Source organism: Rhynchophorus ferrugineus, unplaced genomic scaffold (genome assembly GCF_030347505.1).
Source record: "Rhynchophorus ferrugineus isolate W39M unplaced genomic scaffold, kcgeb_rfMv2 rfM1, whole genome shotgun sequence".
NCBI classification, from domain to species: domain Eukaryota; kingdom Metazoa; phylum Arthropoda; class Insecta; order Coleoptera; family Curculionidae; genus Rhynchophorus; species Rhynchophorus ferrugineus.
Window position 1 is genome coordinate 60,704,763 of NW_027472580.1, and position 72,089 is coordinate 60,776,851.

The 72,089-nt window shown below is 32.2% G+C and overlaps 3 protein-coding genes and 2 long non-coding RNA genes across 8 annotated transcripts in view; 1 reads left to right on the top strand and 4 right to left on the bottom strand.

Moving 5' to 3' along the window:
• Nucleotides 1-6,478: 6,478 nt before the first annotated feature.
• LOC143194057 (uncharacterized) lies at nucleotides 6,479-8,487 on the top strand. 2 transcript variants are annotated; one of them, XR_013005172.1, is made up of 4 exons: nucleotides 6,479-7,454; nucleotides 7,512-7,720; nucleotides 7,780-7,983; nucleotides 8,036-8,487. It is a non-coding gene; the product is annotated as an uncharacterized LOC143194057 (long non-coding RNA). The 2 variants fall into 2 exon arrangements; XR_013005175.1 differs by having other exon boundaries at nucleotides 7,790-7,983.
• A 1,391-nt stretch (nucleotides 8,488-9,878) lies between these two features.
• On the bottom strand, nucleotides 9,879-13,416 carry LOC143199100 (trypsin delta-like). Of its 2 annotated transcripts, none has more exons than XM_076408851.1 (5): nucleotides 13,284-13,416; nucleotides 12,950-13,136; nucleotides 12,748-12,897; nucleotides 10,293-10,504; nucleotides 9,879-10,235 (listed from the first exon to the last, which is right to left on the bottom strand). In XM_076408851.1, the coding sequence occupies exons 1-5, from the start codon at nucleotides 13,324-13,326 to the stop codon at nucleotides 9,961-9,963; spliced, it is 867 nt and encodes a 288-aa protein (XP_076264966.1). In that variant the 5' UTR covers nucleotides 13,327-13,416; the 3' UTR covers nucleotides 9,879-9,960. The 2 variants fall into 2 exon arrangements, with proteins under 2 accessions (XP_076264966.1, XP_076264973.1); XM_076408858.1 differs by having other exon boundaries at nucleotides 12,950-13,133; nucleotides 13,284-13,379.
• A 4,441-nt stretch (nucleotides 13,417-17,857) lies between these two features.
• Nucleotides 17,858-20,521, bottom strand: LOC143204877 (trypsin delta-like). Its single transcript, XM_076417822.1, has 5 exons — nucleotides 20,479-20,521; nucleotides 20,147-20,333; nucleotides 19,945-20,094; nucleotides 18,189-18,400; nucleotides 17,858-18,133 (listed from the first exon to the last, which is right to left on the bottom strand). The coding sequence occupies exons 1-5, from the start codon at nucleotides 20,519-20,521 to the stop codon at nucleotides 17,859-17,861; spliced, it is 867 nt and encodes a 288-aa protein (XP_076273937.1). The 3' UTR covers nucleotide 17,858.
• A 22,295-nt stretch (nucleotides 20,522-42,816) lies between these two features.
• Nucleotides 42,817-45,890, bottom strand: LOC143199090 (trypsin delta). The gene is made up of 5 exons (XM_076408842.1): nucleotides 45,732-45,890; nucleotides 44,029-44,224; nucleotides 43,828-43,977; nucleotides 43,228-43,439; nucleotides 42,817-43,167 (listed from the first exon to the last, which is right to left on the bottom strand). The coding sequence occupies exons 1-5, from the start codon at nucleotides 45,811-45,813 to the stop codon at nucleotides 42,893-42,895; spliced, it is 915 nt and encodes a 304-aa protein (XP_076264957.1). The 5' UTR covers nucleotides 45,814-45,890; the 3' UTR covers nucleotides 42,817-42,892.
• A 26,056-nt stretch (nucleotides 45,891-71,946) lies between these two features.
• The window catches only part of LOC143196381 (uncharacterized), a 2,289-nt gene continuing 2,146 nt past the window's right edge, over nucleotides 71,947-72,089 (bottom strand). For both annotated transcript variants that reach the window (XR_013005742.1, XR_013005750.1), the window contains one exon: nucleotides 71,947-72,068. This is a non-coding gene — a long non-coding RNA (uncharacterized LOC143196381). The remainder of the gene's footprint in view (nucleotides 72,069-72,089) is intronic.

Here is a 72,089-nt window from a genome sequence, read left to right on the forward strand (position 1 = left end):
TACCAACGAGACGATTATTGACGACAAGTGGGCCACCACTGTCACCACTGCAAGCCGATTCACTTGATGTAGAGGTACGAGTTGTATATACATTAAGATCCGATCTAAATGGATTGTTGGTCCAGACAACGAAGCAATTATGCTGGCAAATTCTAAACACAAAATGGTAATGTTGTAATCAATCTAATTATGTTCATCGTAACTTACGAGCTTGAACCAAGATTGGAAGGTTAACGAATTGCAAAGTACTTGCAGCTGCGTTTGTTGGGGGTCCAATGGATCCCCATCCGGAAAGAATAGCGGTTCCACTTGGGTTGGAGTTTGCGAGGGCCAGAGCAATAGTTTGGACGTTCGAGCCATAAGTCAAGAGCGATGCCAGACGAATTGCGCAGACCTATTTTAGAGAAAAATCAATTGTTTGTATCGTATAAAGTTGAAGTTTGTTAATTTATAAATAACGGAAAGTAGCGAAACTGTTGAGTAACTTGAAGCTAGTTAAACAGATTAATTTTTTTTAAACAGTTTGTTGGTTTCAGTTGCTCTATTTCAGTTATGTTGATTTTATTTCAGCTTTTTAATTACTTTTCCAATCTACCTTCAGCAAACTGGTTATGTTATATTAAAACATGGGTTGTATAAAATATTATTAACTTAATATGTTATATAAGTAGATGAGATAGCAGCGAAACAGCGATTCCTTTTTCAGATGTATGGGTAACGTTATTCGTTTATCGAGTCATCAGATATTGAGTTTTTAATATGGAGAGCCGAAACGACAACTTACGTCATGATTTAACTCAAAATTACCGCTCTTTGCGTTTTTTTCATTCCAGAAATTTCTATATTTAAGATGAACTTTGACCCGGTCGCCAATTGTTGAAGAAATTAATGAAACTCGTCTACACATAGACATATGTCATCTCCTTATATTTTTATTGAACCAAATCAGTCATAAAATAGTTTTGAACAATTTCCATAAGACAAAATGAAATAAGTTGGAAGAAACGGAAACATTTTTAAATCGAATATTTATGGGTATTAAATGGAGTATTCCGTACGAAAAAAGTATCTTAACACGTTCCTTGTCAAACCCTTGGAGAAGTTTGAAAAAGCTTTGCAAAGCCCGCATTGAAATAATGACTCATATATAAAGTTTTTGGTGATATTGTAAAGGAAACTTCATAATGAACTGCTCTGATTTGGTCAAAATATTAATTTGGTTCTGTTTCTTTGCATAAAAATCTCAGAAGAACTTCTACAAAGAAGACCGTGATGGAATTATACTTATATAAGTGCCAAAAAAAGAGAAAAAGAAAGTGAAAAAAAAGAGTGAGTTATTGATAAATGATATATATATATATATATATATATATATATATATATATATATCTATATATATATATATATATATATATATATATATATATATATATATATATATATATATAATTTTTGTTAATTTGTTTGTTAACCTTAATGTAGATCAATTATTATTTACTAATAAAAAAATAAAAATTAGTATTAAAATATATTCAGCATACAATCTAAATCATTTTAATATTTTATTATTTGTTTAATGTTAACTTTAACTAAATTAAATCATGCCTTGTGAGGACGGATAATCTTTTATATTATTATAATAAAAAGTTACTTACCCGGGAGAAGATGCATGGTTAATTATTTGCGAAAGAGCTACTGTTTGTTGGTTAGAAATTCTGCTGTCAGTTTGGATTAAGATGCCTGCAGTAACTTTAAAAACTGAAGCGGCTCGGCCAGATGTACAATGAGCGGCAGAAAGAACCCACCTTAAAGGAATTCACATCAATACAAAATCAATGTTAATTAAAAACTTTAACATACCTTTGACTGATGATTGATCTACCGCAAATATGGTACATGAAAATTTCTGAAACTAAACGGAGGGAAATTAGGTAGGGAAACTGCTTACGGGAGGCATCTCGTCTTGCAACAACTCTTAGTGTCGGGTTGTCGAAAATAGTTGGTTCAGCTGGGTAGTACTGAGGTATCCAATTCTGTCCGTGGGCTGCTAAAATAATATATTTAGTTATAGTTAGATTGATACAATTACGTTTATTGTATTCCATACGCACTAACTTTTTTTAACTGTGCCACTTAATTGCTATCTCAAATATTTTCATTATGCTTTTAACAACAATGTTTTCACTTTATATTGTATCTATAGTTGTTTCCTAAAATATAAGTGACGTCGAATATAGGAAGAAATGCGTAGACACTGGGAAACGAGGAATTATTTGCTTTGCTGGACAAAGTTTGAATGCAATTGGATCAAGATAAGCAAGATAGCTAGATGACGCTTATTGCACAGATGGTTAGCAAAGTGCTGGCAATAAGTAAGAAGCATTAGAAAACTTTGAACTAATTATACGATCTTACAACAGACATTTTTTTGTGAAAAATTGCAATTACAAGTGTATTTCTTACAAGGATACTAAAGATAAAAAATCATGAACTAACTAATGTTCAGCTACATGAACATGAACCGAGTGCTTTATTTCGAACTCTTAGAATTTGATTATGTAGTGACTTGAGAACAACATAACTAACAATTTAACAAACTGATAGGAATTTAAGGCAACGTTATTCACCGCATAAAGAAGCGGACAAGCCACTACTCGACTTACATTTTAGATCTGCTTTTTCACTAAAACATTTTCCAGGCGTTTGGTAGATGGCTGAAATTCGAAAACCCGGAAAATCACCAAAATGAATTAAAAGCCCATAGACCTATGTTTCAGTATTACTACTAGTAATAACCAGGTATTTGAAAAACTTCGGTTGAAAATTCAACATTCAACAATTGACCAGGTGCATGGAATAACAGATGTGAATGAAAAACTCTATGAAGTTTAAAATGTATATTAAACTATATTCTTATATTTAGGATAAGCCTTAGACAAAGAGGCATGCCGGCCTTGATGATAATCTACAGACATGAATGAAGCGAACGTTCTGTATCTGCGCGAGACCATGCGCGAAGATTCCGCATGGATTCGACGCATGTTTCTCCGTGCGCAGTGATCGAAATCAACTAGTGGCGCGTTCGGTTCCTGTCGGAAAGTTTCGGTCTCCAAAAATCATTTGACGATTTCCATTGTTTAGTTCGGAGGCACATATTCTTTGGTTTATAATCATACTTTTCCAATAGCTTGCCAAAATAAAATGTCTCGTGAATCATTTCGCCGGTACGTGTAGTGTTCTTTTCCTAAAATGCATTATTGATTGCTAAAATTAAACGTATCGTCTGAGCGCTTTTAAAAGGGAACAAAAGTATTGTCGTCAAAATTATTGTATGGTCGGTAACATAATAAATAAAGTTATGATAAGGAAGAAAATACGAATAATATTAAAATTTAACTCGTTTGAAGTAGGAATATGTCATGCAACTCTTATGTTTATACGACTTTAGTATTGTGTTTCTAGATTCCTGAAGAGATATCAAATACTTACAATTCTGCAATGGTTACAAAATAATCCAAAATCACCAAAGATATATTCAGTCCCAATAAAAAAGAATGTATTATGTGTAAATTTCACTATGAGTTAGATATAATAAAACCTTAAATTAAGAATTTATGAATTTATTTGGTTGCACAAAATGCATAAATGGAATCAGGTATGTTTGAATTGTTTCAGACACAACGGCTAAGTAGTATGAAAAAATAAAAGCTAAAAGCTGACCAGTAAAAGATGATTTGGATCGAAGAGCCATAGTCCTTATAAGAGGAGCTAGTATCTTTTCAAATTATAAAGTAAAAAATTAATTTGCTAACAAGCACATTTGAAACATATCTAAAGAATAATATAGGTATGTGACACTTAGGTTATACTTTAGGTCTAAAGTATGGTAGTGTTTTTGGAAAGAAGCTAAAAACCGATTGTTGAGTATAGTGCCATTAATGGGTAGTTATTTTTACATGTTGATATTTTCGTTAAAATATTGTTCATGCATGATCTATGAATTAAATAGAATTAGTAGTAATATGACATTATTGTATTTTCTCAACCTTTTCTCAATTGCTATTTCTATTATTTGTAAAATTTTCATATATGAACAATAATACATCGATATCGATCGAAAATAATGTTATAACAACCCTTGGAAAACTTAATGTTATTATTATAAAACATCTTTTCTCGCACCAATTGTGAAATACTGTTTTCATATTATTTGACAAGTTTTATACTTTGCCAGCAGTTTGCCAGCGGGTACCTATAAATGTAACTCCTTTCAATGAAAAACAAGAAAAACAACTCATGTTTTTATTGCACTATTTTGTTAATCCTGTATCCACCATTACATTACATCTACAATATTGAAGGTGAAACAAGAGAAAGCCTACTCAACAATAAAAGAAGCTAAAGCAGGTGTATTATAAGAAATTTTATTGGGCCTAATTCTTTACCTACTTTACACATATGTAATATACCACAAAATGCAAATACCACGATGGTTATATTTGCTGATGATACTGCGATTCTTGCGGTCGGAGACAATAGTCAAGAAGTCACACGAAATTTATAACAGACAGAAGTGATAATATAAGTAATTGGGAAATCCTAAACCTATAATAAGCATAAATAACAATATATATATATATATATATATATATATATATATATATATATATATATATATATATATATATATATATATGTCCTAAGTCCTATATGTATATATAAGTCCTAGGTAGTATATACTACAATACTGATTACTTACACCAAGAACTTATTAATGTCAATATTGAAGTAATACAACTCTTGGATAACACCAGAAGAGAATACAGACTCAAAAGAATCAAACCATTTGATCTTATGTAGTGTAGTGTAGTGAGATGCATTTAGCATAAAAACAGCAGTGTTAGTGCATAAACATTATTACATCAGAGCCTAAGATACCTAGATTTACGTTACTATAAAGAAAAATTGTAGATTAGTCAATATAATAAGATAATATATAATAAATAAAAAAAGTATATATCTTTGTAAGATTTGATATACCTATATACTACATTTCATGAATAGTGTATCTGGAATACTTACTCACATCAATTCTATAAAAGTTTTAGTATTCTTTTTAAAATTACTATATCAGTTGCAGTCACTATAGACGAATAGATAGACCATAATAGAAATCTCATAGAATAATGGTGAAGTAAAAGTAACTAAAAGTAAAAGGAAAAGTAATGATTTTGCTTCCGATATGCCTTTGACTTACGTGGTAAATTTTGAAATTTTGTGTTTTTATTTCTCGTAAAATCATACTTGTATCCCACTTGAACTTTTAAAATTTGTTTATTTTTTATAATCTTTCGATAATATATTCTTATCATAAATCAATATTTCTGAGATACTTTATTATAGTCATTTGATCAATTAATCGAATAATTCAGTTTTGCCGTGTTATCTTCAAATATTAACGGCAATGTAGAATAGAATAATGAATTATGTCGTCACCTGTAATAATTTTTCTCAAAATTTTTAATTTTTGACTTTTAAAGGAATTTCAAATCAAAATATTTCCTTGTTAAAAGAACCGCTTTGGAGCGATCCATTCATCCACCATTTTCACATTTCTTCAGCATTTTGAAATCGTCTCCTTATTCAAACTATGTTGCATCCGTCTGAATTATATAAGTATATAACGACAAGAATACGAGGGCACTACCTCTGGCGAGTACATTGGGTATGATAGAACATCCCATTCAAGCTGCAATAGTTTATCCTTTCCAACTTTTGGAACACGTGATAGATCGTTGTCATAAAAAATGATGACTTTGTATCTGTTACTTGCTATCGCTAGTCTATTTTGCAACATTCTGTTTTTCAGTTTGTTCATTTGACTTCGTTATAAATATTCAGTAACCGTATCAACGTTTAGTTTTACCAACTCGCTATAAGCTACACCTTACAGATCCCACCATATGTTCAGCACTACCTTATGCGGATGCGTATTTACTTCTATGTCGATGAGGATGGTCCTTTTGAGCCATATTTTTTGGGCTGTTGCCAATCACAAGATGCCACAGAGGACTGTTGGTTTTCTTTGCATGGATTTTGCAATTAATAAATTCTCTATTGTTCATGCAAGTTTCGATCAGAATGTTAGACGAATACACATTTTTATTTTATTAAATGTTTTATCAAGACCTCTCTCGTTGATATCTCCTCCTCAACCATATTTAATAATCATGTCTCTTTTTGTTTGTTCATAATAGATTTTATAATTAATAAATACTCTATTTTTCATATAAGGCTTGTTCAGAATGATAGATGAAAGTACATTTTTTTATTAATTGTGTTATCAAGACCTTATCGGCACCTCATAAATCAATTTAATTTATCTAAGTGGCTCTTAAGAGAAGTACATGTTAAATATATATAAATAAAATTCCTATTGCATTTGAAAACAAGTAAGTGTTTTATTACGTTAAATATATCCAATTGCCCGTCACCATAGTATTTCTTATATTGATATTGATTCTATAGATCAATAGATAGTATTTATTTTAAGCAGCACGTAAAAGTGATAGTTTAAGTAATCGCTGTATGATTGAATCATATAGTAATTAGATTCTGTCAGTAGTTAAATTATTACACCGTTAGGTATACGGTAGATGACAAAGATGTGTGCGCTTGGTGTTATTAGGAGGAAAAACAAGGCTTTTCTATTGCTACATATACCATCCTCCTGAATATTTATAATAGATTATTACATTTTCTTATATACAAGTTTTAACGTTTCCATTCATCGTATGTGGCCCGACAACAGCGCTACCAAGACAACATGGCCTTGGGGCTCCAATAGGAAAACCCTATGTGCTTGTCTAGAGGGTGAAAAGCTATTGCTTCCGATATTAGTTTGGGCGGGGGTGGATGTGACACTAATATGCACAAGCACTGTCATTACATAGCAGAATACAGTAAAATTCATCGTGGTACAGAAATTGGGCTACTTTCGGCACTTTTGTGTATCGGTCCGCGCAATTCCCGGGAGGCCGAAAGGCTGAAAGTCCATGTTGCACAATTTACTGTTAGGCTATTTGCTTTATGCATGTAATTAATTTTAAAAAAATCATTTATTTAATAAGATTTTCTGAAGTTAACTTTTATATTTTGTTGTGAAACAAAAAATAATAATAGAGTAGATACGATTTGTACTATTTAGTACAATATATAGTTCTTACCTCTAGATTTGGCAATACTGCAGAGTACTGAAAGCTAAACATTTCTCAAAAGATACGGAGATAAATCGTATTGATCTGATTTAATATTGGGTATTTATAAGTTTAACTATTAAAGCCTGTAGTATGGCTTTTTATAAAGTTATTTTTTAACGTTCCTTTTTACTTAAAAAGAACTGCTTTTTAACACTTCAGCGTTTTAACAGGATTTACAAATATGGAGAATCAAAGGTAAGTTTGGTTTTAGTTGTTACAAATAGGATAAATTAAATTATTTAAATTTTGCAGTGAAAGTAAATTAATATGTCAATTTTGTAATATGACATACTTAGCAGCAAGAGAAAGAAACTGACATATGCGAAAATTGACCATTAGCTTGCTGCACAACTAAAGCCGATGACCATAGTTTTGGTATCCATACATACTGAATTTCGGAAGCATCTTTGTCGGATCCATAATACAGATGTTAAACAATCTAATATATATTTTAAGAATTTGTAAGGCTTTGAAATTTGGAAATCACGGGATGATAAAGAACAAATATTATTGCTTAAAGACTTTTTCAGAGAACAAGAAGTTTCAAGAAGTTAAGAAGCTTAATATACAACTGTATAAGGAGTATTTGTCAAGGTAGTAATTTCCATAAAAGACTACGATAAGGCAAGAAAAGTTATGGGCAAAAAATTAATTTGAATATTGAAGCAAATACGATCACCAATATGAATCACAGAATAATATACTACAATTGAATTTTGACAAGGTAATAAGTAATTATAAATTTAAGTAACTTCAAATAATCATCCAGTTTATAGTCATTGCAGAAATGCAGGAAAAGAATGTATTAATCCTGAGAAGGCAGCTATTTGGGAAACTATTGTACTTACTACAGCTGTATGATTTGTTGATAATGAAGAGTAATCTGCCAAGATATTAAAGAAGAAAAAAGCAGATCTAATAAAAAATAAAAGAAAATGCTTGAAATGTATAAAAAAGAACATACTAAAAAAGATATTAACATCATTGAGTTTTCAGGTACTTGAGTCTTGATTTCATTAAATATGGTGGTGTTTTTTTAGTGGGTAAGCCCTTTCTCCATTAAATATATTAACCTTGGCTTTATTTGGAAAAATATTCTATTGCAACTTTTATTGTATTGTAATTAATTAGTAAATAGTGTGACAAGTATAAAGGAATGTATCTACAAGTAAGTTGTTATAAAATTTTATTTATATATAATACATTTGTATGATCCAAATATGTGGTAGTTTAGTAAATGGTTAATAACATAGTTAAAGTTCATTATTTTATATCCTTTAATTTATAATTAAAAATTTAATATTATGCTGTATTTTTCTTTTTACCTCCTTTAAAATCTTTTGTAAATTAATGTCATCTGCTTACTGTTCTTTAAAGGTTATTTTTACTATATATATTCCTGTATAGTATATATAGGTTATACAAAACTTATGAACATTACCATTTAATTTAAAAAATAATATAGAGGATATTTTACGTATTGAAGACTAATATTATGCCGATATCAGAAGTTTGGTTTTAATTAAGACACAGAGTCGCCCACGACGTCCCAAGCAACATTGGGAATATTGAAATATTTCTAAAAGTAGGGACGAGCGCGTCAGCGCAATATATTCAATCTACCGGACCACGATGATTTTTAATGTAGCCTCTATATATCCCGAAATATTCACTAATACGACGAAAGGAAGGACTGGTCGCTCCTAGAGTTCGAAATGGACTCGATTGATACGAAAAATTGTTTACTCATGCTTGTTTATACTTGCCCTTTAAGGACAGAAAAATCAAGCCTTGTTTCACATGGGCTTATTTCAGAGTGCTCTCTAAATTTTATATATTTCGTGTACCTGCCATAGTAATACTGATTTACAGCCTGTCATATAATAATTTAAACATATAAAAAGTTAATTTTAACTTTTCATCAAAATGGAAACAAAAAAGTTGGTCACTCGCCAGTCGGTAGGCTTAATGCTGAGGATCATGGTTCGGAGCCCACGTTAAACTCTAGGCCCAGTCGAGATAAATCCCTAGTTGGTAAAACGAGACTTTAAAATATATTAAAAAAAGTAATAATTATTTTAATTAGAACTGGGTTTAAATAAAGCAAAAATGTGGATTTGAATTGGACTCCCTTCTTTCTTTTCTAAACTCCCTCATTTCAAAAACAAAAAAAAAGAATAAACAGAATTAAAAGAAGATGCTGAGAAAAAAATAGGCAATTTGTTTTTATATCGTTTTCTAAGGAATCCCTTAAGGACCCTCATAACATTATAATACCAAACTAAAAGCAATTTTAAGTTAACCTGAGAAGAGAGAACAATCTCCAATGAGAAGTTACTGAAGATAATTGAAAATATGAGGGGCACTACTTATACTTTGAGCTTAATAACACAAAAATTAATACACATTCTTCGTTGAGAATTATTATCATTATACTATTACAGCCGCTTAATTATTTTTTCTATTACTGTCAAAATAATTGTTCAGCATGAGTTTTTGTGTTCTTTTAAGAGAATCTAGTTCAGGCTTACTGTTTAATTTGTCTTGAACCTACATGTTTTAAAAATCATTTACTGTTTATAAATTAAGGCATTTTTTAATATAATAAATATGCATTAATTTGGTCTAAAGAGCTTTATTTTGCTACATCAAACATTATTTTTAATAAACATACTACCACGTTAATTTGGCATCTATGCGTTCAAATCATTACTACCTCTCCCGCGGTGTTCGCGCTTATCCAGTTCAGGTAAGCAGCTACATGAACGTAGACAGATGGAACGCTGGGAATGCCGCATGGACTATATCCCCAAGATACAATACCAACAAGGCGATTATTCAAAACCAGGGGACCACCACTGTCGCCACTGCAAACTGCTTCTCTCGATAATATGCTACGGGTTGTTGTACAAACATTAAGGTCTGCTCTAAAGGGATTGTTGGATCCAGATAATGAGGCAATTATTGCGGCACACTCTAAATTCAAATGTTAAAATTCAACTCAATATAGTTAAATTTGTGGGAATTACTTACGAGTTTGAGCCAAGATGGGAACGTCAACAAATTGTAAGGTAGTCGCTGCGGCGTTTGTTGGGGGCCCAATAGATCCCCATCCAGAAACAGTGGCAGTACCGCTTGGATTAGAGTTGGCAAGAGCAAGAGCAATAGGTTGGACGTTGGAACCGTAAGTAAGGAGCGATGCAAGACGTATTACACATATATCGTTAGCTGATACAATGTTTCCCCTAATTATAATCATACATGTTACTTATTATCTTATTAATATTAAAAAAAAAAAAATTTAAGGCCTTTCGAGAAGCTGGTCTATTGATGTGGGGTGACTGACATATGCATTAAAGTGGAATCGAATAGGCGGTATTATTTGTGATGTCAATCCAATATGTCGCCACTTATTTTCACAATATAAAATAGTATTGAAGAAATTTTTTTAAATATTAATCTCTACACGTTGCATAACTGGCACAGTTGGTCGAATCTCGGCAAGATAATAAGACAATTTTCTTTTTCTTTATTAATTGGTATTAAGTTACGTAAAAAAAATTATCAAGAAAAAAGGATCGATTAATGTTGGATAGGCAAAAGTTTCGCAGTTTTTCGAAGCATTCCTTGATTTACAGTAGAGTTCAAAATACTGTAGACATAAACTATCAGAATTAGGCAACATCTATGCTTTGAAAAATATTCCTATTCTGTGGATTCTAGGCACAAGCATCGCCGTTCAGGGTGAAAGGTGGATTGATCTTGATGTGAAGTCTATAGGAATTTTGACATATACTCGCAGTTCAGATAAAATTGTACTAATCGATAAAAAAATATGTACGGGCTTAAAAGGCGGATTTCTGAGATTCACTTGCTCATACCTCAGTAATAAGACGATCGATGTCTTTACTGATATAGGATGTAGTTAATTTGGTAGCACCCGTCAGGATACCAGGTAAGGGGATGAGAGGACCTCTGGCGGCGAATGGATTCACCTCTTTTAGTGGGGTTATCCGTCTAACGTGGGGTTAGCTAGGCAGCCAGGCACCAACGCAACTGGCAAAGATTGTCTGTATGAATTTTAGGATATTGTGGAGTCTGAGAAGAACTTCCTGAACAGGAGTCTGATAAATCCACGAACGATTGTCTTACGATTTTGTTTTGTACTAGTTGGAGTTTGTCCACCTGTTCCTCACTGAATAATCCCAACCAGGTTTGATCCATATTATAATACGGATCTGACCAAAAGCGTCTAAAGCAAAAGTTTGGGGATACATTTCTTTTTCTACATGAGAATTTCTACAATGGACGTTGTTAATTATCTTTTTTATCTAAGTGGAGTATGTGAATTTGCTGCTTTTTGTCCCCACAGAACATTCTGCACTCTCAAATGGTGGTCAACAGCGCACATGACTTTGTGTAGGTGGAAGATAACGACTTGGGTTTTCAGGGGATTGCTTTCCTATCTCCAGAATTTTAGCGACTTCACCGTGGCATTTGGTTGAATTCATATGTTTCGGTCTACTGGAAGGAAGCTGTGCTATACATATGCTGTATATATAGGCTCTGATATATTATATGGAACCTAATATTCTAAGAAATCGATATTTGGTAGAACCGAATAATGACAGTGTAGCGATTTTAGTTCCAATAGTGACACTTCTTTCCACATAATAAATCAGTTTTAAAGTAAAATATATTTTTTGTTTTTAAACCTGTTGTTGTTTTAAAACACTTTTCACTTATATACATACTATAAAATAATAAAAACAGTGCTACTAGAAAGGAAATATCAATGACACATATGCCTATGTAATATGCTTGTTTCAAGCATCAGCCCTCCAACTCTTCTGTGTATATAAATGCATATTTTCTTTTGAAAACCATAAGCTTGTTTATGGTACAAAAAATAATGGGGGCAGTTATCCTGAGTATTCCAGGTTGTACTGATCCAGTGGGCGCAATTAATTCCATTACCAAGACGTATTCATAAAAACGGTTTTCAACGATGTAATGAATAATACCAACTGTGAGAATGTATATTAACAGCCTTCTGGCGTGTTGTGTAACAATTGATAAAATTGTACTAATCGATAAAAAAATATGACAAAAATATATTTATCTCGAAGAGGGTTAGAAAGCGCTACTAATCTTAAAAATCCACTTATGCAACTATTAACTTAATGAATTTGAGTTTATGAATGAAATAGAAACAAATGAAGGAAAAAAGGATTCGGTACTGTTGTAAATAGTGGAACAATTTTCATATACAGTTGTAAATATAGCGGACGAATGAAATATACATCGCTATTGTTATTTATTTCATTTTGAAATAAATGATTATGTTTTGATAAAGTATTCATAATTCATTTATTTATTTTTAAAATACTTATTGCAAACAAATACTATTTATTGTTAGAATTAATTAAAAAGTCGTTAACAAAATCCAAATAATAAAGATAATCTCCATATTACAAAATTTACTTACCCAGGATAAGAAGCATGGTTAATTATTTGGGATACAGCTACTGTTTGTTGATTGGCAATCCCGCTATCGGTTTGGATTAAGATGCCAGCAGTCACTCTAAAAGCTGAAGTCTCATATTCCGTTGTGCAATGAGCAGCCGAAAGAACCCATCTAGCAAACTATATGTTAACAAAAAATGGTAATTATGTAGTATTTGATATGCCTTTGACTGATAATCGATCCTCCGCATATATGATACATAACATTTCCGATTACCAATCTAAGTGAGATCTGGTAAGGGAATTGATTACGGGCCGCATCTTGACCGGAGACAACTTTGAGTGTTGAGTTGTCAAATATCGTTGGTCCGGCTGGATAATAATGTGGTGTCCATTCCTGAGCGAAGGCTACTAAAAGGATATTCTTACTTAAATGTACAAGGATATATTATATTTATTATGTTATATATCATATATGTAATATATTTTAAGAAAATAAAGTGTAAATTTATTTGATTACTAACACAGATTTATAGAAGGATTCTTTTTATCACTTACCACCAATGATGCAAAGGCCAAGAATTAGTAGTTTCATAAACATGGTTGCGAGTGATGTGCTATTATTATAATTTTTACGCCATATTTATACAAAATTCCCTGATTATATTTAAATCCATAAAGCAGTAAATTTAATTGATAAAATAACTTATCAATGGAGAATATTTACTCTCTTTTTGCTATCTCAAAATATTTTCATATCCGTATTTGTTTTTAGAATATAAATAAGGATGATATTTTAATCTAATTTTTATATACTTTCATTCAGATGAAAATTATATTTAAAATATACTATTTTCAGTTATAAAGGAATTGACGTTAGGAATTTTTATAAGTGGTGGCGAATTAGTGACCATTTCTTGAGTAGGTTTAAACGTTTAAAGATAAGCAATCGCTTGCTTGTTAAACGAGAGTTCAGCGAGAGCAACAATAATTTACAGCTTATCCTTTCCCATGTGCCGGCACTGAATAAGAAACATTAAAAAACTTGGAAACATTACGGTGCTTGTGTTACTGAGGCAAGTCTCTCGAATTGGGTAGGTTCTCCCGCATTCGGTATATCTATTAGGCTTGGTGTCATTCAGTTATATTTTGTTTTCAACAATACAGTAAGTGGTAAGTGGGAAATGATCTTCAATCATGTAGTAGCCATAATCCTATTTTCAGATTTTTCCCATCGCATGTAAATTGAGAAGAGTTGATTCACGAACTATTAAGTTGTTTAAATTTTTTTTTTTGGTATGTTGATCTTTGATTTTTCGTATTTTCGTTTCTGATTGGTTATACAAAAGGATCTGTGAATAAATATATGTTATGTATTTAAAATCAATTATATACAGTTACTATAATGTACTTACTTTTTAAATTACAAGAAGAAACTGTGTCCTTCGTTTATAATGGTTTTCCATATTTGGTGTTATAGTCAAGTTATTTAAAATGAAAACCAAAAACATATTTGGTCTTATTTAAGGCTTTAAATTTCTTTTAACATAGCGTAGGGTATCTTTGAAAATTGTAGACGCTATACTATATCTTGGAATACAACACGTATGTGTTAAACAATAATTTTAAAATATACTACAGAAAGCAATTTAAAGATCTACAAAATGCTAAAGAAATTTTTTAGATATTCTATGAAATACTATAGAAAATATGTAATTGTAAAAATTGTCGCAAAATCTAGTATTTCCTCAATTGGATGAAGAAAATCTGCTATTTCAGAATTTTTTCAAAAAATTAATTACGTAATTTTTTTCCGTTGATACAGCGAGGAAAAGTTATTCATGCATAACATAACATGGAAAACTAAGCTTAGGGCAGGTTTGACTATATTATGTGGAATTGCCTCTGGGACTGCACCCAACCTTACTTCCCAGCTGATCTTATGATCACTGCTGATATGAATTCGGGTTTGAAAATTTGGCTCCCGTATAACGCGAACATAGTTAAGGGCGCCGATAGTCGATCAACTCCCAGATGACTTATTCCCTGAGTGCCCTGATATTTATTGAGATTTTGTGATGAGTTTAGATGTCTAGACTAGTGGGCTAGCGGAACAATAGTTTTCCGGTAAATTTTGTAGTTTCTTACGGAACATTGGACAATTAAGATTTGAAAGCATTTCACTTGGGTTGATGTAACGAACTTGAAGTAGACGCTAGATTCATATAGGAGTACGGATCGAATTTGCATCTAATATAAGAAGCACTTGACTGATACCGGAAGCCTGCTGGATCTGCAGATGAGTTGATCGAAAAGTAGCCAAGGTACCTATACTTTTCTAGCCATTGGATGGTGGCTTTGTCGATTTGTTCTGTAGTCTTATTTCAACATTGAACGCGAGAACTTAAAGTCTTCAGGTAGGCTTAGTCAAATAGATTTGGATATCAAGCTGTCGTACCATTGATTGTCGAAGACAATGATTAGGTCTAGATAGAATGTCCTTCAAGACCCTTCTAGGACTCAGGAAAGCATTGTAGATTCAGTATATGTTTGCGAATAATTTTTTTACAGGATGACGGATTGATTTTGACAGGATGACCGGGTTTTGACCAAATAAACCCGGTGCCTTTTAAATGAAACGAAATTATATTGCTCACAGTCTATAGTGATTTGTAGGAGATAGATACTATCGATACGATACGATAGAGACTATTTTGGGAGATACGTTGGAGGCACTGAAGTTTGAATGGTGTTAGTTTTATTGATTCTATCGTTATCTGAGACATTCCATTTGGGTTACGTATGTTGATGCTAAGAGATCGATTTTTTTTGGCTTGTGATCACGAAAATTTCTGTTTATTTTGATTTTAGGAGAAGTTGGGAAAGGTAGGTAGAAACTCACCACCCTCCAGCTTGTGGTCTGCGAGAAATGAGGTCCATTTCGTCGTCTAGGTCGACACAGCGGTCCAAGTCTTTTTTTCTGCTGGGTCAAAGGTGATGTGAGTTCTTCTACAGAGACGATTTTTCAATAGAATTTGTAGTTTTAGATGGCGTGGGATATTTTTGTCGTCATAATTTTTGGATGATGGGATTTCAAACGTGGAGTTTCAAACTTTCTTTAGGTGTAATTGGCGGTCAATTATCGAGAATGGGCAAATTCCAGCAGAAGCTTTTGATATACATTCCTTTCGGTTTATCTGTAGGATTTTGCATTCGGATCAATCTGCAGTCAATGAGGGAGAAAAGAATCGACCAGCCGAAGTCGAGGATTCTAAAGATTCATCCCGAGGAAGGAAATATGACAAGTTCGTTCAGCAGAAACACTTGTGATAAACATTAACGCAACGGAGTGGTGTTCTACAGGGGGATCTAGAGTGCACAAACACTTGGCAGTTATAGCACTACACTGGTTGGCCAGTGTTCCTCTGGTGTTCTACCGACATTATAGAGAATCCTAGCAATTTCAGCTCACATTCCATTCTTCTAATGGGACTTGTATGATTAGAAGTTCTTTGCCTAGTTTTTAATTTACATTGTATAGGAATTGGTAAATTTTGGGGAAGTTGTTAGATCTTAGGTGGTGGAAGATGATTGTGTTTAATATTTGAATGTTATTCTTAATTAGGTAGACAATTTCAGTATATCTTTGTTTGTTCTTGAGGACAACCGGGTGGATTTTTATTTCTTTGAAGGGGGAGGGCTGATGGAGGTTGGTCCATAAAAGTTTGGGAGCCCGGTCATAATTTGAGATTTTTCTTATAGTTCTTGATCTTTTTTTGCATCACGGCAAATTTGGAGCAGGTTGGTATGCTGGCGTGGGGGAGTTTTCCGGGTTCAACTTTTAGATTCGCATTCTCACGCATTAGACTCTCTTGCATGCTCTGTTATTTTGCCAACTCTTTCCTTTTCTACTATTATTTGAACGAGCCTAAAGCTTGTTGTCTCACTACTATGTTTTCATATCACTGTGCTTGTATAGCGAGTGAGAAGCCATAACTTCCTACATTGGGGAAGAGTGCGGTTTGTCTGGCGGACACTTAACAACACACGCTAGATGTTCACTAATACTAAATACTAAAAAGGGGGGACCCTTGCCTCTAGAGCTCTTATTGGACTTGATCGATATATCAAATTAGACTATATAGAACTATATTTTATATATTAGAATTATAATTTATATGTTACAACTATATTTTATATATTTTGTGAGCATATCATAGTAATGATGATATATCTCCAGTCGTATAATAATTTAGGCAAGATCATTACAATTTTCCATCAAAAATAGAAGGGGGAATATATCAATAACAGGTGCAATCGTGTGGTCGATTCTGAAGCTATTGTAAATCTTCTTTATCTTAATCATGACAAATTTCTCTAACTATTCTGTATAAATACAGGAAATATTTTAGTTCATTATTTTTGAATTCAAACAGGTTTCAAATAAGGAAAATACATAAATTTCTTTGAATAAGCATCGATTCAGGGTTGAAATCAGAATAAAAATCCCCCATTTCAAAAAAAAAAGAAAGAAAGAAAAATGTGAATGAAGACATATCTGTCTTTAAAACCTGTGAAAATCTTACGTTTTAGATAAGTAAAGTAAAGATGGAGACGTATTTGAAGAACTACATAGAACTAAAAACAGATCGGAGGAAGAAACTAACCAATTTGTTTTTCTAGTATCTTCTAAAGACTAAGTGAAGGACCCTCGCAATACTTTAATACCAGACCAATTGCAGTTTTAATTTAATCCACAAAGGGAGCATAATCTCCAATGAAATGTATTTGATGATAATTTTAAATATTAGACAACACTATTTATGTTTTGAGTCTAATAATACACACTTTATATTTATATATATTATCATCAGCATTTGTTACATATATTGTTTTTGCTTTTAATATATACATATAGTATGATTTTGATTACAATAAATGTTTCTGTGTTCTTTTTTAGTCTTTACTCTGTTTCGATCCCGCATAAATTAGGATCATTATTTTACAAGTAATGTTCAGATTTTGGAATTTTAAGGTAATAAACATATAGTAGCTTACTCGCAATAGCTTTATTTTTTTCTACATCAAAAATCATTTTGAATAGGCTACTTAGCGAATATGGAAGCATTAGATTCAAACCATTACAACTTCTCCTGCGGTGTTAGCGCTTATCCAGCTCAGGTAAGCAGCCACATGAACGTAGACAGATGGAATATTGGGACTGCCGCATGGAGTGTATCCCCAAGAAACAACACCAACAAGGCGATTGTTCACGACAAGGGGACCACCACTATCGCCACTGCACACTGCTTCTCTTGTTGATGAGCTACTAGTTGTTGTACATACATTAAGTGCTGCTCTAAAGGGATTATTGGATCCAGATAATGACGCAATTACTGCAGCACACTCTAAATGTAAAATTAAACTCAATATAATTGTATGGAATTCATAGGAATTACTTACGAGTTTGGGCCAAGATAGGAACACTAACAAACTGTAAGGTAGATGCAGCTGCGTTCGTTGGGGGCCCAATGGATCCCCATCCAGAAACAGTAGCAGTACCGCTTGGATTAGAGTTGGCAAGAGCAAGAGCAATAGGTTGCACATTGGAACCGTAAGTAAGGAGTGATGCAAGACGTATTACACAGATGTCGTCAGCAGACACAACGTTTCCCCTAATTATAATAATATTTTTATATATACATATATATATATATATATATATATATATATATATATATATATATATATATATATATATATATATATATATATATATATATATATATATATATATATTGAAAGAATTATCTGAAGTCTTTCGAAGAGAAATATTAATACGACTTTAAATATATTACAAAAGTGGTGTGTTGACTCGATGTGACGAGTGACATTATAAGGATTTCCTTTATATTAGAGTGGAATTTCCGTAATATAAAATAGTTTAATTGTATTTTGTAATTATTGTACTCTACGCGTAGTATAACTGACAATGTTTGTAGAAGGAATCGTAAAGCTGTTCCCTATTAAATTAATTCAATTAATCTGAATTAATTTACTTTTCAAAGAAATAAACAGTTTATCAAGAAAAAAAGATGGATTAACATTGAATTGGCAACCTTCCGCAATTAGTCGAAGCGTTCCTTGGTGTATTAAAATGGAGTTCGGGCAAAAGTGCCACAGTTCAAATTGCAAGATTAGCAAAGGTGAACTAGTGTCACTCAAGGTACTTTAGTCATAATATATTGGAATTAGGAAACATGCTTCGCAAAATTTCCCTTGCCTGCGTGTTTCAGATAAAATCATCGCAGTTCAAGGTATAATGCCAATAAAGGCAGGCTGCTGAAAAATCTAACATAGTTAACAGGAATTTTGACAGAAACTTGCTTGCAGTTCGGAAGGTGCTGACGTTAAAGGCGCATTGCAGTAGTTCACTTACTTAGCCGTGAATTATAATCCAACAATTATTGGATTACAGAAAATATCATGGAAAATTATGTGTAAGTGTAATTCAGAAGATCATCAAAGGTAAACTAGCGGACTAATGAACAGGCAATAGTAACAAATAACTTAAGTACAACAATAATCCGTTTAAATAATTTGTTTAAAATGTTGGAGTCTCGTTAACAGTAGAATAGATTTAAGCTGATAGCATATTGTGATGTTGGTTGGTCCGTACAATAAAGTAGTTTTAAAAGAAAGTAAAAATATAATACCCGTTTCATAAATTCATATATATTATATATATATATGATGATGTTTGAGTTGAAAGGTTTCATGTAGCAGTGTCAAGATGGTTACATTAATTAAATACATATAATTAGAAACATGACATGCTTGCAACACAGCTATTGTTATTTAAAGTCTCCTTTTTACTAGCGAGGGTTTATCTAGACTGAACCTACTGTTTAACGTGGGTTCTGAATCTGATCTTACCCAGCCTGGTTATTGGAATGACTGGGATCATTTTCCTTCTTGAATTTTACATTCTTGCCTAAGAATAATCGCAAATGTTGAACAATCACAAATATAAATTTACGATCATCAGCGACTATCGCGACAGTAGGTAGACCGCCTATACCACTGCGCCAACCAAGACGGCATTAAATTATATTAAAAAGTGCTTATAACAAATAAATTCTATTTATTTTTGGAATTAATTAAAGGTTCATAATAAAGTTAAAGTTAAATCATAAAGATAATCTCCATGTTTACTTACCCAGGATATCCAGCATGGTTGATAATTTGGGATACAGCTACAGTTTGTTGATTGGCAATTCCGTTGTCAGTTTGGATTAAGATACCAGCAGTCACCCTAAAGGCTGAAGGCTCGCGATCAGATGTGCAATGAGCAGCAGAAAGAACCCATCTAGCAAGTTATATTTCAATAAAAAGTGGTGATTATTTAATATTTAATATACCTTTGACTGATAATCGATCCTCCGCATATATGATACATAAAAATTCCAATTACTAATCGAAGTGAGATTTGGTAAGGGAATTGATTACGGGCTGCATCTTGACCGGTGACAATTCTCAGTGTCGAATTGTCAAATATCGTTGGTTCGGCTGGATAATATTGAGGAGTCCAATCCTGAGCAGAGGCCACTAATAAACTATTCTTAGTTAAGTTTATAAGACTATGTTATATTTATTATTTTATATATAATATTTAATATATTTTTAGAATATACAATATGTATTTATTTAATTACTAACATAGGTTTTTGGAAAGTTTCTTTTTATCACTTACCAGCAATGAAGCAAAGGCCGAGAATTAGAAGTTTCATGAACATGGTTGCCTGTTATGTACTATTATTACAATTTTACGCAGTATTTATACTAAACCCCCCTGCTTATTTTTTAATTCATAAAGCAGTAAATTTAATTGATAAAATAATTTATCAATTAAGAATATTTACTTTTCAGTTGCTATCTAAAAAATTTTTTTACATCCGTGTTTGTTTTTTAAAATATCTATACGTACATTTTTATTGAGGGGACAATTGTGTTTATAATATACTATTTTCGGTTTGAATGGAATAAACGGTAAATATTTTCATAAGTTGTGGCCAAGTTAGTTAAGTTCTTAGTATGTTTAAATTTTTCAAGAGAATAATCCTTACTTTGTAAGACTCCTTTGCAATATTTCCAAGCGCTGCCATCGAGTAAGAGACATAGAAAACTTGGAAGGTGGTTACCTCAGGAGTTAGCCGAATACGACTTGGTAAACGTATGAACCTTGTCGTTGATCATACGATTTTGCATTAGAATCTGATATCTGATGGGACACTATATTTGATTGAATCCATTGCATACATTACAACATCCGACATTGAGTTGGTAAGTTTTTCCGCACTTGCTATATTTATTAGGTTTGCCATTATTTGCTTATAATTTGTTCTCATCAAAATTTTGCTTAGAACTTAATGCTTAAACTGATGATGATTTCGTAGCTTTGAAAAAGTAAAGGGCTTGTAAATTTCTTTCAGTACGATACTCATAAATTACCTAAAATAGGGCATACGATCCTAAGAAGTAGAAGATTTAATCATTTTTTTGGCTATTTTTATATGAAATAAATTGATTGAATATTATATTCAAAAATAACTATTAAAATGTTAAAACCCTTTGTTGGTATATTTATTTTAATTTTTGAATTATTGAATTTGAAATTATCTTTTTAAAATACTACTTAGCTTCCTTTTTCTAACTATCTAGGTTAGACACAACTTAAGCTTTATTCAGACCTGCTCATATCGCATTTTGAACCCAAGACTTGGTTCTTCAAGTGGAAAAAATATTACCTGCGCAACTTATTCATTTAATTTACGAACAGGATTATATGAACTATGCAATGATTTTTTGATTTAAGTTTTTCTCATTTTTATGGCAACATAGCGATACTGAGTCGTAAGAATGATAATGAATTGGCAACGAACCAATCATCGATTCATTTTTATAGCAGTAATGCAGTGGTTTATTGATATGAAGAAGTGGTAGTGTATGTGCAGTAACAGTTTCATTCGACTTTAGTAACTCGCAAAACACTGAAGTTTTATGATCGTATCATATGCAAATCTTAGAGAAATATTATCTGGCCATGAATATTCCGCTTTCGATTTCTTGACGTTTGGGTTGTCGTAATCTTCGTTAACTTCCTGGTAGTTCTATTAAATTCTACTATAGAAAACTCTTTTTTTGCATGGTGAGTAACCGAGCGTTGATGTTGAAACAGTTTGAAATTAAATGTTTAATCAAGTCGTGCGGTAGACATTTTCCTATTTTCAGATATTTCCCAAGGCATATAAACGGAGAAGAGTTAATTTGTCAATGAAGAAGCTTCACAAACTTTGTCGCCAAGGAAGGTAATGTTAAATGTTTGCTGCGGCTGGAATGGAAATGTTCATCATGATCTGTTGGAATTTATCTAACCCATTAATGCATTTGTAACAGGCGATTAAAAGAGGACCAACATTTAGAGGCCGTCCGATTACTATTTCTTCCTATCTGTGTAAACATCTCTTACTTATGTAATGTTGGCTGTACAAATTTTTTTTTGTGAAAATTACATGGTTCATTTAATCGGCCAGAAATCTTAGAAAGATTTACTGTGATATAATTATGGTTTTACTATATAACTGATAAAAGGTGGATTGATCATCATCATTATCATCAATACATAGCCGGTGCTCAGGAATATCTACTTGGCAACCAGTACGATGAACTGTTTTGGATTTGGAAAATGTTAGTCTCCTATTTTTAAGATCGTTTTCGGTGATATTGATCCATGTTTCGGAGCGGTCCGTTGCGTTTTCCATCCAAAAGGTCAATTTTGTTCGTGCTCGTGAGGAATTCGTTTACCTTAAGTTTTACGGACAAGTGCAAATGACTTAATTTTATGATGCAATCGAAGAAAAACATAAATAATTTACTTTATATATTCTAATTTTTATTAGAATTTTAGAAGTATTATATTTGACTTCAAGCTTACGGATGTGAGACACTAACAGTGCTTAAGCTTTGGAGACATATAGGAGGAGTGGCAAGATAAGCATTTGAAAAAGGACTGTAGTCTTGATTGTAATGCATCCTTTCTTCTCTACGCACTATATTAGAGAAATTAAGGCTCGTGCCGCTAGGTCGATTCTGTTTATTACTTCAGCGATAGATGCCAGTTTCTTCTCTTGTATTATTGATTATTACTGATGAAGATTTTGAACTCATTACTTAATTATTTCCCAAAACATATGGTGAGAATTATATGTTGAAGAATACTAGAAGCCTCAAGATCTGTATCAGCAAACACAAACAAAGTTTATTTTAAAAAATTTTCACATAATTACACTGACCACTATGATAAGACGTAGTGAATAGACGGCATAACCATGAAAAATATCTGCTCAGATTTTGAAACATTTTCACAAATCATTTTGCATTTGCCATTACCATCGTAATATGCTTGAATAACTTTTAGTGGAACATGTTCTAAAGCTGCCAAAGTTGTGTGCCATTGTATATAGTCGAATGCATACCGAAAATCAATAAATACAACAATATCATGCTTTCCACATCTTCTCCGCTTGTCCCCTCGCGAGCTTTTTGAAGTCTCATATTTATGGTCTTCATAAACACCTTCCCATCAAATGATATGAGACTTATACCTCAATGATATTTACAATGCTTTCTTTTAGTGCAGAAACATTTATCATATTTTCTTCCATGCTGACAGTACATTTTCCGATCGACAAATTTCAGTGAGCAGCGTACGAAGCTCTTGAAACAATATTTTTCCTTGAACATCTGTATCTTAACTTGGTTGACTCCAGCATGGTTACTAAATTCTTTTATATATATATATATATATATATATATATATATATATATACATATATATGTATATGTAGGGCATTGTTATTGTTGTTAATGGCGACCAGTTAGACGAAGATAGGACGAATTTTGTAAATATCTCATTTTTGCCTTTCCTGTTAAAGATTCTTGTCTTGAATCTTGAAACCGAGAGTGTTCATTTCTTAGTGACTACGGAATTCGAAAATTACCTCCTCCTCTTTCCGAATGCGGTTTTAATTATAATTGAGTACGAGTAAGTGAGAAGATTTTTAAAAAATTTAAAGGAGTTCGATGGTCGCAAATAAAAGGAATGTGTGATTTATGATGAACAGTGTGATGCGCACTGTTTTCAGTTTACTGCAGATTTCCCTAAGAAATAAAGAAGAAAAGAAAATAATTTAAATTGAAATATCTACCGACTCTTGTTTTGCTTTGTTTCAATTTGGATTAAATTGAAGCTATGCTGCGGGTGTTGGATCATGGCTCGATCATCGGCAGAATTGTATACCTCGTAATGGCGGCCAAGGATGCTTATATTGGAACGTAGGAGTCGTCTATGGCCGCAAAGAAGTTCAACTTCATACGTTTAAATACCTACCGGCTGTTTTCTTGCTTTGCTAAGACTTGGAATAAATTGGAGCTATGTCGCGGTTGTTGGAAGATGGCTGGATCATCGGCAGTATTGTGTACCTCGCAAGAATGGTCAAGAACGCTTGAATTCGAACGTAGGAGTCGGCTGAGGCCGCAACGAGATTTTACATGATAAGTTTAAATATCTACAGGTTGTTGTCTAGCTTTGTTACAATTTGGATTAAATTGGAGCTATGCTGCGGTTGTTGGATGATGGCTCGATCATCAGCAGCATTCTATAACACGCAAGGGCGATCAAATACGCTTGTTTTGAACATGCCTCGGCTGAGGCCGCAAAAAATTTTAACTTGGTACATTTCCAACGTATTTTAAATATTGTGAGTAAACCTAATAAAAAATATTTTATGAAATGAACACTATGTCCTAAAATTATATAATCGTTGCAGCTGTCAAGCAACATGACCGTTGGCCTAAAGGTTTACATTAAAAAAGAAATAAAGCTTGCTTTAGTCTGTCCTTCGTATTCATTTTGATTTAATAATTAATATTTATCATGATATTTTAATTGTTTTATTTTGTAAATTAAAATTAGATGCCTCTTTATTCTTATAACTTGCATTTCCATATGTTAGCAGAATGGCCGAACGGATCCTAAGTAATTCAACTAATTAATTTCTTTAAAATGAATTTCAATGGAGAGTTAAAAACTGATAACTTAAATATAGATTTTACATTGAATAAGTGATGCGCCAAGTGTCTTCTACACCGTCATTCTAAATACTGACAAGTTAAATTATCCGTTAAAATTTTATCCTCGTTAGTTGTTTGATGTTTCACATTATATAAAAATTATTGTGTTTTAATAATTTTCTCGTTAAAATTTAACGTAGATAACCGTTACAGAAATACAGAACACTTCAGACTTATTGTTCTTGCAGAACTCTTCAGACTTATGACTTTTTTTTGATTGAGACTTACTGTTTTGTAAGCACACAAGTAGTATTAAATTAAAAAGTTAATTAAATTAATTAAATAAATTAAAAATTACAAGTATTATTATATTAAAAAAATTTAAATTAAACTTGGACGCGTCTGTCACTATACAATAAAATATTATCAATAATTAAATCATTTATTAAATTTAATTGAAAATGAATTTTGAATAATATCATAAATTAATTTTTTTATTATTAATTTCATCTTATATTGCATATGCTTGGTACAGTCCTAATTTGTAAATTGGTTTATTGCTACAGTTCTGTTCTGCTTGGTGGTGCACAACCATGGCGATGACGTACAGGATTTATACATTAGTATGTATTTCCCAAATTAAAAAAAATTATATATTGGGAGGGAGTACCTCGGCTGAAACTTCCAGGGCGGGAGGACCGCTAATTAAATTGTGTGAGAGGGAGTACCTCTGGTGGAAGTTTCAGAGCGGCAATACTGCTGTTAAAAAAAATTGACAATATTTGATTTTTAAACATACATTTTATTTTACATTTTACTTTTGCTCTTATACCATTATTAAGAACATTTAATTTTTTTTAGGCAAATTTCTTTTCAGATTTTCCAGCTCTCGTTCTCGTATGATTTTTTTTTCTGCTCTTGTATTGTTATTAAAGACAATTGGTTTGTAGAGATATTAATTTTTAAATTGGCGAGCACTTGTACCAGTACTATTATTTAAAATATTTGATTATTAGGAATATTTCATTTCAGATTTTCCATTACTTGTATTATTGTTGATTGATAACATTTGATTTTTAAACTTATTTTATCTATTTTATTTATTTTATCTCAGATGTTTCAGCGCCATTATTAATAATAATTGATTTCTAAGCAAGTTTTTCTTTTTTTGAGATATGGTGCGAGGACGCCCCAGTTTAAAGGATGTGCGTGTTAGTATTTAAATCCAATATCCCTGTGCAACAAATAATATTATGGCAATGTTTGCAACCATGTCTCTTTTGTTGATATACATAGACGGATATACATTCCTACTTCATCAATCATGTTATCACTCCGTCATCTCATTGATATCCTAGCCATATTTTTCAAAAAACTAATGAATGAAATAAATCAATTTGATATGTTTAAGTGGTATTTCAGACATGTACATGGTACGCTATACTCATAAACAAAATTCCTATTGCACTTGAAAAAAAGCATGTGTTTTATTACGTTAAAAATATCCAATTATATTTTAGCACAGTATAAGATAATGAAAAAATATTTCTTTTATTCTTTTATTAATAGATTAATAGATCAAAAGATTACGTATTTGAGTAATTGAATATATATATATATATATATATATATATATATATATATATATATATATATATATATTATAATTAATTAATTAATTAATTATATTTAATTATGTTAAATTATAAGGTGGGTATTGAGACCAACATATTTTTCTTCATTTCTCATATTTATCTTCCATCATCTTCCTACATATTTACGACACATAAAATTATTTATAAATAATTTAATATAAATAACCCCTGAAATCATAGTGAGTGATCCATTTTCACTACCGATTATTACGTTGCAGATTTATGACAAATTATGTGTTTACAATACTTAACTTTTTATGACATACACTATTACGCAATAATTACTACCTAAAGTATATGAAGGATATTGCAAAAATATAAAAAACAATTCAGAAACAATTTTAACGACAGTTATCTTTGAGTTATATGTTAGTTGAGTTGAGTTATCTTTGAAAATAACTTCTTATGATTAATTATAACTAATTTTATTTTGCAATTAGTGTATCTAAAATATTATATATACAACTTTTTATTATTTTTAAATTGTATTTAACTTTTCTAGTAAAAAACTTGTTGTCATGTTAAATTATTATTATATATGTACAGTATGGAGTTTAAATTAAACACTTTTATTTTACTTTTATATATATAAACTATATATTTAGAAGAAGTCTGAAATGAACTTGTGTTCAGGTTTCAAGAAATTCAAGATTTCAAAATTTTTCAGAAAAGAATGGATATAGTTAATATTTATTTCTTTAATGCGTTACTAAAGTTATGCTAGCTCAAAATGTAACAGGTCAGTTGAAAAGTCCCCTTGTACCATAGAAAAACATATTTTTTTTTGCAAAATTAGTTTTTTTATTCAACATAATTCTCTTCAAGGGTGATATATGATGATTATAGCGACCCTCCAACTTTTCAATACAATTTGTGTAGTACTTCAAACTTTGTTTCAAATTAGGCCACAGTTTCATCGATCACCTCTTCATTCGACGAAAATTTCTTCCCAGCGAACATTGTTTTGAGAACTGAGAATAGGAAACAGTCACTAGGGAGCAGATCTGGAGAATATTGTGGATGAGGAAGCAATTCGAAGCCAAATTCATGGATTTTTAACGCTATGTCGTAGTCGCTGTTGACGGTCCATCCTTTTTAAAGTCAGTAGTAGTCAATGAAAATTGTTCTATGCGCATCCCAAAATACAGAGGCCATAAACTTGCCAGCCGACTGTTGCGTTTTCCCACGCTTTGGAGCGAGTTCATCGTGTGCAGTCCACTCGGATAACTGTCGATTAGACTTCGGAGTAAAATGATGGAGCTACGTTTCATACATTGTCACATATCGACGCAAAAATTCAGGTTTGTTACGCTTGATCATCTTGAAACACTGTTCCGAATCATCAACTCGTTGTTTTTGGTCAAACGTGAGTTTGCGCTGCACCCACTTTACACAGAGCTTTCTCATACCCAAATATTCGTAAAGGATATGATGTACACGTTCAGTTGATATCTGTAGAGTGTCTGCTATTTCATTTAATTTCAATTTTCTTCAAAAAGCTTTATTGGGCGTCCACTGCGATTACCGTCTTCGGTGCTCATTTCACCATGTCTGAATTTAGCATATCAATCCTTAATGGTTTTCCTGAGGCAGTGTCCGGAAACTCGCCATCAATTCAAGTTTTTGCTTCAACTGTATTTTCCCTTTAAAAAGCAATATTTTATCAATACGCGAAATTCCTTTTTATTCATATTTTTCACATTAACAAAAGTTGCCCCACGCAAAATGCTATAATTTATAAAATGATGGTCCGACAGCTGCGGGCTAACAGTTAGGGCTAACTAAAAAATATATCGATTTAATTCTAGTAGCGCCATCTATGTGTCAGACCGGGGACTTTTCAATTGATCTGTTATATTGACAAAATAGTCCGCACGTTGTACTTTTTACGTTTAATAACCCAATAACACAATTTTAAGTTGGAATAGAATGACGTTTTTATTTTTTAAGGCCTTACATATAAGATGTGTAATTCATACCATCTTAATTCAACGTTATTAAGAAACGTTTCTATAAAATTTATTAAGAAAATATATCTAAATTGCCCTTTAAAAGGCTTTTAAAACATTCAGCATTCAATAATAATTTAATATTACATAATACTCTAAATATAAATAATTAGTTCACAATTTCCACAGTAATATGTTAAAACCCTTATAGAGAGGCAAGGCTAGCACTAGGATAAATACCACTGCTGTAACAAAATACTAAGTTTAGAGGCCCTTGTTGTTAGTCTTGCTGTTGTTAGTCCTTCTCTTCAAAGAAGTTCCCATCAATGAGATTTTAGAAATAAACGAAAAATCGATTAGAATGTTGAAAGATGTTTTTCCTCTCATACAGTACTGTACTTCCTGTACATATTTCCAGTTTCAAGATTATATAGCCTCTCTCATAGCCAACATATTTATGGAACATTATGGGAACAAGACACCAACCAATAACTAATATATCACCATAACAGTATTATAATAACACTATAACTCATATGATAATAACACTATATCAGTTTTAAATGGTCATTCGTTATGGGCACAGTTAATTACTCCGATATCCTTTTCTTAGATGTTTTAGATTGGCAAAAAATCAAAGGAGAGCTAGAAGAGCAGATTTACAGGAAGTCATACCTTAGCAACTTTCAATCTGCGCCACATCATTACCTATCCCAAAAATTATACATCTTGAAAGATTTAATTTCTATAGTGTTCTTATAATATAGCCAAACATCTTAGAAAGTGAGCAGATTCTCAAACATGCCCTTGATATAAAGTCTACCAAATAAACAAAGCATTTTTTTAGCAGTCTTCGGGAGTAATAAACTACATTGAGGAACGACCACAACTAAAGACAAAAATATGTTCCAAGATACACAGAAATATTTCAAGCGCTCCCTAACTCTAAAGCTGAAAATGTTTTGTTAAAGGTAACAGAACTGTACAAAATAACGGTTGGTGATAGAAAAAACTGGGATAAGCACGTGAGTTAAAGATTCTTAACGATGTGTGAGATATGAAGATATGGGTCAATACATTTTGTCTAAATTAATCAAAAGTAATAATAGTTCTTAAGAATCGTCGTTTTGGCTAAATACTGGTACTGATTACTTCATCCAGTTTGATAAAGTCGAGATTTGAAACGCTAAACAAGGCTATTTAATAAAACAAGAGGAGTTTAAATAATATAAGGGCAACCATACCTGGCATACCACCCTTCCGTATTCTTTATTAGCTATCACACCATGATTCAAAGTAGTTTTGTAATCGGCTGATAATTACGAGACAAGCATTTGCATAAAGATATGATTTATTAGCTGCTTACAAGATTTGAATTTATGTCTTGGAAATTTTAAAAATTTTAATTAATTCACTTGTATTCACTTTGGCGGTACACATACTAAATTGGATACAATACAAGGATACAAAGAAATGCTAATATTGAAAAATTCTTCATAGAAAGATAATTTTGTCTTATATGCCCCTCAATATAAATATCTTATTCTTCAGATATATTCCTAAGATTACATTTTCTTTCTGCATCACTTTCATTATGCTGCGTCACGAAGCTTCTAAATAACCTCCTATCAGGATAATGTTTGTCGCGTGTCTTATATACAGATTGTTTCAAGACCGATGAAGGTATTGGCGTTGTGTCAGTCCTCCTGACTATGCCTCCCAAAACATAACACCATTTTTAGTTATGATTTTTTTGTTTTCTGGAAATCTTTCGAATGGCTTTTGAATGAAGAGCTGGGTGAATGGTTGATCTGCATGGACATCTCCAATGCATGAAGTGCTATTAAATAACAAACTAACGGTCATCCAATAATTGTAAATATTTTCAATACTCTCGAACTAACTACACTAAATAAAATGTTTTCCTGAATCCTCAATGACATGGGAATCAAGTCAAATGAAATGATCTATATCAAAACCAAGGACACCATCTCAGATCTCGCTATTAATATATAATATTATACTTTATTGAAACTGGCTTAATGATTTTACTTCGTTGTTTGGTTGATGATCACAATAATTTATGACCAATAAAGCATGAATTTTTCTCCTCCTTTATCTTCTCCAATTCCAGATCGTGCTAGGTTATCTAAATTGACTCATGCTAGGACACTGTAGAGCTATTCATTCTTCAGAGGGGAGATCCCCCCCCCCTATGTAGACGTTATGGCGATCCATACACCCGTGTGTGTCACATACTCACGGAATGTCAATTTTTGGGCACATTGAGATTTCAACTCGATTTCCTTCATGAACTACCTGACATATTTACGTCAAGAAACCTGTCCTTTGTTTCATTAAAATCCATGAACTAAGGCATTACTCCAATAACTACATTACTTGTGATGATTTCTATTTATATCTGTTCTTGTAACCAAGTTCAGTATTATATACAGAATAATTTTATCTATACATATATATGTTTTATACATACATACATAGATATTATTTCACATATGTTTCTCTGTGTTATGCTGTATTCAACCTAAAAGAAATAAAAATAATTATAAAAATATAATTAAAAGTGCTATATAACGATAACTTGAAAGTGATGTACTTGTACATTGTAATTAATTATTTTATCCATACTATTACTTCTATTACTTCTATCATTGTATTAATTTCACTCACTTTTTATCATATGCAAATTATTTCTCTGTATTCTGTAAGTGTTAATCCATAAAATTTTGGTTGTAGTTGTCGGCTATAAATTAATAAATTAATAAATAAAAAATTATTATCTTGACACCAATCTGGAAGCCAATGATGCAGATACTGATGATCGCATAATTCTCAAGTTTTAACAATATGGACTTATAACATGACATAATAGGCAAGTGCCCTTATGATTGCTGAAATAACTCAAGCCAATCTTCAAAATCATCTAGATATATTAGAAAAGTAATAGTTATAGGGAGTTAATATAGTTGAGTGACTCACGTTTGTTGTAAAAATCCATAGTTGTTGCTGAATAATAATTATCGGGAAGGTGTGGTATCGTCAGGATAATCTATAGATCAAGTTACATCAGGAGAACGCCTAACAAGTAACTCATCCTCCAAAGTTTTGTTGCTGCTTTCGACGAAACCAAAATTATATCAGCAGTTTCAGTATCTTTGCCAAATTTGTCGTAGGGATATATATTTTTTTGATTTGTTCTCTACAATATTCACCCTAAAAGAAATTAAAAATATTAAAAATATATTTAAAAGTAACCGACTTCAAAAAAGGAGAAGGTTCTATATTCGACTGTATATTTTTAATGTATGTTCACCGATTTCCCCGTGAATTGTGGACCGATTTTAAAAATTCTTTTTTATTCTAAAGAGTGCACTTTCGAGGTTCAAACCAAGTCAGGATCTGATGGTGGAATCCGAGGAAATCCTCATATTTCAAAGGCGCGTACAATGCTTACAGATCTTTTTTTTAATCTAAAATAATCAGATATTTGGGTAAAATATTGTTGCTGAGATGATGTGATGGAAGACACAACTCTTCAATGGAGGATATTTCTTTAAATATTAGGGGAACTAACAGGTATCTAACTGTATAGTTTAAAGTTATTTATGTAAGCTGATGATCAAAGCAGCGACCGGACCTCTATACTCTTCAAGGGATTTTTAGGAGTTTTAAGTAAGTAACTAACTAACCATGTCATATGGGAAGCAGTAGAAATACTGCAGGCCACTTTCCACCTATGGTTAGAGTGTTTATCTAACACGCGGAGGCCGCGAGTTGGATTTCCGTCGCGGGCAACGTTTTTTGTTGTTTTCGGTTGGTTAAAATATTTTTCAAATCACATATAATGATTCAAGGTTAATTTTTATTTAGTTATTTCAACTAGTTTTTTTCCAAATATTTTATTACTTTTTTATTTTATAATTTTATGATTTTAATTGTTATCATGGAACATCGAACAATTCTTGTACATAGGAATATATCGATAGGCAAGTGTTTTAATGAATTTTATTTAAAAAATATTAAATCGACTGATATATGATATTTACCATAAACAATATTGAAATATTGAATGAACATATTTAATTGCATATTAAGCATAAATTTATTTCAATTACTGGAGTGGTTTTAGATAAATTTTCATTATCAGATATGGCATTTTATAATATATATTTATCACGACCGTGTTACGTACTAATAATTATTATCAAAAATCGTTTTAATAAATAACATGTTCTATTATATTTTAAAATCAAAATAAGTTTGTAAAACGCTCTCTATAAATATCAAACTGTTGTATTTTTCGGAAATGAAGGCGGCTAAAATATAAAAAATCCTTTTAAAAATGTACTGGGCTTGATTTTTTTATGGCAGTTTTTTTAAAATATAATTTAAGGTCTCCTTTTACCAACTATGGGTTTATCTGGACTGAGCCTAAATTTTAACGTGGGCTCCGAACCATGGTCCTCAGCATTAAGCCTACCGACTGGAGAGTGACCAACTTGAGCTTACCAAGCCCGGTTACTGGCGTGATTGGGATCATTTTCCGTGTCGGATTTTACACTCTCGCTTAGAACATTCACAAATTTTAAGCAATCACAAACATAAATTTACGACCATGCCCCAGCAGGATTCGCACCCGCGGCTATCGCAACAGTAGGAGGATTATGCCAGTTTTGATAATTTACGTCGGCATTAAAGAAACTTATAATAATTTAAAGAAATTGCACATAACTTAATGTTTTGCATTAGCATAAATGCCTTTGAAAATTAATAAATCACACTTGTTATCATAATTGGCAAATAAATAATTAAAGTGCTAGTAAGTAACGAAATAGTTTTTGCAGAAAGAAGTAACAAATAAGTTAATGAATGATATTCGTTTTTATTCTTATTTCATGCAGTGCATCTTCATTACGTTAAAATTATAAAAGTTTTTAGAATTTCAGTTAAATTGGATAACATTTAACTTCTGATATAAATGTATCTATTCTTAAATAATTTTTTGTATTTGTTTATATCTAGTTTATTCAAACCAGAAAAAGTATAATAATAAATAACGGTTTAAAACTATAACGATAAGAAGTAATTGTTTTTGTTTAATCAGGATATTGTAATTGGGATGGAGAAAAAATATTGTCGAAAAGAATTATGTTAAAATGTTTACGTCTGGTATTGTAGTTATGATATTATTGTTACTTGATATAATTTCTTTGTTATAAACTTTTTTGGTTTTTTAAAACAGACAGTTTGGTTTTCTGATCCTGTAAAGTTTATGTTGCTACCTACTGCTTTGGTTAAATTAATATAGTGCTGTGATTTAAAAATTTATGGCTGACTTGGTTGATGCAGTGGTAAAGGCGATAGGGTAATCCTACTAATATTGCGATTCGATCGTCGCATGTTCGAATCCTGATGGGACAACAAATATTTATGTTTGTGATTATCTTTAAGACAAGAGTGCAATATTCGACAAGGAAAATGATCCATACCACTTCAGTATCCAGGCTGGGTAAGACCGGATGTCTTATAGGATGATTTCTAAGTTATTCACTTACCGGTGGGTGGGCTTAATTACGAGGAATATGGTTCGGCGCCTATATTGAATAGTATATAGAGTTTAGATAAACCCTGGTTGGTAAAAAACGAGAGGCTAAAATATAACAAAAATGATTAGAATTTAAAGTATCGTATTCATTTTATCCAAATTTATTTTGTCACGGAAGACTCGTTGAAAGTAATTCCCTTTTTTCAAATTTAATTGGTTGCATATTCAAAAGGATACATTATTATTTCTCATATTTTTAGTCGTCATATCTCATGACTTTCAACTTTCGTTATCTGATTCGATCCATCTGATTTTATTACAATGTATCATATTTATAAATAAACTTTAATATCACATATATTAAAATAATGATAAATTAAGTACTGAAAATATCTATGTTTTAGACAAATAATCTGTTAATAATAATAATCCCTTAATATACATCATTTCTGATTAAGAACAATTATTTTAAGCATTAAAAGATTTTAATTTAATGCTGACAAATTACTACACCTAGTTTACATCATTCATATATATCAAATGTATACCATCTTTAACTTAACCAGTCTTAACAATTATTTGAGTGTTTGAGACTTCCATATGTCTATCCATGATTCTTGGGGAATGTGGTTATTAGTAAATTCGTGTTATTCTACGGTCTCAACAAAATATTAAGATATTATATATAAAATAAAAATATCTTAAATATAAATATAGTATCTAGAGAATCATTCAAAATATAGCGTAAACGATAGTTTTTTTTGTTTATATTTTCCTAACATTTATATTAAACATTATTATTATTTATATTATTTACATTTATATTTCTTCATTGGAACCGAATCAAGATCTGTGGGGGAAATTGAGAGAAAAGAGTGCTTCTATGACGCAGTGGTTAAAACTTTTAGCTCCCAAATGGTCGCGGATTCGAGCCAAACAAAAATAATAATATAATTTTGTGACATATTCAAAAATTAAATTAACAGAAAAAACAATTCTAAAATAATATTACTGTTTGGATTCGGCGCCGACTTCAAAGTAATCAGTTGGTAGTAGTTAAATAATATTGTAAATAGATATATAAGTTTAGGTAGATATTAAGAAAACTTGTTTGTATATAGTAGAATATACAATACGTTTAGTAGATAGGTTATATAAGTTTTTGTTTATTTTTATTTAGTTATTACAACGATTATTATATACATATTTCATTTTAAAAGGTTTTTTATGTTAAAAATTTAAGTTTGATAATTTTTTAATTTTTAGTGGGTTCCTTATTTATTTTTTGAAGTCGGTTCAAATTTTTTCTTAAAAATATTTTTTAGTGTTAGTGTTAGGGTAGTTATTACGTCGCGTGTTACCTTCCCTTCGTACTGTATGTGCATGCCACATTTCATTCTCATGTCGTAGTTAATAATTGCAATCAGTTATCGTTATTGTCCGTTGTCTGTCATTATTATTTACTACTATGGACCAAGATTATTATTAACCATGGCGGTTATTCCGTTATTGCAGCTGACTACCATTACCACTGCCTATTTTTAATATCATTAATACCATCGATTATCAGTCCCATTACTTGTCGGTACATTTATCTATAGGTGTTATTATGCATCAGCCAAATAATGCGGTAGCATAATTAATTTCCCGTACTATCAGCTGTCAGTAATATTAACTCTCAGTAATTTTTTATTAATTTATATAAATAATTTCATTATTACATGATATTAAGTTCAGTTCCAAACTTCGTAAGGTGAAGACGTATTTTCAATTCGCTCCAAGCTCTAGAAAGGTACCTTTCCTTTAAAAAACCCAGTATTTTATTACGCTTATTTAATTGAATGTTGAAAACGCATAACATATGCGGCTATCTGCATCTCAGTGGACCTAAAGTGTAGTGAATACGTGTTTACGTGACAAAAACTAATGTAAAAACATACTTGAGTGAAAAATGAAGTGCGTGATGTAAGCAATGTATTTATTCTATTCTTTTTATCTTTGGAAGCAAATAAAATAAAATATTCATCAACTGATGTTTGAATCAACAAAAACAATCCACACTTACCAGTCTATCCACCAGATCAAGTCAACCAGACATAACTTATGCCCAAATGGTTGAAAACGGTTCAGCACAAAATGGAAAAACTACATCACAACCTACTAAAAGTAGCAGCAACATCTCTAGATCAGAAAACATGATGGCCAAACTAATAGATCAAATGAGTAGGATGCTTGGTCAACTCGCAACCGTCGTCAGCAAACTTGCCTAATGCTTGAAACTATTAGCTACAAAATCGCAATCTGGAATGCCAATGGGCCCCAAAAATACGCCAGAAAACTAAAAATGTTCGTAACTGAACAAAATATTGACGTTATGGTGGTTTCCGAAACACATTTTACGGACAAACATTATTCGAAAATTCTCAAATATAAACTTTATCATACAAATCAATCTGATGATTAAGCTCATGGATGTACAGCCATTATCATTCGAGATGATAGAATTTTGCAAAAAAAAGTCGCAAAAGAAAGACTTTCGAAAAAGAAAAATTCCGCAAAGACTACCAACAGTCCACCAGTATAACCATAGAGGAAGTCCATGGACCATTAACAATGTCTGCGATTTATTGCCCACCCAAACATAACAACAAAGCAGAACACTATCAAGGATTCTTCAGTACGCTAGGTAATAGATTTATAGCCGGAGGAGATTACAATGCAAAATATTTAATGTGGAGTTCAAGAATAGTAACCTCAAAACTTAGAAAACTGCTAAAAGCAATAAAGACACATAATTTACAACTTATTTCTACTGGTGAACCAACATATTGGCTTTCAGACAGAAAAAAAAACAGATTTTATAGATTTCTGTATTACAAAAAATATTTATACGAAAAGTGTCATGCAGAATAATATTTCAACCAGTCTTCAAAAATTACCATCAAAAATAAACCCCGTTCTCTGTGCAATAATAGAACTAAGTGACCCTTATTTAGAGAAAACTTAGACCGACAGATCTATCTAAACTAACCGTTACAAACTGAAATGGATATAGAAATAGCAGCAATAAACCTTACAGAAAATATACAGGAGGCAGCATATTCCGCGACTCCCAACAGTGAAACATTTCCAAGAAAAAATACACATATATCAAGTACAATACAGAAAAAGATAGCAGAACAAAGAAAGTTACGACGAAATTGGCAACAGCAAAGGACTGAAGAGAATAAAAGAAAATTTAAAAGGGCAATAAAAGAGCTGAAAGAACAAATCCAAAATGAACAAAACCAAGGCATTCAAGAATAGCTAGAACACTTGACACCAACTGAGGCTACAGACTATTCGTTACCTATTAATACAATCTGAAGAAGAAGGCCGACATTTTCTCAAAACATTTAAAAAATGTTTTAAAACTAGATTCGCCATTTCAAATGGACTTACTGTATGAGAAATTAACGGTCAAAAAAGTTAAACAAACAATCAGAGATATTAATATTAAAAAAGCTACTGGTTATGACTTAATTACTGGTAACATTTTTGAAAGAACTATCAGAAAAGGGTACAAAACTATTAACATTTATGTTTAATGCTATGCTACGAATTAATTACTTCTCGAGCATCTGGAAAATAGCTAAAATATTAATGATACTTAAACCAGCAAAAATACCAGAAGATGTGACCTCCTATCGACCTATAAATTTATTACCGATAATCTCGAAAGTTTTCGAGAAATTTTACATAAAGAAGCTAAACTATATAATAGAAAAAAGAAAAATTATTCCAGAACATTAGTTTGGCTTTCGCAACAAGCATGCGACTATAGAACAAGTGCATATACTTGTAAATAAAATAAACACTAACCTAAAATGCCAAGAGATATTGCTGGGCTGCTTTTCTTGATATATATCAGGCTTTTGACCAAGTATGGTATAGCGGCTTGCAGGTTAAACTAAAGAAACTTCTCCTTCATCCGGACTATCAGTTACTAAAATTGTGTCTCACTGATAGACATTTTATTGTAAATCAAAGCGATGCACATACCGAATTAAATCCCATATATTCAGGAGTTCCCAAGGTAGTGTACTGGTCCAGTACGGTATCTTCTGTATGCGGCCGATCTGCCCACTACAAAAATAACCACTGTGGCAACATACGCAGATGACACAGCAATCTTAGCATCCCATGAAGATACAGTCACAGCATCAATACACCTACAAACTCACCCGGTGCAAATACAAATATGGTTGAGGACATGGTGCATTAAAGCCAATGAAACAAAATCCACGCATGTGACGTTTACCCTGCGTAGAAAAACATGTCTACCAGTGAATATCAATCATCGTAAACTTCCCCAAGCAGAGCATGTTAAATAACTTGGTATGCACTTAGATCGACGTCTAACCTGGAAGAAGCACATACTCTCTAAATGGAGATAACTTGGACTTAAATTATATCAAATATATTAGTTCATTGGGCGCAAATCCAAGTTATCATTAGATAACAAGGTATGCATACTGTATGCATCTATTTCCAGTTCCAAAATAAAGTGTTGCGTGTCGTTGTTGATGCACCGTATTATATTTCATATAAAGTGATACAACGCGATATTCCTCTAGAACCTATAACGAATACAAATATGGTTGAGGACATGGTGCATTAAAGCCAATGAAACAAAATCCACGCATGTGACGTTTACCCTGCGTAGAAAAACATGTCTACCAGTGAATATCAATCATCGTAAACTTCCCCAAGCAGAGCATGTTAAATAACTTGGTATGCACTTAGATCGACGTCTAACCTGGAAGAAGCACATACTCTCTAAATGGAGATAACTTGGACTTAAATTATATCAAATATATTAGTTCATTGGGCGCAAATCCAAGTTATCATTAGATAACAAGGTATGCATACTGTATGCATCTATTTCCAGTTCCAAAATAAAGTGTTGCGTGTCGTTGTTGATGCACCGTATTATATTTCATATAAAGTGATACAACGCGATATTCCTCTAGAACCTATAACGAGTGTAATTCAACGTGTTTGTGTGAAATACTTCGAAAGAGTGTCAGCATCCCAATGTACTCGCTAATCAGCTAAATATGCGACGTGATAGTGAAGTGCGTAGACTAAAACGTTTAACACCACCTGATCTGATTACTGGACATATGTAGACTTTAGAATAAGCTTTAGAATAAGACTAATTAATTAAGATAATATTTTATACAGAAGATTGTATAATGAAGTGATTTTCTACATGCCATGTACATATAATATAGACATTAGAAATAGTTATTGCCAATAGGGCAGATTGTGGAATAACAAAGGGTAGAAAAAATCCATGATATTAGAAGTATTTGTCGTGATAATCACCGATTCTTGGTATATCTTAGTATTCTTAATTTCATCCTTGCCATTGAACTTGAACTTGAATTAATTTCACAATATATCTAATGGAGTTCATTTCGTTTTCAGAACTATAACCTGATTACATTGACATCAAGATCTCGCCTGCTTATAAATTGTCTTATCTGTTTTGCCATTTTTTTGTTTCAGATGTTATTGTTTGATTCTATTAATTTAAATATGGTATTTATTCTAAGCCCTTGGTTTAAAATTGGCACTACAATTATTAGCTCCATTTCTAAAAAGTTGTTTATTATAATTTGTGTTAACTTTTGACCAGTCTGATTAAATGAAAATTTGTAATTTTACAATTGCTTGGGGGAATTTTATATGAGATAATGGCATTACAAGAAACTAATATTTATAGTCAGATAACTTCAGGCTACGTCATACCATCATTTACTCCAAGAACTATCCGTCTTCAATTTACTAATTTATCACATCTGATTTAAATTCCTTAGAGAGTGGACTTAATCACATCACACGTATCCTTAAAATTTCATCCTCCTAAAATCCTCCTAAAGTCCGTCCCAAAAATTTGATACAGCTTATATAAAAACAAAAGAGAAATTTTGCTATATAATATATATATATATCAATTCTAAAAGAATAAAAGAACATCATTTTGTTGCTGGCTTCATAGAAGCTCAAGTTAAAGTTACATCGACCAGTTAAAGGCATATTGATAAATATTTTTTATTGACAACAATAATTTTGATACTTAAATAATGTTTGGTTATATAAACATTAATACAATGAAAGATCATATTTGTATACGATTCAAATGGTTAATTTAGTAAAAAGAAATTAACATATTGCAACTATTGATTTATAAATTATAATAATTTGAGTAGAATTATTGTAGTACGAATTATAAATAAGCTGATGTGAATTTTGATATGAAAAATTATTACATGTATTGTTTTAATCCAAATATTTGCATCATTACCTATTCTTTTTTTTTTGAGCTTTTTAGCAACGTGCGGTGTCTTATCGAAAGTACATCGGTTTAGTAACTTGGAATGTAGGTTTGGCATATAACCAACCGACCGATTTTCGTATTTCTTCAGCCTTTGGAGACCGTTTATTGGTCAAGCCATGTCGCATATATCTGAACAAAAGGTGTAAGTACAGCAGTGTTAACAAATAAGTTACATAAACATAAATAAGTATGGCCGAACGTTATGCAAGAGATTACTTTGCATCTGCTAGTCGCTATTGTTGGTCTTTTTAACTAAAATATGCCTTTCAGTGTTTTCAACTGTTATAAGTACATTACACCTTGCTCATCACCTGTCACAATAAACCACCAAGTAATTATTATACAGTTGAAAATGGCATTGGCAGCATGTTATAGTCTTCTTACCTTTTGTATTTTATGTAAACTTCTGAAAATGGTTAATCATCAATTACTAAGCCTCGAAGGTCTTTGAATGGTTTTCTTTGGTCTTTGAAAGAATTCTTGCAACTTGACAATGCTCGATTATATATTCTAAAATATGTTGGAACTATTGATTATTAGGGGCTGATTATATAGGTCTTATCCAACACACAATATTGCTTATAACTATTAACTATAGACTAGACAGTAAATGGAAGTTTCTAGATAGATTAAGTTACCCACTAGTCCTAGTTAGTAAAAAAGTGATTCTGTCTGATATGTTTAATTCGTTTAAAAGTAAAATTTTATTCATGATGTCTATTATAATGCGCAATATAAGAGTTTAATAATTGATTATCATCTTTTTAGAAGCACTCTAATAAATTAGGTCGCTATAATTGATAATAGCGTATTGAATACAGTAAACATTTTAAAAGATATAATTAATAGCTTAGATAGAATTTATATCTTATTTATGGCATGACTATTGAGTTTAATTCATTTTAAGATAACTATAAATCTCATCATATCTAAGCAAGTCCGATATGTCTTTGTGTTCTGATAATGTGTTTCTTGTCTGGAACGTACACAAAATAAAGTGTACAGAATATTTGATTATTATTCCAGTTTAAAAAATAAAAAATAAAAAGTTTATATGTATGTTAATGTAGTATAGAATACGTATTAATGTTGATAAGGTTATCAAGATTTTGTAAACAAAATATATATTTTGCGGGCAATATTGTAATATTAAAGAACTTTAATAACTTTTTAAATATCAACCCTTCAAATGGCAGTTTAGTAACATGCTAGTAGATGGTAGAGTTGCTATCTTGGTTATAAATTGATGTGAATTTCATTCAGAGAATTGAAAACTAAAACAAAAAACAAATATACTACAAAAGTGAAGATTCAGCCAATCAAAATTAAAATTTAACGTGAGTTGCTTTCTGCAAAATTGCGATAAAAATGTGACGTCATCTCAAATAGAACTTAACTCATTCATTCGCAAAAATTAATATTAAACAGCAGATAGACTATCTTATTCTCTCATTAAGTTTATTTAAGGAAGACATATGATCTAGAATGTGCCAGGAGTAATTAGAAAATATCTCTATAGAGTTTGACTTGAACAGGTAGATAATGAAAATCTTATTAACGCATTTAATCACCAATATGGAATTGATGAAAGTTAAAATTTTACATAAGCATACTTCTACTGAATAAAGGCGTTTATCAATTTCAGAAATGATAACAAGACTGCTAGATATCGTTTTGGAAGATCATCGATTAACCGAGAAATATTTATAAGAAACCTCAGAAGCACGAACGGTTTTCATTACTGTAATGTTACTGTTTATACTCGTGTTACAATATGTCTTCAGTTTGATGTAATAAGTAGAATATTTTATTCTAAAAATGATAGACAAAAACCACAATGAATTTTTGATACGAAATATACGTAGATAAATTTCAAATGCTTACCAAAAATTGCGTGGAAAAATCTCACAGAGGCAGAAGCGAGGTTATAGATAGATTGAAAATATAAAGAACACTCTAACAACTTTTTGAATATCGGAGTATATATGTATATATGTATATTTGTATATTATACGTATTATTACAGGTATTATATTAGGTTATTCTGTAGACAAAATGATGGAAATCCTAGTGACTTAATTTTCAATGCAAACAAATGACAATATTATTAAACGCCTCTCGCAGCATTACCAAGCTTGTTATTTTTATATTCTTTTGTTTGTTTTTATGCTTTTATATTTAAAGTTTGTCTTACTTTTCATATTCCATATTTTTTACATTCTATATATTTTTTAATTATTATTTGAATATATTTACTATTTTGTAAAATTGTAATATATCTTAAATAGCTAGTGGACCATAATTTGTTTCGCCACTAAAGCTTGTAGGTAAAAAATTATTATTCACTTATAACAAATCACAGGTAGAGTTTAGCTATTTGCGTTTTAACATAACAAATATACAGTTATTTACTTCGAAAATCTTTATTTAATTTTTGCTATATCTAAAATGATCTACTACTGAAGTCAAGAGTACTGCACTTATATGATTGCGACTTCTCCTGCGGTATTAGCGCTTATCCAGCTCAGGTAAGCAGCTACATGAACGTAGACAGATGGAACGTTGGGACTACCACATGGAGTATATCCCCAAGACACAATTCCAACAAGGCGATTGTTCACGACAAGGGGACCACCACTGTCACCACTGCAAGCTGATTCTCTAGATGAAGAGGTTCGGGTTGTTGTACATACATTAAGTGCTGCTCTAAAAGGATTGTTGGTTCCAGACAATGACGCAATTATGGCCGCACACTCTAAATATTTCAATATTAAATATAATATAGGTCTTAACGTAGGTCTTAAAAGTTACTTACGGGTTTGAGCCAAGATAGGAACATTAACAAATTGGAGAGTAGATGCAGCAGCATTTGTTGGGGGTCCAATGGAACCCCATCCAGAAAGAGTAGCAGTTCCGCTTGGATTAGAGTTAGCAAGAGCAAGAGCAATAGGTTGGACGTTGGAACCATAAGTAAGGAGCGATGCCAGACGTATTAAACATATGTCGTTAGCAGATACAACGCTTCCCCTATTTATAATTATTAAAGATTATATATATATATATATATATATATATATATATATATATATATAGGTAATTTAATTTATAATTTATTTGTTGAATATCATCGCACAAAGGCCAAAAAATTGTAATGGTATGTCGAGAAAAAATTAGACATAGTTGTGGTTGTGTCAGACACTTAAAGACCACGACAACTGACAAAATAAATTTATATTTTTTATACTTATTTTTTATACTTATACTTATTATTTTTTTAGTTTCAAATAAATATTTGTATTTTCTCTATTCTATAAAATATATATTAATATCATAATATCTTGAAAGGTAATTAAATCCTTATTACTAGGCAAAACCAAACAATGAAGATAATATTTAAAATATAAAACTCACTTACCCAGGATAAGAAGCATGGTTGATAATTTGGGATACAGCTACAGTTTGCTGATTGGCAATTCCGCTGTCAGTTTGGATCAAGATACCTGCAGTCACTCTAAAAGCTGAAGCATCGCGTCCAGATGTACAATGAGCAGCAGAAAGAACCCATCTAGCAAATTATATGTTAACAAAAAACGTAACTAATCAGTCTTTGATATACCTCTGACTGATAATGGATCCTCCGCATATATGATACATGAAAAGTCCGGATACTAATCGAAGTGAGATTTGGTAAGGGAATTGATTACGCGACGCATCTTGACCGGCGACAACTCTGAGTGTCGAGTTATCGAAAATGGTCGGCTCCGCCGGATAGTATTGCGGTATCCATAGTTCTCCCTCCTGTGCAAGTGCAACTGCATAAAAATAAATATATTTTACTACTTTTACATTTAATTTATACACATTAATATGCTATCTGAAGACAATTTTGAAAAATTATCGGATCCGTTTGGAGATTCATACACATTGATATTTACTGATTCATGTACTGGGCAATATTTTTTTGTTTAAAATTTTTTAAAGTCTTCTTTTTACCAATGAGGGTTTATCTGGATTAGATCCACAGATTTGATGTGGGCTGCGGAACACGGTCCTCGGCATTAACCAAACTGGCCAGTGAACAGCTTAGAGACCATCCCGGAAAACATCCGTTCTTACCCAGAATGGTTAGTGATCATGGCATGATGATTGAGATAGTTATTCGTTGTCGGATTTTCCACTGTTGCCGAAAGACATGTACAGTTACAATAACAAACATGCATGCCTCAGCAGGATTAGAATCGGGACTATCGCAACAGTAGGACGACCTTCCTGTCGCCTTGATTGCGTCAATGAAGCCGGCATATTTTTGTTTGAAGATAATACTAAAATTAATCACGCCAGAAAAATATTATAAGAGACGTAAATTACACATATGAAGAGAAAGCAAAATATTTGGTTCAAAATAAAACCAATATCATTAATAATTTACAGTTTTAAAAATACTTGTCATTCATAAAGTATGTTCTTCTCCAAAATAATTTGCCCTTGTTTAATAATATCAGCAATCCTTTTAATTGGGGACAAATGTAAATGGGGTAACAACGAATTGTGAAAAATAGTGAAGCCCTCCTATCCGGAGTAACATGCACTTCCGTATAGAAACATTAAACTTCAGATAAGAGGTCATTAGGTGTTAGAAGATCAATTTCGATCAACAGCGAAGTGGTCCAGATGGGATAACGGCTATGTACAAGCCTTTGGTCGTTTGCGTCAACTAACGCGTTACTCCTTGTTCGAAGCATACGGCAATACCGTTTATAGTGTATATGGAATAGTCACTGGTTCTTTTTAGTTAGAAGAAAGAAGTTTTAAATTAGCTTGACAGTATGCGTTTTCATCTCTATAGATAAATATAATTAAAGAGATATAATAAATACATAAAAATGAAATAGAATCCACAAATAAAATTTTTCGTCACAATTAGCAAGATAGTTTTAAGTAAACTGATACTAGTATCCTTTGAAGTAATATTTTCACAGACACCATTTGGCTACTTAAAAATGTATTACATTTCTCGAAATTATTCATACACAAGAACAAAATAACAAAATATACAAAATTTATCCTATGTAGTTATTTATCGCGTCTGCTTTATTGTGTATTTCTTTAATATTTTACATGTAGTAAAATCAATTTTGTTGACTGGTATGCTGATATAGAATAAAAAGTTCACAAAATAAGTTTGGAACCCCATAGAATATAGCTGATATCTGGATAATATCAGAAGTTTATTTGTTTACAATTTTGCACCAACATACATACAAATATAATAATACAAATTTAATTACAATGAATTTAACAATAATTTCGTACACTTACCGTTTATTACGAGTGTAATAACAACAACTAGCACAAGGCGTAAAATTGACAAGTTCAAAGCCATCTTGCCTGTTTGTTTCATAGTGAATTTTGATCAATATTTATATTATATATCCCTACCATTTGATACCTATTTTTATCCACAAAATGCGCAAAGTAATCCTAATTGTTGATAAAGAAATTTATCTTAATATTATGGTTTAATTACATTATTTGATTGTATAACATCGATATTTCAATATAATTGATATGATCGTCTTTATTTATATTCAGTAAATTGAAGTGTGAAAAAATTTACAGTTTTACGGTGTGTATTACTTTTGCAACAAATTTTTACTCACCATAGGAAAGTTCTCTTTCTTAACTCAACATTAACAATATTTAACATTTTTAATTTAGGAAGTGTATTGGGGTTAATTCTTTATCTATTCTAAACATGTGAAATGGAAAATATGACGATGGCTACATTTGCTGATGGCAGTGCGATTGTTGCTGTCCGAGAAATTAGCGAATAAAGCACACGAAAATTATAACAGGCCAGTGACAATATAAATAATTGACTCAAACTTGGAAAATAAAAATTAACGAAAGTAAATCTGTGCATGTACAGTTAACATAGTTCGATCTCAACCTTCGTAGAATCAAGACGTGTTTTTCCCTTCTGGAAAAAGCTATAGAAATATAACAAGTAATACATAACATTTTGTTACGGTCAACTTTTAGCGAATGGTCTCAAAAAGTTCCCAGGTACGCGCTACGACGACACGGTCAACCTAAAGTGAACTGAATACGCGCGAAACAAAGAACGTTCCAAGTTTCGCCCTTAATAATAATAATACTAGGACAGTGAAATTAAGAGATCGTGTAATTTAATAAACTCGTGTGAAACTGTACTTATAAACGAAAACAATGTGTTAAAAATAACTAGTCAGAAATTAAACAAAAAACTGTTGCAGTAGGGAGCCTAGATGTGTGAAATGTACAGGTAAAATTCACACTAATGAATGCAGAATTCAATGCAATAGCATAGCAAGATGTGCATTAAACATTACTTATAAGAAGAAAATAAAAGATCTTCAAATAAATAAAATTACAGCTGTACAACGATTAAGACAACTTGGCAAAGTTCAAATCTCTGCAAAGCCATCTGCCATTGAAAATAAGAAACTAAAAGAAACAGCAAATCCAACGGCAAAATATATATGCGACAAAAAAATCTAATGGTAAACAAATCAACGTAAAAAAGCAGGAAACTCTAATCAACGAGCCAACCACCGTCGACATGCTGATATTGCTCAGTGAATTTCAGACTGAAATACGGCAAAATTTCAGTCAGTTAGAAAACAAGGTAGAAACAATAGAAAAGTCCCAAAATAAGTTAAAGTAAAACAAAAATGAGTAATTCGTCCTTAAGTATTATAACATCGAATGCAAATGGGCTAAATCCGCGAATCCGTGAAGTAGACCTAATTCTGAGAACAAATAACGTAGATTTAGCTCTCATATCGGATCGTCTCATTATTCAAACGAAATTACGTAATTACATTATAATGTATACTGGACACTACACCCCAGTGAACGAGTTCAGGACGGAACAGTTCTAATAAAAAAAAACAAAATATACAGCATTCTCAACAAGATGAAATAAAACGAGAAGAAATACAAGCTACGATAGTTAGTATTGGAAAGAACGGCGCTGAAATAAACATAGGGGCTATATATTGTCCACCAAGATACAAAATAACACAACAATAAAGAGATTTAATTTAGGCCCAAGATTTATTATTGAAGAGGACTTTAATGTTAAAGACACAGTCTGGGGTGCACGATTAATAACACCTGAAAAAGGAAACGGGTTACTCTCAGCAATAAATATTACTAATTGTAACTATCATTAAGGGCGCGAACTCACTCACTGGCCTACCAACAGTAATAAAGTACCAGACCTACTGAAATTTTATATTTTGAAAGACATCTCATCAAATCAAATACAAATCGAGAACTTGTGCAAACTATAATCTTATCATGCTCGAGTATTGGTAACACAAGGCGAGGCAGTTAGTCAGAAGCAGAGACATGGTTAGACTTACAATCAGGAACAAATTAGTTTAAACGTAAGACACAAAACTATGACGACCTTGAGCCGCAAATCCGAATATAATTAAACAATTTCGGTCTGCTGCAAAAGAAGCTGCCCCGACATCAAGAGAGAAACCCGAATATGAGATAAAGAAGGTGGTAACTTCGAAATTAAGGAATTGATAAAAGAAGGACGATAAGAATTAATAATCAGATAAATTAAAAGATTAAAGAGTATTAACAGAGTTGCTTCGAGAAATATGTAAGATAATTAAGCGCGGAGGCAAACAAAAAAAAGGAGATTACTAGCTATGGAAAGTAACTCGGAGATTTGCAATGGAGAAGAGCAATTATTACAATACCGCCTATTAAAAATAATCAAAATGAATGGGTTCGACGCAACGATGAAAGAGCTGAATTATTCTCAGAATATTTAGCTAATATATTCCAAACGAATAATATAGAATCTACAATAGACATAAATTATGTTTAACAGCTCGATATAGCTCTAAATCTAATTTTTCCATTAGAAATTGTCACAGAAAATTACAACAACCTCAATCCTAAAAAGGCTTCTGAAATTAATGATATATCATCTGCGTTTATAAAGAGTTGCCACGAAAAGCAATAATCATGTTGACATATATATTCATTGCCTGTTTGAGACTGAACCATGTTCCGGAAGTCTAAAGGTTGCTCGAATATGTATGCATAAAAAACCTGACAAACGGGCAGAACAAGTTGGATCATGGCCTGTTTCGCTGCTACATGCGATATCAAAATTATTTGAGAGACTGCTGTTAAAACTTATTAAACCTATAAATAGAGAAATACCAGATTTTCAGTTTGGATTTCGGAATAACCATTCGACAATCGACCAAGTACACAAAGAAATAGCGGTGGTTGAAAAGACATTCGAAGAAAAGAAATTCTGCCCTGCAATATTCATGGATGTTTCACAAGCTTTCGACTGGGTATGGTCTTTGGGATTAATCTACAAAATGAGGAAATTGCTAGCGCGGAATTACTGTCGACTGCTGATATCATATTTTTTCGAAAGAAAATTTAGAGTCTTGCATGAAGTGGTACTCTCAACTATTTTGGCTGGAATTCCACAAGGTGGTCACTTGGGTTAATTTTTAACCGGCTTCTAAACAGCAGGAGGTTCTATGTTTGGCTGTATATTTTTTATGTATGTTCGCCGGTTTTTCCGTCAATTGTGAAACGATTTTCAAAATTATTTTTTTATTCGATAGTGTGCACTTTCGAGGTCATCTTATTGGAACCAAATCAGAATCTTTTGGAAGGAAGGGGCGAAATCGATGGAAATTCTCAAATTTCAAAGTCACGTACAAAATTTTCACATATTTTTTTTTCTAAAATAATCAGATATTTGTTTATAATGTCATTTCTGAGATTATATGATGAAAAATCTGAAGTAATTTAGTGTAAAAACCATTCAGTTTACTTTTTAAACATACACCTTATGGTACGAGAGATCGTAGAAACAAAATAACACTAGTGTTTGTACGGTTTAACGATTAGGGCGTTCTGACGACGGAGGCAACAACTTTTTTTGTTTTAGTTTGGTTTTTTTTTAAATATTAAAAAGTCTCCTTTTACCAACTGGGGTTTATCTGGACTGGACCTACAGTTTTACGTGGGCTCCGAACCAAAGTCCTCAGCATTAAGCCTACCGACTGGCGAGTGACCAACTTTAGAAATCATCCCAGAAGACATCCGGTTTTACCCAGCTTGGTTACAGGCGCGACTGGGATATTTTCCTTGTCAGATTTTACACTCTTAACTAGAATAATCACAGACATAAATTTACGACCACGCCCCAGCAGGATTCGATCCCGCGGCTATTGCAACAGTAGGAGGACCTAGTTTGGTTGAAAAATTTGTCAGATCTCATAAACTAAGTGGCGGATCCTGTTCTTGAAGCGTTCCTTTTTTTAATCATTGTTTATTAATATTATCCTCATAAGGTCTGCACTTTTAATGGGGCTATTCATTCTAATACTTAATAAAATAACTGCATAATTTATTCAGTAAATATCTAGCACTAAAAGGGAAAAATAAAATATTTTAGGTAAAAATATTTAGCCCACTTCAAGAGGTAAATAAGGAACTCAGTAAAAATTAAAAAAATAATTATACTTTGGTTTTTAACACAAAAAAAACGATTTAAAATTTGTACCAAAATATGACACCAACTTCAAAGTGATCAGTTGGTAGTAGTTAAAATAATATTGTAAACTGATAAATATGTTTAGGTAGGTATCAAGCTAAATTATGTCTAAAACAGGTCAATTGAAAAGTAATCGTCATTGTTTTTGGTCAAAAGTGGGCTCACGCGGCATCCACTTTACACAGAGCTTTCTCGTACCCAAATATTCGTGAATGATATGATGTACACGTTCAGTTGATATCTCTAGAGTGTCTGTTATTTCATTCAATTCCAAGTTACGGCTATTCAAAATCAGTTTGTGGATTTTTTAAATGTTTTCGTCGGTAACAACCCCTTTTGGGCGTCCACTGCGTTCAAGTCTTCGGTGCTCATTTCGCCACATCTAAACTTAGCATACCAACCCTTGATGATTGATTTCCCTGGGGCAGTGTCCGAAAATTCGGCATCAAGCCAAGTTTTTGCTTCAGCTGTATTTTTTCCCTTCAAAAAACAATATTTTATCAACACGTGAAATTCTTTTTATCAATTTTTTTCACAATAACAAAAGTTGCTTCACTCAAAATGCTATAATTCACAAACTAATGATGTTGAATTTATACACGCATCTTTTAAGGGTTAGGGCTAACTAAAAAAACATATGGATTTAATTCTAGTAGAGCCCCACAACCATCCACATCTCATCCTCTTACTGACCCTCCCCAATCATCTACCTTAAAAGTCCCTAAAACAAATGAAGCTAAATCGCCAGACAAGAAAAAGAAAACAAATAAATTATTTACTACATCATCGATAAGTTCCTTAGAAGATGACAATATGGAAACTTGTGTGACTACACCACACAAATAATGGGTATAAATCAAATAATCATACAATGGAATCTTAACGGTATCAAACCAAGAAATGATGAATTGAAATTAATAATTGGTAGATGTGATGCAGTTTTCCTGTTATTACAGGAAACTAATCTTAGATTGCAGTCAGCTTCGGAATAAAGAAATTTAGGTGTATCTTGAGTTGTTGTTGAATCAGAAGAATTGAATATCAGCAATGTCTTGAATGTGACTGGATTATTATCGGAAAATGAGCACTTCCATATAAATCATCAGCACAAGTCCACAATACTCTAAGAAATAAAGAGGGCGAACATAGGGTCAAATCAATAGAGGATTAAGAGCCTGAGAAAAAAGTTATATGTGTAGCGGAGCCCGAATTTAAGATGCTCATCTATGAATTGTGTCGCTATTCTTCTGATTCAACAAGAGCTCAAAATACACCTAAATTTATTTATTCCGAAGCCGACTGGCATCGATACGAATCTTCATTCATTGTTCCTTCATTTATTGAAGGCGATGCTAACGGAAATTTAGAGCGTTTTATCATAGCTGTTACATCTGCAGCAGAAGAATCAATCCCAATCAGTTCTTCAAATCGTTATCCACCTCCCCGTACCATGGTGGACCAGAGAATGCAAAGAAGCAATTAAGAAGCGTAAACGGGCTCTAAATAGTTTTCGAGTAAATCTTACGCAAATAAATTTAATAGCCTATAAACACGCAAGAGCTATTGCCAGAAGAACGATTAAAGAAGCCAAACGAACTTCATGGAATACCTTTATAAATAACCTCTCGTATAATTCCACTACCGACACTTTTTGGAAGGGTATCAAGCGACTGAAAGGTATTCCCAGTTCACAAATTTTGGGAATTGCTTCAGATAATAGGTGGGTGATGAATATCGATGACATGTTCTCTTTACTGGCACTACATTTTTCTAATGCAACAGATGACCATCATCTTAACGTGGATTTTATTAGAGCTCCACTGCCCAATATATCTTTTAACGAGATTGAAGACTTACCTATTAACAAACCATTCAGTTTATTTGAATTGAAGAGGTCGCTCTCCAAATGCCGTTCAACTGCTCCCGGTCCGGATGGTATATCCATTCCACTTTTAAAAAATCTTCCTGCTCCTGCCATTCAACACTTGCTCAAGGTTTATAACGACATGTGGGTTCAGCCTTCTTTTTCCTTTAGATGGAGGCAAAGCATTATTATTCCGATTTATAAAAACCAGAAACCTCACAATAGCCTCTCTAGCTACAGACCAATCTCTCTTACGGACCACCTGTCTAAAATTCATGAACGGATGATTAACGAGAGACTGAATTGGCTTTTACACTCTAAAAAGTTAATTTCAGTCCATCAATATGGCTTTTCACCTGGCAGATCCACAACTGAACCTTTAGTAGAACTGGAAACTGTAATTACCCATGGCTTCAGCAAAAGTAAACATACAATCGTAGCCTTTTTGGATATTAACAGAGCCTTTGACCTTGTGTGGAGACAATTAATTGTTACACAGTTACGTTCTTGGGGCAATATATTGTTGTATATCTCCAATTAATATAGCTATAAATTCTATATTTGATATTCCGAGTGCCAATACACATTTGAGGCTCTTTGCAGACGAGATCATGGCATTCTGTTCTTCTTCGGATCCCAGGGAAGCTTCTGAGATGGTTTAAAATTATTCGAATGGTCTGACTCGAGCAAATGGATTCATGGCATTTTTGCCGAAAACGGTATTTTACTAGCCATCATTCCTTGTCTCTGAATAACCAACGAATTTCTGTTAAAGAGAATGCAAAATTTCTTGGTGTTTACTTCGACCAAACACTTACTTGGAAGGAGCATATATACAATTTGAGACAGAGAACCAGTAGGGACTTAAACATACTTAAATTCGTCGCTAATCGCAAAAAGGGACTCAATTAAAATGCTATTCTACATGCTTATAAAACAATAATACGTTCCAAACTTGATTATGGAAGCTTTCTATACAACATCTATTGTACAGCCTATCTACGAATGCTTGAAACAGTTCAAAATCATGCCCTGAGAATATCTCTTGGGGCATATAAATCTAGCCCAGTTGTAGCTTAAATATAGACGGTTGAAGCTAATTCTTAGAACAGCCTACAAATTTTGCCCTATACCAACAAGCAACAAAATAATAAATCTGTCATTAGAAGCCCCATTACACCATCATGTAGGTCACGATCTTTCAAGGACCAGTTATTTAAGATTATAAATATAATCAACCTAGAGCTCTAACGATTCACAGCAAGGATAATTTTGGTCCTAGAATCTTCAAGGCCCTGTTTGAGCTATAAGTTTTGTAACTGATGGTTCCACATCGTCCAACGGAGTAGGCGCAGCTGTTTTTGGATTCTCTAAAATAGAAATTTACAAACTCCATAAACATTCATCGATACTATCGGCAAAATTAACAGCCATCTGGAAAGTTCTACAGATTGTATTAGAGGTTGAGTCTGGCAATTGGTTGATTTGTACTGATTCCCTGAGCTCTATCCTGGCAATTGTAAATGCAACTTTTAGACACCCTATTATCGTTGGTATCTATAATATCTATCACAATCTTGTTGAACGGAAAAGAAGAATATCAATTATTTGGGTCCCCAGTCATGTGGGCATAGATGGTAATGAGAGAGCAGACAAAGCAGCTAAAAAAGCTACTCTAAGTGGTACATATATTCCTAACTTTCCATATTATAAGGATCTATATTCTATTATTACCAATAAAATCAATAGCTTTGTTCTATGAACTATTAAAAACAGTCCGACATGTTTTATAATCATGTGAGGCTCTACGGTCTATTCGAATTAGACATAACATACCTAGAAATCTGAAAACTCTTTTCACTCCAAATCACATCGATAAAATATTTCATTAGTTACATGAAATTCATTTACAATATTCTATCTAATTTCTTATCTCATATTTAATTTTATTTTAGAGAAACCAAACCATTTTATATTTATAACCTTTACGTTATATTTTATCTACTGCTTTGTTTTCAGTATATTAATATATTATGTATTATGATTTATAATTTTTTATACTGATATTATTTTATATGTGTTTTTAAGTCTTTTTAATCTATTTATTGATATATTTTAAATATATAATATTTATTTATGTTTTATCCCGTTTTATATCAATTTGTGTTTGTATCGTGCACGTATTTGATACATCTTAATTCTGTTTTGATTTTGTCAACTAGACATACTTAAAAATATATATCACAGTGCTAATAAAGTAAATATACGTTTAAGTCACCAAATTACAAGTGTTGAAGTGACTATACATTAAAAAAAAAGATCTAGTAGCGCCATCTATGTGTCAGGCCGGAGACTTTTCAGTTGACCTGTTAGAGTAGAATATAAAATACGTATAATAGATAGATTAAATAAGTTTCTTGTTTATTTTTATTTAGTTTTTACAACGATTATTATGTGCCTATTTTATTTTAAAACGTTTTTTTTTTGTGTTAAAAATCTCACTTAAGATTATGTTTTAATTTTAAGTTCCTTATTTATTTTTTGAACTCGGTTCAATTTTTTTGCTAAAAATATTTTATTACATTTGCATCTGTTATTTTGAATATAACGATACAGTTATAATTGCAAAGATGTATCTTTGTCTAAGGCTATAGAAAAAATACTAGTAGTGATCAACACGACGCACAAATGGACTGGAATCTGGAAAATACAGCTCAATAACTCCAAATATGTCCATGTTAATTTTGAGTTGCGGCGAACTGACAAAAACTCAATTATGTCACTTGACGGATGACCGATTCCTCAAGCAGAATCAGCTAAATATCTCGGAATATATCTCGATGGTATGTTAAACTGGAAACATCATTCCAGACAAAAGCAGAGCATATTAGATTCAAAGTCAAGCAATACTGGTTAGTGGTTAGTGGTAAGTGGGAAGATACTCTCAACTTGACTTAAAATCAAAGAGATTAGTTTTAGATCAGTCAATCATGAAACCTATTTGGACATATGAGGTGCAAGTATGGGGCTAGAGTAACCATTATAACATCAAACCAACTACAACACCAACCTCGGAATCAAATGGATACACGAAGTGATCGAAGATTTCGCCCTAAAACATGAAATAAATTTGCTAAATCACAGCAACGTGGAAGCAATACAGCTACTGGACAGAACGCAAAAAATCAGAAGATTGAAGAGAACCAAACTACACGAACTAGTTTAGTGTATAAGTGTATTTTTAGCTTTAGCTTAAGTAAACTAGTTTTATCCTAATTTGGGAAATACATACTGATGTATTAATCCCGTATACGTTTTGCTTGTATATTAGCAAGTTCAATAGAACAATAGTAATAACATAAATTAATTTGTGAATTAAAAATGTATTAAGCAAATCGAAAAAAGTATGTTAACGAATAATCAGTCCTTACAAATAGCAATAGCATTCAATAATACTATTATTTTAACAACGCTAAGTATCTTGGAAAGAATCTTAATGCCTAACTTCCTGGAAGGAAAATGTAAAAAAGGAAAGGAAATAATTGGACACAGGAAAAGGTATTGCTTAATTGAAACCTATACGGGCACACGGAATTCAATTATAGGGATCTTTTGCAAAAATTAATAAATAATATTGTAGGTGCACCGAGATACTACTAAATTGATGTTTCATATCAATATTGAAGTAATACAACTCTTTGATAACACCAGAAGAGGACATAGACTTAAAAGAATCACACCATTATATCTTATATACTGTAGTGTAGTGAGGCGCATTAAAAATAAAAACAGTAGTGTTAATACATAACAATTATTACACCAGATACCTAGATTTAAGTTATTATAAAAATAAATTATAGGTTAGTCGGCAACGAGTAGTAACAATGTAATAAATAAAATAAAAAATATTTCTCATTTCTCTCCTTTTTACCGACTAGAGTTTATCTGGCTTAACGTAAGTTTCGAATAGTGGTCTTTAGTATTAATTCAATGGATCATCGGGAGATTGACTTAAAGCATGTCAGTACAAAATAGTAGTTTTTGTTCCTGTTTATTGAAAATAATATAATTCTTGGATAAAAGCAGTTGTTTACTTGTTGAGCTTTTTTCTTGGAACAAAGTAAATTAGGGAGTCTAGTAACTATTTATGACAACAACGTTATACCTCTGCTCTTATTAATGTTAATATTCTTGTTAAATATATTGCTCGTAATTGCATCCACTGCTATTAATCAGTGGATCCGGGGATAATGTTCAGAAGCTTGAAATGTGGTCCATAAAGAAGGCAAGTAAATGATCGAAAGCAAGCTGTCCGTAGTCTCCGTCCCAAGTTATCTCCAATAACCGAAGTCCTATTCTACAAATTGCTAGTATATTTATATCTCCATATATGTACTCGAATCTGGTCTAGGTATAAGCCTGGAAAGATAGACAAACGTAGTGAAAAACAAACATCTAAGGAAATATTTGAGTCCCACATGGTTTGTCCGAAACACCCAAATATATTAGAAAACTGACATTTCAACGATTTTGGAATAAACCAGATCCTTATTAAAAAAGATTACAGACGCTGCATAAGCCCATAATTTTATATCAAATCCTACACAACCCAAAGAGAGATACAGTGGTTCACCCATTGGTTTTTTAATTAGCCTAACTCTCAAAAGATGCGTCTATAAATTTAACAGCTGTTGGATCATTCGTTTGTTAATTAAACCATTTTGTGTGAAGCAACTTTTGTTATTGTGGAAAAAATGGATAAAAAGGAAATTCGTGTCATGATAAAATATTGCTTTTTGAAGGGAGAAATACAGTTGAAGCAAAAACTTGGCTCGATGCCGAGTTTCAGGACACTGTCTCAGGAAAATCAACCATCAAGGATTGGTTTGTTAAATCCACAAAATAATGTTGAATGACCGTAAATTGAAATTGAATGAAATAGTAGACACTCTAAAGATATCAAGTGAACGTGTACATCATATCATTCACGATCACTTATATATATTTTATAGGGTATGAGAAAGCTCTGTGCAAAGTAGGTGCCGGGCGAGCTCATTTTTGACCAAAAACAACGACGAGTTGATGATTCGGAGCAGAGTTTGAAGATGATCAAGCGTAATAAACCCGAGTTTTTGAGTCGATATGTGACAATGGATGAAACATGGCTCCATCATTTCACTCAAAAGTGAAATCAACAGTCATCCAAGTGGACTGCACACGATGAACTCGCTCCGAAGCGTGGGAAAACGCAACAGTCGGCTGGCAACTTTATGGTGTCTGTCTTTTGGGATACTCATGGAATAATTGTCATTGACTATGTTGAAAAAGGAAGAACCATCAACAGCGACTATTACATAGCGTTATTGGAGCGTTTGAAGTACGAAATCGTCGAATAACGACCGCATTTGAAGAAAAAAATATGCTGCTTCACCAAGATAATGCACCTTGTCACAAATTAGTGAAAACGATGGCAAAAATCCATGAATTGGGCTTCGAATTGCTTCCTCATCCACCGTATTCTCCAAATCTGGTTTGCTGTTCTTAAAAGAATGGCCGCTGGGAAAAAATTTTCGTCAAATGAAGAGGTGGTTACCGAAAATGCGGAATATTTTGAGACAAAGGATAAATCGTACTACAAAAATGGTATCAAAAAGTTGGAGGTCGTTGTAATCAGTGTATCACCCTTGAAGGTAATTATGTTGAATAAAAAAAATAATTTTGCCAAAAAAATGTGTTTTACTATGGTTGGCCGGTAACTTTCCAATTGACCTGTTACTATCCAAAACAGGAGTTCTCGCGAACATCGAAAATCATAAGTCCAGTTCTACATCAGCAGCTGACCAATCAGTCGATTAGTCAAGCCAACGTTTATAAAAATAGTTGAAAGCTGAACGAGAGCTAGTAAAAAATAAGAATCTATAGAATTTGACATCTGATACAATGCTCCATAAATCATACAGAAATTTTATCTGTATAACTGTAATTCAGTCTAAATCATCTTAATATCTATTTAAGCCACATTTTGAATTCGGTTCGATTAAACTACAATAACTAAAATAATTTTTAGAATTTTCTTGATGTAATAAATTATTTCTTTTAAGTTCTAATAGACGAAGTATTAGAATTCCGTTATTATTATTATGCAGGTTACTTCTATGTATTCTGATCATTATTTGCTTTAAAATTACATTTATTGAAAATTTGTGATCATCTATATTCAAAAATATGTTGTATATTTTTCTACAATATTTTCCCATCTCTCCCGCAACGTGCCAATACAATGTAGAAGGAACGACGATGGTTCGGTAGCGATCCAATTATCGATACATTGTAGCATTTCTTGAGTATTTCAAGACCAGCGAAGCCTTGCAGTAAATATCTGACTAAATGGTAAACAGAAAACGGTAAACAGAAGGGTTAGTACTTTAGGTTTTTGCCCAGATCTTGTTGATTCATCAACTGTTAATCTGCTTGTAATTTCCTTAGTATAAGTCATGAGATTATCTTATATGATCATATTATATATTTTTTATCATGTTGAAACCAGAACTGACAATTGGCATATGACAGAGCAGCATCAGCATACATTTCTATGACACTTTTTGTGTTTGGAATTGATTCTGACCCCTTAATGGTGGCATAAATAAAAATATATCGCGGCTTCTTTAATGTAAGCAGCTCTAACTATGGAGTGAGTCATTATTAAATTATACGTCGGATACGATATTAATTCTTGAATGGTTTCACATCAGTGTGTCGTGCTCAATAATTGTTCAAGTCAATTTTATAAATACCAGCGTGGATAACAATTAGTAAAACATTTTAAACAAAACAAAAACTGTTTTTTATAGTTTTTTATGCATTGTTTTTAATTATGATCTTAGTACATTAGAGAATAAATATATGTTCCAGTAAATTAAATCAAGTAAACAAATGCTTGTGAGAGAACGCATCATTATAACGAAAAATGTATCAATGAGAGACCTTTATAATTGACTATAGTAACATACTTCTGTTTAAGTTGATGCTAAGTGATTATTTGATATGAGAGAGTGCGATTTGTATACAATACTTTATTATATGCATTTATCTAAAGTGTTTGACGTATTTATGATTGATTTATTTGTGGGAACATGATTTGTCTATTTTCGGATGGCTCGATTTGAAAAGATACTTAATTAGGTACTTAACCCGTCGTCTGGCTGTTATCTATAAGTAAATACAATAAATAAGAAAAACACAACGTATTTTCACTTAAAAATATAACCAAATTATTATTTAAGATTAAATTTGCTTTGTCAAAAACGATGGGATATTGACATTTTAATTGTATATATTTGGAGTGAAAGACTTCGTGACATCTAAGAATCTATAATAATACATCAGAATTCATTAGTGCCCCAAAGAAAGCAAATATAAGTCGATTTGTAAATTTGTATCGGAAGGTATGTACAGCTGTGAAAAAGAAACCCGACATATATGAAAATTTCATCCTAACATAGATTAATAAAATTCGAGAACAAGAATCGCCTGTTTTATTTGTTTACAAAATATTTAGATTTTCGAAATCACAGTACTGAAAAACAAAAGATCTTTCTTAAGGACTGTTATTAATTGGAATAGTTTTGGAGACATACTATAATATTGCACTAAAGGTAATTTTGAAGGTTATTAAAATTATTCTGTAAATTTTCCTTCTGATTAATTTCAGGTTTCATTCTAATCGAATGTTGCCTAATATAATTTTGCGGTAATAAATACTTTAATTTGTACATCAAGAGTAAAAATTAATATTGCTTAGAATACTAACAGTTATAAAATAGTTTCATATAATTTTAATTGGGATACATGGAAAATAAAACATACTACAACACAAAAATGAAGATAAGACTAGAAAATCTAAAAATGAACTTTCAAGGGCGAGATCGAGGAGTGACATAAATAAGTAAATAATTATGAACATTTTCTTATAAATTTAGGTAAACAAATTATTCCTTTAAGCAATTTAATGTTGGCATATTTATTGTTTTTGCAATATAACGGGTCAATTGAAAATTCCTCGGCCTACCATAGTAAAAAACAATTTTTGGTAAATTTTTTTGTTATTCAAAATAATTCCCTTGAAGGGTGATACACCGATTAAAACGACTCTAGCTTTTCAATATCATTTTTGCAATACGATTTGTCCTTTGCCCCAAAATAGGCCTCAGTTTCGGCGATAATTTTTTCACTCAACGAAAATTTCTTCCCAGCGAGCATTCTTTTGAGATCTGAGAACAGGAAGTAGTCGCTGTGAGCCAGATCTGGAGAATAGGGAGGATGAGGAAGCGATTCGAAGCCCACTTCATAGATTTTTGCCATCGTTTTCATTAACTTGTGACACGGTACATTGTCTTAGTGAACCAGCACATTTTTTTCTTTAAATGCGGTCGTTATTCGGCGATTTCGTCCTTCAAACGGTCCAATAATGCTATGCAATAGTCGCTGTTGATGGTTCTTCCTTTTTCAAGGTAGTCAATGAAAATTATTCCGTGCCCATCCCAAAATACAGACGCCATAATCTTGCCAGCCGACTGTTGCATTTTCCCACGCTTTGGAGCGGGTTGATCATGTGCAGTCCACTCGGATGACTGTCGATTGGACTTTGGAGTTAAATGATGGAGCCATGTTTTATCCATTATCACATATCGATGCAAAAACTCGGGTTTATTACGCTTGATCATCTTCAAACTTTGCTCCGAATGATCAACTCGTCGTTGTTTTTGGTCAAGAGTGAGCTGAGTGAGCGGCACCCACTTTGCACAGAGCTTTCTCATACGCCATAAAGAAATATTCATGAATGATATATAAGATGTACACGTTCAGTTGATATCTTTAGAGTGTCTGCTAATTTATTCAATTTCAATTTACGGCCATTAAAAATGATTCAGTGGATTTTTTAAATGTTTTCGCCGGTAACAACCTCTTTTGCGCATCCACTGGCTTCGCCGTTGCTCATTTCACCACGTCTAAACTTAACAAACCAATCCTTGATGGTTGATTTTCCTGTGGCGGTGTCCGGAAACTCGGCATCGAGCCAGGAAAATTGAAGTTATTGCTTCAACTGTATTTTTTCCTAGTAGCGCCATCTATGTGTCGGGCCGGGGACATTTTATATACAAAGTAAGAGGGAGTAATATTTACAAAAGATAAAGATTATAGGAATACTTAAATAAAGTATTGTAAATATTTAAAAGCATTCATAATTTATTATTCCGTACTTACGTTTATAACATACAAGTAAATAAAGTTCATATATGCTTCTATTTGATACTCTGAAGTTATTATATTTCTGAAAAGAATGATATCTTACTTACATTACTTTTTTATAATATGGTGTGGTAATTTTATATTTGTTAATACTATGTTATTTATTGAAGGATAATAGAAGTTATATTTAACTGAATATAATTTTGAAAATATTAGTGAGTGGGAGTTTACATATAGGTTATATTAATATGTTTTAATATAATTAATTTAATATAATTATTATTTTAATAAGTGTTATATATCAAATACATTTCTGATCTAATATTGAAAAAAAATGTGAAAACGTAGAGTATCTTGTTTAAAGTAGTCCTTTTACCCTAAAAAAATTTTTTTATATAAAACATGATTAATTTAATATATTGAGGTTGAATTTCGACTACAGCATCACTAGTAAAAATTAGTTTTTGTGGCCCGATGTAAAGCTGTATTTATGAAAAAATAAGGCGATACTAGATCTCAGTCAATCTTGTTAAATAAATTACACAATAATGTTCAAAAATATAATCAACATTTTCGGGATTTCTATCATAGAATAAATGCTGAAGCGATCTATTTACTGCTGCATGGAAAGGAAACCATGGAAGCATTCTGTAAGGTAAAGGTTAAATAATCCTTATTGCAATTTTTATTGCATTTTTATTTTAAAATTTTATATGAAGCGTTCCAAAAATGCATTATATATGTTAACAACATTCATCATGTATCTAATAAGAATTATTCAAATACTAATAGGAAGAGAACCAGAACCCGGAAAGTATCTTAAGCAAGAACAATTTCTCTCAGATGTTCTCTATTCACCAGACATTAAATTAAAACAAAAGCTGATTTAGAAAATCTGAATATCTTGTAAACAAACAAACAACGACCAAATATTCATAAAGGACAGGCGATTTTTGTTATTCTTGATTTTATTCGAGATTCTTTATTTTATTATATATTGGGATCAAATATTTGCTTATGTGGGGTTTGTCCTTTACTGTGTATAGCTTCAATAAAGCCGACATATTAATTTGTTCTTGTTGAAGTATAATATTATTTCTTTAGTTAAAATAAGGAATCTGTGTTAAGTACTATAAAAATAAATAAGAAAGTAGGTAAGTGTAAGTATTAGAAATGTTACTGGTTTCTAGGGACTTTCAAGTTATGTAATTATTAGATATATATAAGTGTCAGTTAAGAGAAAAATCACGTTGTTGTTGTATGTTGTATATAGATTCTTTATTAATCTGTTTTTATAGTCTTCAACTGTTCAGATTAGTGTATTAAATAAAACTGTTTGTTAAAGTTATCTCAGAATATCAATTAATATCAGTTCTCTCCACAAATCATATGAAATATAATTTTGGTCATGCGACATATAGTGTGATTATGGACAAAATACTATTCTTACTCGTTTCTTACACAAATTTGCTGTAACATTTTAATAAGTAAAGTAAAGTAATCTTATATAACAGGGTCTAAATTTCGTTTAGTAATATAACAATTTAATAATTTAATACACCCATTTTCCGTTTTAATACCGTTTCGAATATAAAATGTAGGTACTTGTCATCCGATTCAAAATGGCCAGCCAGCATTTTGCGGTACAATGCTGCCAGATTTCAGCAGCGCCAATGTCATTTCAGACAGGTCCAATGAAAAAAGTTCGTAAATAATGTTTTTGTACCGTTCAAGGTATACTTCAAAGTATAATCAAATGCATAGTCCGTTACACCCGGTTCGGTTCCCGACAGAGATGTGTTCAATTTCTTCTCTCGTCAAGACATAAACTCATTAGAATCCAGTTGAAAAACATGCATGATTGACCTATAAATGACAGTAGAAGATGGTGACAACATATTGTTTTTCAGCGGCAGAGAAAAATTACATAAAAATACTAAGCATTTTCATTTATTGGAATTAATAGTTTGAGTGAACAAGTGCTCTGCGCGGATGCAAATATTTAGCTTTTTTAGCGGGTGATGAAAATTTAGCTCTATGAAATTAAAAGGCAATAATCAAATATATATTACTATAGTAAAGAAAGTGCTGAAAACTCATTTAAAAACTAGGAAAGAAACTAACTGAAAAGCACATTTTAATAATTAAATCTGTTGTCATTATGTTTACCGAGTAAATAAATATTGAGAAACTCTTAAGGATAAAAAGTCATATTCTATTATAAAATTTTAGAGCAGATCTTCAAAAAAAAAGCGGAGTTAAGCACATTATATTTATATAGAGATTATATTAAAATATGTTTACATGAAGTCCATGCACCATATTTACATAAATACATCATAGTGAAATATTTTCAGAGAAAGCGCATAAATAATATTTACATGAAGCCTTGACATTATCTAATATTATATACAAAAGTCCAGAAACCATTTTTATATATGTCATTCCTCTATCTCAAAGCAAAATCTTCAGGCCTTCATATTTTTCACCTAAAAGAAGTCACCAGTCAGTACATCATTATTTTTATAACAATAAATTAATTACCTAAGGTCTGTTATAAAGATATACTGTTCTCTTTGTTTGTTTCACTCTTCCATATCTAGAGTAGTTGTCATTAGATCATTAGGGTGTCGGTGATGATTAATGTTATATGTTTTGTTCATTTGATCCAGTTCAACTCTTACCGGTAAATTTGATCTTTTCAAAGTATAGTTCTTTACTGTTCTTGCATCCTGCAATATTCTATAGTTTCCTATGATCCTATAATCCTAGTTTTTTTCTAGTATTCTAATTTAATTTTGATTTTGCCTCACCAACTACTAGCAATACTTCACCTAAAAATTTTTTATTGTTACTAAAATATATAATGATTGAAATAAATGATATATTTTTGTTATTTACTGAAATGTTTGATACTATTTTTAATTGGAAAATATCAGTAATGAATTGACTACTGAACTGATTAGCTTTTGGTTGACGTATATCTGGATCTGGAACTAAGTAATCACCTTCTGCCTACAGATCTATCAGCGTATTAACTTCCATCTACAAGCTTGCTGAAATAGCAAATCTGTGTGCTTGTAACTATTTACCACCAACCAAACCAAATTTTCTGTGGTTCATCAGGATGGCCGCAAAAATCAATTGTGCTTTTAACCGACGTGCAACATTTTGGAGCGGTCTTCTTGGAGCTAACTAAAGCCTTTGATAAGTTTCGGCACGAAGGCTTAAGGACTCTTATCAAACCATTTCCGTCGGGACGATTATTTTAGGTGAATATTTAAGATATTCTAGCCAGAAAAACATCGATCCAGCATTTTCACAAAGTTCCCCCCTGGCACCGGTTTTATTTAATTTTTTCGTTTAAGATGGATGGCAAAGCTTTTTGTCGCCTTATTATATTACAATGGACACTACACCGTCGTGATCTTACTCCCAATAGTCTCGACCTTTTAAGTTGAGCGATTAACTCAGGTGCCGAGAGCTGCATGGTGTGATAATGACGCCATGTCCTTGTCTGGATTTTGTGTCTTTTAACTGATGTAATATTTAAAGAAACTGTTAAGGAAAAACTTTATTTCTGAAATGTCAATTGCTGACGGAGTTTATATTCCCTATAGTGGGTCATGATTGTAACATAAGTTGCATGTAAAACTTTCTCCAGCGCCCGAAATGCTCATCGTGTAACTCTATTAATATCTCTCATAACCTTCATATCCTTCTGTGAGATAATCTGTGACTTCTCTTTTTGTCTGTGATTGTCTTTTGAATTAATTCAATTGAACGGAATCAAATTAATGATCAAAAAAAAAGACAGGCTGATATAGAATTGGCAATCTTTCCGTAGTTGCTTGAAACAATCTTTGGTGTAGTTAAGTGGAGTTCGAGCGAAAGTACCTCCTTTGAAGCTGTATGGTTACAGAAGGTGCATTGAACCTTCTGCACCGTGGATGCCGGGCACATGCATAAGAGTTCAAAGTGGAAGCGCACCAAAAATGGACTAAAACTTCTATATATAAAAATAATTTACTAAAATCTGGACTTACAGTCAAAACACACACATACAGTCAAAAGCGATTTATAATAGCGCAGTTTCTTAGCCGAAGACTATTGGAATTTGGAGACAGTAAAACTAACAGGGCAGTGTCATTTCGAATATCTTCAAAAGCAAATTGGGCGACGATACTAAAACACAATGTTATTAAAACTATAGGTTGTCTAGACGGGACTACCATCATATCTCTGTGATTTTTTTCTTTAGAAGGGAGGTATTACATCATACGACTAGTACTTTACCGGATACGGAGTGAACTGTGACCTGATCAACAAATAGCCTCTTCTTATCGTAAAGTAAAACTTTTTTTCAAGTAAATTAATAGCTTTTAGTTAGTGATTAAAAGCTTTTGTCATAATATAGCTTATATATCCTTTATGTGAAGATAAATCAAAATGTCAGGACTTGTCTGGAGCTCTGATCGCCATCTAAACAAACTTTTGGTAGCCTGATATACCTAGATATTTGCGAATCCTTATTCAATAAAGGTCCAATAAATAAGCCATCAAAGGTGCAAAGGTTTTGGCCTAAATTATCTACGCGAAAATATTATTTGGCCCTTTATGCTAAGTCGATTGCTGGTACAGCTACTGTATTACATAAATAATGTATTATTCATTAGTATGACAGTCGAAGATGATAGGTTCACATAAAAGGGTTTACTTCCTCATAAAAATATATCCAATAAGTTTATCTTTGCCTTCAGAATTTTTAATTTAACAATATTGTTGCTTTCACAAATATTATTACAGAGATTTATTATAACTATCGACTTCTATGTTTCATTGTATTCCACCTGAAGCAATCCCGTGTAGTTCCGGGATATATTTGGTTCAGCAGTCTAACAGGTCAATTGAAGAAAAATCCCCGGCCTACCGTAGTAAAACACATTTTTTTGGCAAAATTAGTTTTTTTTGTTCGACAAAATTCCCTTCAAAGGTTTTTTTTTATTACTCTTCGTGAGTCCACAATCTGCCCTATTGGCAATAAGTATTTCTTCTGTTTATATTATATATACATGGCATGTAGAAAATCACTTCATTAAGCAATCTTCTGTATAAAATATTATCTTAATTAATTAGTCTTATTCTAATGCTTATGCTAAACTCTACATATGTCCAGTAATCAGATCAGGTGGTGTTAAACGTTTTAGTCTACGCACTTCACTATCACGTCGCATATTTAGCTGATTAGCGAGTACATTGGGATGCACTGACACTCTTTCGAAGTACTTCACACAAACACGTTGGATTACACTCATTATAGGTTCTAGAGGAATATCGCGTTGTATCACTTTATTTGAAATATAATACGGAGCATCAACAATGGCACGCAACACCTTATTTTGGAACCGTTGAATGATGGATATATTAGATTTGCTAGCGGTACCCCTTAGTTGAATTCCATATGTCCAAATGGGCTTGAGTATAGACTCATACAGCAATACCTTGTTATCTAATGATAACTTGGATTTGCGCCCAATGAGCCAATACATTTGATATAATTTTAGTTCTAGTTGTTTCCGTTTAGAGAGTATGTGCTTCTTCCAGGTTAGGCGTCGATCTAAATGCATACCAAGATATTTAACATGCTCTGCTTGGGGGAGTTGACGATGATTGATATTTACTGGTGGACATGTTCTTCTACGCAGGGTAAACGTTGGATTTTGATTCATTGGCTTTAATGCGCCATGTCTTCAACCATAATTGTATTTGCTCCAGGTGGGTTTGTAGGTTTATTGATGCTGTGACTGGATCTTCATGGGATGCTAAGATTGCTGTATCGTCTGCATATGTTGCCACAGTAGTTATTTTTGTGGTGCGCAGATCAGCCGTATACAGAAGATACAGTACTGGACCCAGTACACTACCTTGCGGAACTCCTGAATATATGGGATTTAATTCGGTATGTTCATCGCCTTGATTTACAATAAAATGTCTGTCAGTGAGATACGATTTTAGTAGCTGATAGTCCGGATGAGGGAGAAGTTTCTTTAGTTTAACCTGCAAGCCCGTATGCCATACTTTGTCAAAAGCCTGAGATATGTCTAGGAAAGTAGCCGAACAATATCTTTTGGCATTTAGGTCAGCGTTTATTTGGTTTACAAGTCTATGCACTTGTTCTATAGTCCCATGCTTATTGCGAAAGCCAAACTGATGTTCTGGAATAATTTTTCTTTTTCCTATTATATAGTTTATTTTTTTTTATGTATAATTTCTCGAAAACTTTCGAGATTATTGGTAATAGACTTATAGGTCGGTAGGAGGTCACATCTTCTGGTATTTTTCCTGGTTTAAGTATCATTAATATTTTAGCTACTTTCCAGATACTAGGGAAGTAATTAATTCGTAGCATAGCATTAAATATATATGTTAATAGTTTTATAGCCTTTTCTGATAGTTCTTTTAAAATTTTGCCAGTAATTAAGTCATAACCAGGAGCTTTTTTAATATTAATCTCTCTCATTATTGTATGTTTAACTTTTTTGACCGTTAATTTCTCGTGCGGTAAATGCATTTGAAATGGCGAATCTAGAAAGCTAGTAATTTTATTTTCGTCATCTTAATGTAGCTGAGACTGGAAAGGTTTAAAAACATTTTTTAAGTGTTTTGAGAAAATGTCGGCCTTCTCTTTATTGCTTCTCGCCCAATTATTTTCGCTTGTTTTAATAGGTGGGTTATGCTGCTGGGATCTCCTAAGCTTTTTTGTTGCTTTCCACAATGAATAGTCTGTAGCCTCAGTTGATGTCAAGTTTTCTAGGTATTCTTGAATGCCTTGGTTTTGTTCAATTTGGATTAGATCTCTCAGCTCTTTTATGGCCCTATAAAATTTGCTTTTATTCTCTTCAGTCCTTTGTTGTTGCCAATTTCGTCGTAACTTTCTTTTTTCTGCTATCTTTTTCTGTATTGTATATGATATATGTGTATTTTTTCTTGGAAATGTTTCACTGTTGGGAGTCGCGGAATATGCTGCCTCCTGTATATTTTTTGTAAGATTTATTGCTGCTATTTCTATATCCATTTCAGTTTGTAACGGCAAGTTTAGAGAGATATTTTGGTCTAAGTTTTCTCTAAATGAGGGCCAGTTAGTTCTATTATTGCACAGAGAAGGGGGTTTATCTTTGATGGTAATTTTTGAAGAAATTGTTACTATTATTGGTGAATGATCAGAAGACAGGTCGAAACATGATTCTGCCTAACACTTTTTTTGATCAATATTTTTTGTAATACAGAAATCTATTGTATCTGGTTTTTTATTTCTGTCTGAAGGCCAATATGTTGGTTCACCAGTAGAGATATGTTGTAAGTTATCTTTCCTTATGGCTTTGAGCAGTTCTCTACCTTTTGAGGTTATTATTCTTGAACCCCACATAAAATGTTTTGCATTATAATCTCCTCCTGCTATAAATCTATTACCTAGCGTACTGAAGAATTCTTGAAATTGTTCTGCCTTATTGTTATGTTTGGGTGGGCAATAAATCGCAGAAATTGTTAATGGTCCATGGGCTTCCTCTATGGTTATACTGGTGGCTTGCAGGTAGTCTTTGCGGAATTTTTCTTTTTCGAAATGCTTTATATCATCTCGAATTATTATGGCTGTACCTCCATGTGCTTTATCATCAGGGTGATTTGTTTGATAAAGCTTATATTTAGGAACTTTCAGATAATTCTTGTCCGTAAAGTGTGTTTCGGAAATCATCATAACGTCAATATTTTGTTCATTTACGAACATTTTTAGTTCCCTGGCGTGTTGTTGGAGCCCATTGGCATTCCAGCCGGCGATTTTGTAGCTATTGGTTTCAGGCATTAGGCAAGTTTGCTTACGACGGTTGTGAGTAGACCAAGCATCGTACTCATTTGATCCATTAGTTTGGCCATCATATTTTGTAATCTTGAGATGTTGCTAGTTTCAGTAGGTTGAGATATTGTCTCTCGTTTTTGTGCTGAACTATTTTCAACTATTTGGGCATAAGTTATGTCTGGTTGACTTGTTCTGGTGGGTAGTGGTAGATTGGTAGTAGTGGATTGTTTTTGTTGATGCCTTTTTTCCCTTAAGGCAGGATAGAGTTTCTGCTGTAGTTGCTTGTGAACTGCGCAACCTTTGTAGTTCGCTGGATGATTTCCGTTACAGTTAACACATTTCACTTTTTCATCGCGAACTTTACGAGTACAATCTCCTGTCTTATGTTCTCCTGCACATTTTACGCATCTATATGATTTACGACAGTAAGTCTTTGTGTGCCCGTGCGCTTGACACCTTGTGCATTGTGGTATAATTCTTTTTATATGGTGGTTCGCATTTAATAATATTATTTTCCAATTTGGTGATTTCATACACCGCCTTATTAGTTCCATTAGGTTTTATGTCTATATAAAACATAGGCAGAGGTTTTTTTGTCGTGTGATGTCGTATATTGTGAATATTTACGACCTCGTGGCCTTTTTCATCTAGTTCTACCTTTATGGTGTTAAGGTCCGTCCCGTGATGTAATCCTTTTAATATGAATTTAAATGTCCTCTCGGATTTTGGCCTGAATGTATGGTATTGGGTGTTTCTTTCATCTAATTCTTTTGTAAGAACTTTAAAGTGACCCGCTTCGAACAATTGGATTTTAATTGTTTCATAGCTCACTGTTTTAATTATGTAGTTCGTAGTAATGGTTTTCAATAAATCATGGATGTTTTTTATTATTCCTACCTTATAGACTGTTATTGGTGGTGGTTTGGGAACAACTTTTTCAGGGCTTGGTTGTATGTTCTCTTCAATTTCTTCCGATAGGTTGCTAAAACTGTTTTTTGTCTCTATCGGTTTCTGCAACCAATAGTCACTGATTCTTGTTTGTTTCCGCGCGATTTCTTCTTCTGGACTTCTCAATCGTTTTTTGTTAATGACTGTAGTCCATTCTGATGGTGGAGTTTGCGTTATTGCTGTTTGTTCTAATCTTATATCAAAGTGTGCAGGTGATTTGGTTGAATCGCTATGGTTTGCCATTTTTTAATTTTTAATATTTTATTTAATTTACTTCCAGAGGATAAAAAAAATAAAATAAATACATTGTTTATTTCACGCACTTCATTTTTCACTTACGTTATTTTAGCACTAGTTTTTTACTATAAATACTATAAATGAATTTCAAAAGGACTGTTGTAAAATAAGATGAAATAATTTTAAACACTAATAAAAATGAGATGCAGTCCTTTTGTCTGGTCACGTAAACACGTATTCACTACGCTTTAGGTCCACTGAGAGGCGGATAGCCTCATCTGTTATGCGTTTTAAGACTCAATTAAATAACCGTAATAAAATACTGGGTTTTTTTTAAAAGAAAGGTATCTTTTTATAGCTTGGACCGTATTGAAAATACGTCTTCACCCTACGAAGGTTGGAACTGAACTCCCCTTCAAAGGTGACACACTGATTATAGCCACCCTCCAACTTTTTGATGCCCTTATTGTTGTACGATTTGTCATTTGCTTCAAAATAGGCCTCAGTTTCGGCGATCACCTCTTCATTCGATCAGAATTTCTTCCCAGCGAGGATTTCCAGGAGAACAGGAAATGGCCGCTGGAGAATGCGGCGAATGAAGAAGCAATTCGAAGCCCTTCCAATTACCAAAGCGTCCACTGCGTCAAAAAGCATTATTTTATCAAAACGCGAAATTCCTTTTTATCCATTTTTCACAATAACAAAAGTTCCTAAGTTATCTTACTCTCTCTATGTCGGCATATTCAGAGTTACAGTATTTGTACATTTATTAATTAAAAAGATTACATAGGTAAACAATTGGTTATGACGTCCTTCACACTGTCAAAGTGGCACCAACTGTGCGCTTCCATGTGACCGATTATTTCAATATTTTGTGTTATTTTTAATGAAGATTGTGTTTGATGACTATGTTAATACCGGTGTGTTTTGTGCGAAAAATCTGGTAATTAGACGGATACATCATATTTTATATCCATTACTTAGAAATTGTCATGACCAGTGGTTTAATTCACCTTTTCCACTAGTTTCTGAGATAAATCTGTTTCTCAATATATATCGGCTTATTTACATCATCGGAGATCTGTCTGGGGGTTGAAATAGTAACGTATTTTGTCTAAATCTTAGCTTCTCTACTCTCCTGTTGTTCGATTTTGTCTTCTGGAATGTAAATGCGAAAAAACTGGCAAAATTTTATTAAGCAGTTTTCAAACTACTTTATCTAAAATAAACTTAAATCACGAAGAATAGACGGGTATAATGATTGGTTCATGTCGACAATCTTTATACTATCAAGTTGCACCAACTGCGCACTTCCTTGATTAGGTATTTGAATTTTCTTGAATACTCTTTAACTAATGGCTGTACTAAAACCTCTTAATAATCTTCTTTTATCGCCAATAGACAATTATGAGGGTTCTCCCATGTATCGAATTAAATGGAGGCCAGATAATAAAACGTAATTATATAAAGATCGTCAATGTGCTACAGATACTAACAGCAACGGGACATTCTAATGAGAGCGATCTTTTTAACACAGTCAGTGTGATCTTGTAAATTAATAATCGTACGCTTTATGGCGGATACAAGTAGTATATAATTATAAACTCGTTAGATGGAGTTAGATAGCCTTTAGTTTAAGAAAATATAAATCATATAAAATAATGTTCCAAATTTTCAATTCGTAAGATTGTGAGTGGGCAATGGGGTATAGGTAATAGGAGGCGTGGTTATGGTAAATTAATAAATAAATAATAAAAAATAAAAAGTAAAAAAGTAAACAAATAAAAAGTAAAAAAAAACAAACATATATTTAAGTTACATCGATATTAGAGTGATTTGTAGAGATTCTTATGTTTGTAAAAAAAAGTGCAGAAGCATTATTTCATTCAGTGTGACGAATCGGTTGTTGTCCTAAACAAATATTTTAATTAA

What these genes read in the sequence shown, in the direction of transcription:
- LOC143199100 (XM_076408851.1), bottom strand. Translation starts at nt 13,326, where the DNA reads ATGTTTATGAAACTACTAATTCTTGGCCTTTGCATCATTGGTG. An exon ending in GGATCGATTATCAGTCAAAG is followed by an intron (nt 12,898 to 12,949) that starts GCATATCAAATA and finishes ATAGTTTGCTAG; the next exon opens with ATGGGTTCTTTCGGCTGCTC. An exon ending in AACCATGCTTCTTATCCTGG is followed by an intron (nt 10,505 to 12,747) that starts GTAAGTAAATTT and finishes GATTATAATTAG; the next exon opens with GGGAAACATTGTATCAGCTA.
- LOC143204877 (XM_076417822.1), bottom strand. Translation starts at nt 20,521, where the DNA reads ATGTTCATGAAACTTCTAATTCTCGGCCTTTGCTTCATTGCTG. An exon ending in GGATCGATTATCAGTCAAAG is followed by an intron (nt 20,095 to 20,146) that starts GTATATTAAATA and finishes ATAACTTGCTAG; the next exon opens with ATGGGTTCTTTCTGCTGCTC. An exon ending in AACCATGCTGGATATCCTGG is followed by an intron (nt 18,401 to 19,944) that starts GTAAGTAAACAT and finishes TATTATAATTAG; the next exon opens with GGGAAACGTTGTGTCTGCTG.
- LOC143199090 (XM_076408842.1), bottom strand. Translation starts at nt 45,813, where the DNA reads ATGAAACAAACAGGCAAGATGGCTTTGAACTTGTCAATTTTACGCCTT. An exon ending in TATTACACTCGTAATAAACG is followed by an intron (nt 44,225 to 45,731) that starts GTAAGTGTACGA and finishes ATTTTTATGCAG; the next exon opens with TTGCACTTGCACAGGAGGGA. An exon ending in AACCATGCTTCTTATCCTGG is followed by an intron (nt 43,440 to 43,827) that starts GTAAGTGAGTTT and finishes AATTATAAATAG; the next exon opens with GGGAAGCGTTGTATCTGCTA.